The sequence below is a fragment of the Astyanax mexicanus genome, chromosome 6 (assembly GCF_023375975.1).
Source record: "Astyanax mexicanus isolate ESR-SI-001 chromosome 6, AstMex3_surface, whole genome shotgun sequence".
Taxonomy (NCBI): Eukaryota; Metazoa; Chordata; class Actinopteri; order Characiformes; family Acestrorhamphidae; genus Astyanax; species Astyanax mexicanus.
The window spans coordinates 13568192-13639144 of NC_064413.1; the positions used below are offsets into that span (position 1 = coordinate 13568192).

The 70953-nt window shown below is 47.8% G+C and overlaps 10 non-coding genes and 8 pseudogenes across 10 annotated transcripts; all 18 read right to left on the reverse strand.

Annotated features, from left to right (window-relative positions):
• Positions 1 to 1023: 1023 nt before the first annotated feature.
• Positions 1024 to 1140, reverse strand: LOC125802835 (U5 spliceosomal RNA). The gene has a single exon (XR_007439887.1). It is a non-coding gene; the product is annotated as a U5 spliceosomal RNA (small nuclear RNA).
• Positions 1141 to 1609: 469 nt separating this feature from the next.
• Positions 1610 to 1781, reverse strand: LOC125802645 (U2 spliceosomal RNA; annotated as a pseudogene).
• A 13637-nt stretch (positions 1782 to 15418) lies between these two features.
• LOC125802647 (U2 spliceosomal RNA) lies at positions 15419 to 15539 on the reverse strand (annotated as a pseudogene).
• A 312-nt stretch (positions 15540 to 15851) lies between these two features.
• LOC125802694 (U5 spliceosomal RNA) lies at positions 15852 to 15968 on the reverse strand. Its single transcript, XR_007439744.1, has one exon. It is a non-coding gene; the product is annotated as a U5 spliceosomal RNA (small nuclear RNA).
• A 533-nt stretch (positions 15969 to 16501) lies between these two features.
• LOC125802769 (U2 spliceosomal RNA) lies at positions 16502 to 16692 on the reverse strand. Its single transcript, XR_007439820.1, has one exon. It is a non-coding gene; the product is annotated as a U2 spliceosomal RNA (small nuclear RNA).
• Positions 16693 to 47758: 31066 nt separating this feature from the next.
• Positions 47759 to 47875, reverse strand: LOC125802695 (U5 spliceosomal RNA). Its single transcript, XR_007439745.1, has one exon. It is a non-coding gene; the product is annotated as a U5 spliceosomal RNA (small nuclear RNA).
• Positions 47876 to 48406: 531 nt separating this feature from the next.
• LOC125802584 (U2 spliceosomal RNA) lies at positions 48407 to 48581 on the reverse strand (annotated as a pseudogene).
• A 2538-nt stretch (positions 48582 to 51119) lies between these two features.
• On the reverse strand, positions 51120 to 51216 carry LOC125802653 (U2 spliceosomal RNA; annotated as a pseudogene).
• Positions 51217 to 51556: 340 nt separating this feature from the next.
• On the reverse strand, positions 51557 to 51673 carry LOC125802696 (U5 spliceosomal RNA). Its single transcript, XR_007439746.1, has one exon. It is a non-coding gene; the product is annotated as a U5 spliceosomal RNA (small nuclear RNA).
• Positions 51674 to 52208: 535 nt separating this feature from the next.
• LOC125802850 (U2 spliceosomal RNA) lies at positions 52209 to 52399 on the reverse strand. Its single transcript, XR_007439900.1, has one exon. It is a non-coding gene; the product is annotated as a U2 spliceosomal RNA (small nuclear RNA).
• Positions 52400 to 52710: 311 nt separating this feature from the next.
• On the reverse strand, positions 52711 to 52827 carry LOC125802698 (U5 spliceosomal RNA). The gene has a single exon (XR_007439748.1). It is a non-coding gene; the product is annotated as a U5 spliceosomal RNA (small nuclear RNA).
• Positions 52828 to 53361: 534 nt separating this feature from the next.
• Positions 53362 to 53547, reverse strand: LOC125802620 (U2 spliceosomal RNA). Its single transcript, XR_007439719.1, has one exon. It is a non-coding gene; the product is annotated as a U2 spliceosomal RNA (small nuclear RNA).
• Positions 53548 to 59449: 5902 nt separating this feature from the next.
• LOC125802661 (U2 spliceosomal RNA) lies at positions 59450 to 59572 on the reverse strand (annotated as a pseudogene).
• Positions 59573 to 59891: 319 nt separating this feature from the next.
• LOC125802699 (U5 spliceosomal RNA) lies at positions 59892 to 60008 on the reverse strand. The gene has a single exon (XR_007439749.1). It is a non-coding gene; the product is annotated as a U5 spliceosomal RNA (small nuclear RNA).
• Positions 60009 to 60531: 523 nt separating this feature from the next.
• LOC125802614 (U2 spliceosomal RNA) lies at positions 60532 to 60705 on the reverse strand (annotated as a pseudogene).
• A 5893-nt stretch (positions 60706 to 66598) lies between these two features.
• On the reverse strand, positions 66599 to 66721 carry LOC125802662 (U2 spliceosomal RNA; annotated as a pseudogene).
• Positions 66722 to 67032: 311 nt separating this feature from the next.
• On the reverse strand, positions 67033 to 67149 carry LOC125802700 (U5 spliceosomal RNA). Its single transcript, XR_007439750.1, has one exon. It is a non-coding gene; the product is annotated as a U5 spliceosomal RNA (small nuclear RNA).
• Positions 67150 to 67678: 529 nt separating this feature from the next.
• On the reverse strand, positions 67679 to 67858 carry LOC125802569 (U2 spliceosomal RNA; annotated as a pseudogene).
• Between the last annotated feature and the right edge of the window lie 3095 nt (positions 67859 to 70953).

Here is a 70953-nt window from a genome sequence, read left to right on the forward strand (position 1 = left end):
GGCGCCGCACCTCCTGAAGTACAGGGGCTGGCCAGGGAAGTGCAGGAACCCCCCGGTGCAGGCCGATCGCAAAGCTTCCAGGCGGGTGGAGCCGGGCCAAGGACATCCCAAAACATAGAATAAAATTCTACTGGGAGCCCATCTAAGCCCGGGACCTTACACCGGTTCATTTTGCCAAGTACATCGGTCAGTTCTGTCAGACTAAAGGGGGTCTCTAGGCTGTCCCGAGCCATGCTCGGAAGGCGTGTCTCTAGGTGCGACAAAAATTGCTCCCCGATTTTGTGATCCATGCTACATTTGTTAAAAAGTTTAGAGTAAAAACTATGTGCAACCTCGATCATCCGGGCCGGGTCCGAACAGGTCCTACCTTCCGAGTCTATTAGAGATGTAAAACATCTCTCATCTTAGGCCTGCCGAACCTTTTGAAAAAAGGAGGCAGAACATGTTTCGTTCTCCTCTGCCATCTGAACCCTGGCACTAAACAGGCTATCAGCCGCCGACCTTTCGTGCAGTACCCTGAGCCCGGCTCAAAGGGCCTGCACTTTATCTAGGTCCAGTGTCCCTCTGTTGTTAAAGGTAATATATTGTTCCTTCAATTGCTTCTCTAAATCCCTTACCCGCTTCAGCTTTGCGGCATCTGCAATAATGGTTTGTCCGAGCACTCTTTAATGTGCTCCCACTATGCAGCTGCAGAAGCAAAGTCACCCTTGCAGGCCGAGAAGCGATAACCCGAATATCGCCACCTGGTTGAGGGGCCATTCTTTTTACTATGTAGCTACTAAGCGGCGGAGCCAACAGATGTCCCACCCATTTAATGTCACCCTACTCTAGCCATTGTTCAAAGAGGTCTTTCATTTTACTCTTTTCTTTAACTGTTATTTCTTTCAAACTTTTTTCTTTTACTGTTTTCTTGTCACATCATTGCTTTCTACTCTTATTTATTTTTCTTTTTATTTCTGTTTTTTATTTTTTACTCATTGATTAATTAATTCATGCCCTCTCTGTTTTTGTACTAAAATGAGCAGCTTCGCTAAAAGCAAAGCTTTCAAAAAATAAGCAATACTCGTCAACATTCCCCTCCACGGAAATCTTTAGTAAAAGGGCGAAAGATTTATACGTGAATGAAGAGAAACCCGAGCTATACCCGTAACCCCAGGAAGGGACGAGGCAGCTGGAGGAAGGCAGGGAGCAAAGGAAGATTGAGAGGGAAGACAAACTCCAACTTTTTTTGTCTTTTCTTCCAGTTAAGACGCCCGAGTCCTGATGATGTCACACTTGGGCGGGACATTCGTCCTTGCCTAAAGAGCAGAAAGGGACACAAAAGAACACAAAGAGACTAGCCAAACAACATATCCAATAAAAAAAAAAGATCAAACGGAGGGAAAACGGAACACAACGGAAAAGACCCTCCCCTGCCACAAAGCACAGAATTAAATAAATAAATAAACAGAACATGAAAACAGCAAAAAACCTGCATTGGTTCACTTCAAAGCACAAGCAGAGGAAAAACAAGACAGATCACAGGAACTGACCCTCCCCCCAGCAATTGAAGCCCTCTTGAGTACTTAACCAACGACCTCTCGTTTCTTCTTTCTTTGCACCGCTGTAAGGAAGGTGCACCACTCCTGCAGGTACTGCAATACCAGGTCGATGCGTGGAGCAGAAGGAGCAAGCTCCTGTTCTGGCTCCCTGTTCTAAAAATCCATTTAATATGTAGCCCTCATATAGAGGGCGTATCAGATATTAAACTGATTTATCTTTTTATATGGGTCAGAAATTTTTACCAAAATAATATATATTCGCGGTTACTCATTTTCATCATTCCCACTAAAATAAATTAAAACATGAATTTATTAACTAAAACGAACGAACAAACTAACAAAACAACCAAAAACAAACAAGCTAACAAAAATAAAAAGAGAAAATAATAATAATTCTAAAACTTAGCTTTTAAGTTTTTAAGGCTGCCCCCTGAAGAAGAGGTACCCCCTATTCCCATTGAGTGAAAAGTTTGCCGGCGGGTACCTCCAACTCCCATCTTCATTCTTCTTGAAGTTGACCATGTACTGGCGGCGCCCGTTCCTAACTCCTTGACCATACGCTCCCCAGGCTGGACTTCTCCGTACTGTTCGAGGAATTGGCGGACGGACCCAGCCGCCACGAATGGGTTGAAGACGTGGATGGTGACCATGGACCTGGCCCTGCTCCAGAACCCGCTCGAAGGTTGCTTCAGACGCCATGGTGACGTCAAAGAACCTCAGGGCGTTGTTAAGCTGGGCGCAGACGAGGTCTTCTGGCTTAAGCCCCAACGCCACAAAAAGGACCTCCCGGATAAAGGGCACCTGCTCCGTAAATAAGGAGTCTCCATCCGGGTCCCTCCACTGGAACCGGACAGTGTAGGGGACGACCATCCCACCACCACTAGGTCCCAGCAGAGGGAATGTCCCGGGCGCTGAGGCCGCCGCCGAGGCCCCGTCCTGCCCCGCAGAGCCCCGAGGTCCCGACTCCACGGCGCCGTCAGCGATGGAACTCCCTCGGGCAGGTCCCGAAGCTGGCCGGCCCATCGGCTGGTTCGTTCGCCGCAGAGGGTCGTCCAGCCGGGGATGAGGCACCGCCGCAGTCGTTGCAGCCGTCATCTTCGGCGGTGCCATCTTCTTCTTCGTCATCTGGGAGGGCTAGGAGCTAAGCTAAAAACTTTAAATAAATAAAAGAAAATAAAAAGGAACTCAAGGGATCCCCTGCAGCAGCGACGGACAAGCCACCTACTGCTGCACATATGTTCACCCTTGAACTCCTTCTAAAACTAAGCCCAAGCACAGCCGACGTCCTCTTCAGTCCACTACACAAAACTGATAAGAACAGATTTTTTCTTTTTAGCAACCAGCGCATTTATTTGCTTATTTCCGCAGGCCATACAAATCATTAAACATTTCCAACCCACCACCATACCCAGCCCCCAACATCCATATCCCCAAATCCCCAAGGAAACCCAACCCACCCCAAACCATAACCCACCCTATCCCCAACCTGCCCAAACAACCCACAACATTCTCCTCCACCCCCCACCCTGTCGGTGGACGGACGGAGCAGACGCAAACCCCAACCCTACCCCGGAGAGAGAGCTAGAGGACCTGATCATCCGCTGGGCCACCAGGGCCTCCCCATGACCGTCAGGCCAGCAAAGCCAGACCTCTCTCCCCTGCCCCCCACGCCCACCCTGATGATCCCTTCTCCGGGCTCGCGCCCCGCCTGAGAGACCGTGGCGTACCACGGGGTGCCTCGTGTCCGGCCGCGGCTCCACTACCCTGAGGCACTCGCAGCGCGTGCCCCAGAGCACGCACTTGGCCACAGAGACGGCCGTCCACAGAGGCCTGGCCTCTCTGCGGGGCACGGCGCTCAATCCAAGCCCGTAAAGGATAATTTCCCTGGGCGGGACGGACCCGGCACCGGTCGACCTCCACCATCCTGAGACCGCCGCCCAGAAGCGGACCGCGACAGGTCAAGACCACATGGCGTGGTCCAGTGTCTCTCCCCGCCGCAGCCCATCGGGCACGTGGGGGTGTGGCTAACGCCGTGCCTGTGCAGGCGCTCCCTGACCGCAAGGCGTAAGTTGGGCGCCCTCGGCGGGCGTACCATCGCGCCCTCCCCGGCTCCGTCCCGGTGCCGTCCTCCGTGCACCACGGGTGGTCCTTCACAAAGTCGGCCGCCCTGGCGTAATGCCAGGGTTGGTCGACGGACCACGGCGCCATCCCGTTCCAGGGGATCGCCCTTCTCAGGGCGAACCCCAGCCAGAACCTCGCGAACAGGGTGGCGGGGTGTCCTCCGTTGCCCTCGACCAGCCTCGCCAGGAAGACCACGAACAAAGTCGTGGCCTTCACCGGCGCGCAGAACACCCCTCTACCTCCCCTGGCGACCGGGAGGTACATGGTCGTCCTAGCGACCTGCTCGTACCTCCCACCCCACACAAAGGTGAAAACGCACCTTTCGACCCGTCTTCCCGTCACGAAAGGGATTGGGAAGACGTAGGCCAGGTGGTTCAGGCCAGCCAGCAAGTCCGAGTTCACCACCAAGACCCTGCCGGACAACGAGAGATCCCTCTAGCTCAAGTGTGCCACCCTGACCTGCAGCTTTGCTAAAGCCGCGTCCCAGTTCTTCTGGGCCAAGTCCTCCCTCCAGAAGGTGACCCCCAGTATCATGAGGCCACCCTCGCAGAGCGAGTACCTGCCGGGGACGTCGGCCCTCCCGGCCCATCCCCCGACATACAACACTGCTGATTTGGCCCTGTTGATGCGGGCTCCGGTCACAACCGAGAACTCCTCCAGAATCCGTCCTGTGACATCAAAGTCCCGATCCTTTCCCAGGAAGAGGGTGGCGTCGTCGGCGTAAATCGCCACCTTCGCGCTGAGACCCCTTCCTCCTGGGATGTGCAGGCCGCCGAAAGCAGGCTCTCGTCGCAGCCGCTCGACCAGCGTCTCGATGTACAGGACGTAGAGCAGGGGAGACAGCGGGCACCCCTGTCGTACCCCTCCCTTCTGCTCGACCTTGGCCGAGAAGTGGCCGTTTACCCCCACCTTGCTGGTGACTTCTGTATAAAGAAGTCGTACTAGGGCTAGGAAGCCCGGGCCCACGCCCATCTTCCGCAGAACTGCGAAGAGGAAGGCGTGGTTAACCCGGTCGAAGGCCTTCTCCTGGTCCAGACTCAGCACCGCCAGGGGCACCCGGCGCTGCTCCGCCCAGGCAATGGCATCTCGTATGAGAGCCAAGTTCATACTGCCTGTGCGCCCGGGCACCCCGCATGTTTGATTCGGACAGACCAGGGAAGCCATGACTCCCTTAAGGCGTCGGACCAGCACCTTGGCAAAGATCTTATAATCCACTGTCAGCAATGTTATCGGCCTCCAGTTTGCCAAGTCGGTCCTGTCTCCCTTCTTGTACAGAAGGGTGACATGCCCCTTCCGAACGGAGGGTGGGAAAAGTCCCAAACCTCCGGCCTCTGTGTACATGTCCAGCAGTTCCGGACCTATCAGGGGCCAAAAGCTCCTGTAAAACTCTACAGGCAGCCCGTCACCTCTGGGGGCCACGCCGCCTTTCATGGAGAGCATTGCGCTCTCCACCTCTGCGGGGGTGACGTTTCCCTCCAGGAGGGCCCTTTCCTCTTCCGACAGCCGTCCCTCCACGGCGTCCAGGAAGGCAAGAGCCACGGATCCCGGTACGTCCCGGGCCTGGAACATGTTGGCGAAATAAGCCGCGGCCGCCACCAACATTCCGTCGGTGTCCTCATGGAGCGTCCCGTCTTCTGACTTGGGCCCGGGATGTGAGCCCTAGCCTGCCTCTTCTTGACAGAGTCAAAGAAGAAGCGCGTAGGGCGCTCATCCTCCCTGATCTGTTGGTGCTGGGCCTGTCTGCAGTACCCGCGTGCCTGGGCCTCGTGGTAAAACCTCAAGGCCTCACTGGCTTCCCGGATCCGGACTTGATTACGGTCCCGCCAGGCGGCTCGCAGGTCGCACGACCACCTCCGGATCGCCCGCTCTCTCCTCCGAGCGGCCGCATTCGCCCACCACCGGCAGAGGGTGGTGATCTTTTCCTTCAGGTCTTCCCACCACTCCCCCGCCGTGGCATAGAGGACCTTCATCCTCTTCCATATGGGGTAGAGGGTCTGGAAAACGGCGCAAAAGGCCGGATCCCGTAGGAGGGCGACATTCATCCTCCATACCCCCTTCCCACGCCCCCCCCCTGCATGCGCAGGGCAACTCCCACGTAACAGTGGTCGGAGCCCCAGAACGGTCTGGACCAAAAAGCTACGATGTCAGCTCCGTTACGGACAAAGATGTAGTCCAGGCGGGAGGCGTCACCCCTGGAATTACACCAGGTGTGTCCTCCCCCTGGGGCTCGACGACCCTGTACGAATCGACCAGCCCGGCAGTCTGCACTATCCTAGCTAGTTCCAACCCCCCGGCCCCTGTGTCGAGGTCCACGTTAAAGTCCCCGCCTACGACGAGGACCCTGTTCGTGAACAGCAGGGGCTCCAGGTGGGTAAAGAACCCTCGCCGACCGGCCGGGCTGGCAGGAGCATACACTCCTATTGCCCTGAGGGCAATTCCCCTCCACTCCCCGTCGACGCAAATTATGCGTCCTGGGACTGGGGACTGAACGGTCTGGACCGAGAAGTCCCCGGAGCCAAATAAAACGCCCACTCCGTCCGCCACTCCTTCCCCCACCCCCCACACCGAGGGCCCCGCCCTCCACTGGGCTGAGAAATTGCATGCGTCCCGCTGCGAGGTCAAGTGGCACTCCTGCACAAACAAGACCTCGCATCTGGACGCTCGCAAGCTAGTAAAAACTGCCTCCCTCTTAACCCCGTCCCTCAGTCCCCGAACGTTCAGGGACCCCACAGTTAACCTACACATTTACATACCGCAAAAGCCCACCCCCAACAAACACAGTCCCACAAACCCCCCCTCCCGCAAAAGCCCACCCCAACAAACACAGTCCCACCAACCCCCCCTCCCGCAAAAGCCCACCCCCAACAAACAGTCCCACCAACCCCCCACCCGCACAAACTCAACAAAGTCCCACAAACCCCCCACACGCACAAACCCCCCACAACCCTACTCAGTCCCACAACCCGCCACCCACAAAAGTCCACCCACCCCAAAGAAGTCCCACAGTCCCCCACCCCTTCCCCAAAAACCCCTCCTCCCCTCCGAAACAAAGTCCCATTCCCTCAAAATACTCCCTATCCCTGCCCTATCCCCGAAAGGATACCGCATAAGGGCGGTCATTTATTTTTCCCTTTACCCTTCCCCCCCCAGACCTCGTCCGCCTGGTGGCCACCCTCTCCCACCCCTCCTGACCTGCGTCCTCTGGGTCTGACGATGAGGAGCCGTCCAGCAGAGGCGGGGACCAGTCTGTGCTGGGGTCCTGGGGTGCGTTGTCCGCACACTGGCCCGGCCCCGGCAAAAGCACTCTGGCTGGGTCGAGGAGGTCGAACTCCCGGGCCTCCTCAACCTTGGACCGTTTGGCTCGTTGGCCGTCCTCCTCAGCCTGAGGATCCCGTTCCCTGGCGGGAGCGGGGGCAGGGGGGTCTGGCGCTGGCTGGCCGTCGGGGACGGCGACGGTTGCCCACCCGGGCCGCACGATGGGTGCCCCGGGCTCCATCCCCTCCAACACCTCCGCCCAGTCCATGGGCGTCCAGGAGTCGGGCAGCGGTGGGGCCGGCCCGAGGCCCGTGGACTCGCCAGTGGGGCCCAGCAGGGTCTCTGCGACGACGTCTCCCGGCGTCGGTGGCACCTCCTGCTGCTGCTGTCCTGCCGGCAGGTCCTCCGGGACCGGTGCGGCCGTCGCTGATGGTGGGGGCGGAGGCGGTGGCGGAGGCGGCGGCCCGGCCTCTCCGTCGTCCACGACGGCGGCGGGCACCCTGGCGTCCCGTGGCCTGGCGTCCCCTCTCGGCGGTGCCTTGTCTGGTTCGGGCAGCCTGTACTCGTCCTGGAAGAGGCTGGCGTACGTACCTTGGCGGGAGGGACAGGAAAGGAAGAGGTGTCCGTGGCTTCCGCAAAGGCTGCAGGCCTTGGGGGCCCCGCACTCGGCCGCCCCGTGCTGATCGGATCCGCAGAAGCGACAGTGCTTCCCCGAGCACGCCTCTTTGCTGTGTCCGAGGGCGCCGCACCTCCTGCAGTACAGGGGCTGGCCGGGGTAGTGCAGGAACCCCCGGTGCGGGCCGATGGCAAAGCTCCCAGGCGGGTGGAGCAGACCCCCCGTGCCGGCAGGGTCCACCCGGAGCCGGACCAGGAACCTCCTCTTCCCGTTCCAGATGCCGAACCGCCCTCTTACCCTCTCTCCCGCCGAGACGGAGCTGCAGTACCGCCCCAAGAAGTCCCGGATGACGTTGTCCTCCATGTACGGATTGTACATGTGGACCGTCACCGGGACTTCATCCATAGCGAAGACGGGGACGGCCCGCAGCCCCCGCAACACCTCCTCCTGAGTACCTTTGCTGCACTTAGCAAAGAAAGCCGTGCAGTCGCTGTAGGACGCCAGGGTGACGTCCACGAAACCCGCCGCCACGAAGTCCTGCAGGCAGAAGATCCGTGAGGGACCGAGCCCTCCGAAGTCCCTCAGCACCCGCTGGACCACGTAGTCCCATCCAAATCTCGTCCTGTCCGCCTCCTCCGCTTCTGGTACTAGCTCCAGCCACACCGTGTGTTTTAGTCGCACCACTCGGGCCGACGATGACGCTCTCTCAGCCATACTCTTTCAGCAAGTGAGTTTGTTCTTAAAAGAACAGATATTTTTTTCTTTTTTTTTTGGGTCAGAAATCATTTCACCAGTATATTGTTCTACACTAGGTTACTTCTCTTTCATCATTCCCATAAAAATTAAAAACAAAATTTATTATCTAAAAAATAAACCCATAAAAAATAACTTATTTAGATTTTAAAATTCTAAATGAGATTAAACAATATTTTCTTCTCAAAAATCACTTCTCTATATCATGTGTAGGCTGTGCCTGGGCAAACGAACAAATCAAAAAAAAAAAAAAAAAAAAAAAGCAGTTAAAACCCCTCCTATATAAAAGGCAGATAAATTTAAAACCAAAAGTTATTCATTGAATCACGGGATGGAGTCGTGTCTTTCCAACAGCGGGAACTACAGCTCAAAGAGGCCCTTCCACCTCTCTTTCGCTGCGTGGTACCCCCACCGGATGACATCTAGCTCCATCCGAAAAAACAAATCAGCCCGGATCCTTCTATACATTCCCTCGGTTTCCAGGTTTGTCCCTCTGCGGATGAGGTCGGTGCGAGCGTTCAAAAGCTCTCGCTTGGTAATGCTCACCACCAACCACATCTGGGACAAGAAGGGAGACCTGGTATCCTGAGGCCACCCACGTATGACCTTTTCCCTGGTCAAAACAAACTGCGGGTCAAATGCCCTGCATAGGTCGGCTATCCAGGTCCAGATCACCTGCGCATACCCGCAGTCCCAAAACACGTGACCAAGAGTTTCCTCCTTGGCACATGTGGCTCTGGGGCAGCGCGGGTGTCTGGTGAGCCCGTGCCTATACAGAACATCCCTGACTGGCAACTTGCCATGAACACATTGCCAATTCAGGTCCTGCAGCCGGTTGTCTAACCCTTTAGGCTGTACTCTAGACCATGTGTCCCTCTCCAAACCCACCACAGTGCGAGTACCTCGGGCCTCCAGAACGGCTTTATACAAAGCCCGGTGCCTAACAAAGGTCTCGGGCTTCAACCCCGCCGGAAGCAACCTGTTCCATCTAACCAGGTGCTTATAGTGATCCGGTAGGGTCTCAGCCTTAGGGCAGGAGTTGGACCACGTACTCACTAGAGACCGCATTGGCCAGGACAGCCACAACCGCACAAAATATTGGTGGGGGTGTACTAGGGGAGCTGCCAGGCGTGCACAGAGCTGAGCAGAAAACAGGCAATCCAGCTTGAGAGGGAAATCAGGTACATCCCTCCCCCCCTTGTCCTTTCCCAGGTACATCACTTCCCTCTTAACATACTCATATCTACCTCCCCAGACGAGACTAAAAACGTCTTTGGTGAGCCCACGCCGCATGCAGCGGGGCATGGGGTAGACATGAGCCAAATACAGCAGTGAGGGAAGGACATCTACTTTTAATGCCAGTACCTTACCCAGAAAGGACAGGGACCTAGCTTTCCACAGCCCCATCTTGCGCCTGGCCAGAGCTAAACGCTCTTCCCAGTTGGCTCGAGCAGCCCCTTCTGCCATGAAGGAGACCCCCAAGATCTTTAAAGGACCATTGCTGAGGGCCAAACCCCCAACAATGTCCCTTCGATCCATCCAACTGCCAAAATACTTGACTACCGACTTGCCAAGGTTCAATGCCGCACCGGAAGCTCTACCGAACGCCTGCACCATGTCTAAGGCCAACCTGAGTGACCGATCCGAGCATACAAACAACGTAGTGTCGTCTGCATACTGGGCCAGTTTGACCACTTTTCCTCCGCCCCCCGGGAGGGGGAGACCATCTATCTCTGGGTGGGCTCTGATGGCTGCTGCAAGTGGCTCTATATAGGGCGCGTAGAGTAAAGGGGAAAGAGGACACCCCTGTCGCTCTCCACTCACTTGCGGTACTAAGTCGCTCAGGTGGCCGTTGATGGAAACACGGCTACCAACCTCAGCGTATAACGTAAAAAGCCATCTAAGGAACTTGGGCCCAAACCCTAGTGTCGTCAACACCCTCTTGAGGAAGCGGTGGTCCACTCGATCGAAGGCCTTTTCCTGATCTAAGCTCACCAGCGCCAGCGGGACATATCTGTCTCCGACCCAGGAGATGGCATCCCTGATTAGGTGGAGATTCCAGGTTGCCGATCTCCCTGGGACCCCACAGGTCTGGTCACTGTGGATCAGGCATGACATGGATTTCTTCAGGCGCTCTGTCAGGGCTTTGGCGAAGATCTTAAGATCAACGCACAGCATGGTCAGGGGTCTCCAATTAGCTAGATCTCTCGGATCTCCTTTCTTGTACAACAAGGAGAGAGCTCCTGACTGCATGCTCCCTGTGAGCCTGCCCTGTCGGTGCACATCCTCGGCTACCTCCACCATCACCGGGCCGAGGACATCCCAGAAGGTAGAATAAAATTCTACTGGGAGCCCATCTAAGCCCGGGACCTTACGCCGGTTCATTTTCCCAAGTACATCGGTCAGTTCCATCAAACTAAAGGGGGTCTCTAGGCTGTCTCGAGCCGTGCTCAGAAGGCGCGTCTCTAGGTGCGACAAAAATTGCTCCCCAATTTCATGATCCGTGTTACGTTTGTTAAAAAGCGTAGAATAAAAACCATATGCAACCTCCATCATCCGGGCCGGGTCCGAACAGGTCCTACCTTCCGAGTCTATAAGAGATGTAAAAATCTCTCCTCTCGGGCCTGCCGAACCCTTTGAAAAAGGAGGCAGAACATGTTTCGTTCTCCTCTGCCATCTGAACCCTGGCATTAAACAGGCTATCAGCCGCCGACCTTTCGTGCAGTACCCTGAGCCCAGCTCTGAGGGCCTGCACCTTATCTAGGTCCAGTGTCCCCCCGTTGTTAGAGTCTATATACTCTTGTTTCAATTGCTTCTCCAAATCTCTTACCCGCTTCAGCTTTTCAGCTTTGCGGCATCTGCAATAGTGGTTTGACAGAGCACGGATTCTCTCTTTAATGTGCTCCCACCATGCAGCCGGAGAAGCAAAGTCACCCTTGCAGTCTGCCCAGACTGCAAAGTGATCTCTTAAGAGAGTCTGATACTCTCTTTCCTCCAAGATCTCCACGTTCAGTTTCCAATACCCTCTGCCTATGGAGGGGGCATCAATGGAAACTGTGGCCTCTACCATCATATGGTCAGAGAACCACCATGGGGTCAAGGAGGCTTTTTTAACAACTATAGTGGGGGACACTAATATGTAATCTAGGCGGCTTTGTGCCCCTCAAGTGTTATGCCAGGTGTGGCCTGGATTTCCGGGGTTGCAAAATTTAAAACCGTCAGTAAGGCTGAAATCGCTGGACAGCTTCTGAAAGTGTTTCCGACTGACATCATCACCCCCCTCTAAATTTATATTAAAATCACCTGCCACAATTAAGTGCCTATTTGTTATACAAAAGGGGGCCAGAACTTCTAAAAGGTTAATACGGGACGAGGCATCTACTGGAGCGTAGATGCACAAAACTCGGATGTTTTGGCCTCTCCAAGTGGCGTCTAAGCCCAGTGCTCTGCCTTGATAGATGGTAAACGGGCTTACCTTCTCAAAGGTGCGGTCTCCCAACAGGATTCCCACACCCGAGAAATGGACGCCACCCACGCTCCAGTAGGCCATACCTCTTTTCCATTGGTGTGAGAAAAGTGCCTCGTCCCTCTGGTCCCGCAGGTGAACCTCTTGCAAACAGCAAATGGTCGGGGAGATAGATGCCAGATCCTGGAACACCGCTGCCCTCTTAACCGCGTTTCAAAGCCCTCTGACGTTGATGGTTAAAATAATAAAATCTGCCATAACAGAAAAAAGGGGGTTAAAACCAAACTAAAAAAACAATTAAAACTCTACTAAAACAGGGGAGCCCCTCTCTGAACCTCTCCTCTCATTCGTGGGGAGAGGAGCCACCCCCTCCAAATATGCTGACTCGTTGGGGGGGGCCTCCCTGCCCCCATACTCCTGCGGTGGTGGTGGGGTGTCCTCGGACCCAGATGGTTCTGGCGGGGTATCCTCGGACACCGGCAGTCTGGCTTCTTCTGGTTTGGGGGCCAGGGGTGAACAAGGGGGAGGGGCTCCCACGGGCGCCGCCACAGGGGGGCCCGCCTTCTTCCTCTTCTTGAATTTCTCCTCTCGCTCCCGAGGCCTCTTCCCAGAGGGGATGGAGGGGGGTGCCTGCCTGTTGGGCCGAGGGGTCGAGCTCAGGGTAGGGCGCCTGGCTATAACAGGAGAGGAGGTGGCTACTGCCTCTCCTGGTGAACCGGGCTCTTCTCCATTCCTGGCAGCCGCCTCCCTTCTTCTGCCCGCCCCTGCCCCAGCCAGCACCGTGGCATAAGATGGCGCCCGGCTAGGACAGGAGTGGGCTAAATGTCCCTCCCCGCCACAGCTCCTGCAGCGGCGGGGGTTCTGGCAATTCTTCGCCAGGTGCCCTTTCCCCAAGCAGTTCTTGCACTCTATATCTTTACACCCCTCGGCCTGGTGTCCATACTTAAGGCACCCCCAACAGAAGGCAGGCTGTCCCCTAAAGAAGAGGTACCCCTTGCTGCCTTCCAATATAAAATTAGCCGGGGGGTACCTCAGACTTCCACCTTCTTCTTTAAATTTTACCATAAATTGACGGCGCCCGTTCCAAATTCCCAGCTCATCCCGGACCATTCTCTCCCCCGGCTGGACCTCTCCGAACTGTACCAAAAAGCGGCGGACAGACTCGGCCGATACAAAGGGATTAAAAACATGTACCGTGACCATCCGCCGGTTCGTCTCCCACATGGAGGCCATAGTATATTGCCTCCCCAGCGGATGGTCACCCAGGACCCGCCCAAGCCCCAGGACCCGCCCATAGGTCGCCTCAGACGCCAATGTGACATCAAAGAACCTCAGGGCGTTGTTACGCTGGGTGCAGACGAGATCCTCCGGCTTTAGCCTCAGCGCAATAAAAAGGACCTCCCGGATGAACGGAACCCGCTCGGTAAAGAGGGTCCCGTCATCCGGGTCCCTCCACTGGAACCGTATGGTGTGGGGCACACCTCCGCCTACCCCAACCCCGGGCTCCAATGGAGGGGATATCCCAACCGCTGGAGCTGCCGTCGGAGGCCCGTCCTGCCCCGCAGAACCCCGAGGTCCCGAGTCCATGGCGTCTTCCGCTCCCCCAGGCAGGTCCCAATGCAGGCAGGTCCGTGGGCCGGTCCGTCCGCTCGCCAGGTTGTCCAGCCGGGCTGCTCTATCGTCGTTGTCCGGGTGGGCTGGTGAACTATACTAAAGAATTTAAAACAAATAAATAAAAGTAAAAAGGAGTTCAAGGGATCCCCTTGCGGTAGCAGCGGTCAAGCCACCAGCTACTGCACATATGTTCACCCCTGAACTCCTCTAAAAACTATGCCCAAGCACAGCCGTCGTCCTCTTCGAATCCACGTGAAACTGATAAGAACAGATTTTTTTTTTTTTTTTTTTTTTTTGCTAAAAACACTTAAAACATAAATTTATTAACTAAAACAAACAAATAAACTAACAAAACAACAAAACAAACAAACTAACAAAAAATAAGAAATATAAAATAAAATAAAAAAAATTCTAAAACTTAGCTTTAAGAACCGCTTCTCGTGGCTGTGCCTGGGCCCATCTATAAAAGCAGATAAAAAGTTAAAATTGTTAAAAAGGACATGAGAGGCCCCTCTTATTGCCCCTCACTCCTCTCCAGAGGACTCCTCCCCCTCCGAACTTGACGTGTATTCCTCCTGGATTCGGAGGGGTGGTGGTGAGCTGTCCGAAATCCACATCACGGAGTCCTCTGGATCAGGGGACCGTGGTGTTCCCAGAGGGGCCTCCATGGGCGCCGCCGTAGGGGGGGTGCCCGCCTTCCGTACCTTCCTGTCTGTTGGCTCGTCTTTTATTTGGTCCTGCTCCCTTGCTCTCTTTGTTGCCGCTGATGTCGTCTTCGAGGGAGCAGGACCGGGGGGTGCCTCCTTTCTAGGCCGAGGGGGCGAGCCCGGGGCCGAGCACCTGGCCTCAGCCGGGGTGGAGAATCTAGGGGCCTGGATCTTGTAGATCTTCACGGCCCCCGCAGATGGATCTTCCCTCACCTCCGGCTGGTTCTTCTTCCCTCCCGCCCTCGCCAGGGCCGCGGCATAGGACTGCACCTGGACGGGGCAGGAGTGGATCAAGTGTCCCTCCCCGCCGCAGCCTCTGCAGCGGCGGGGGTTGTTGCAATCCTTAGCCAGGTGCCCGTGCCCCAGGCAATTCCGGCATTCGACGTCCTTGCACCCCTCGACCTGATGTCCGTACTTCTGGCACCCCCTACAGAAGGCGGGCTGCCCCCTGAAGAAGAGGTACCCCCTATTCCCGCCCAGCGAAAAATTAGCAGGGGGGTACCTCCAGCTTCCATCGCTGTTCTTTTTAAAATTCATGATGTACTGGCGGCGCCCGTTCCAAACTCCCAGCTCATCCCGGACCATGCGCTCCCCGGGCTGGACCTCTCCAAAGTCTTCCAAGAATTGACGGACGGACCCAGCTGCCACAAATGGATTGAAAATGTGGATGGTGACCATCCGCCGGCCAACGTGCCACATGGACTCCATGGAAAAGTTCTTCCCCAGCGGATGGCCACCCAGGACCTGGCCCTGCTCCAGAACCCGCTCGAAGGTTGCTTCAGACGCCATGGTAACGTCGAAAAACCCCAGGGCATTATTGCGCTGGGCGCAGATGAGGTCCTCCGGTTTTAGCCCCAGTGCCGCAAACAGGACCTCCCGGATGAAAGGCACCCTCCCGGTGAAGAGAGCGCCCTCACCCGGGTCCCTCCACTGGAACCGGACGGTGTGGGGCACCCCCATGCCCCCACCACCACCGGATCCCAGCAGAGGGGATATCCCAGGCGCTGAGGCCGCCGCCGTCGGAGCCCCATCCTGCCCCGCAGAGCCCCGAGGTCCCGACTCCATGGCGCCGTCAGCGATGGAATTCCCTCCGGCTAGTCCCGAAGCCGGCCGGTCCATCAGCTGGTCCGTCCGTCGCCGAGGGTCGTCCAGCCGGGGAAGAGTCGTCCCCGCCGCCGTTGTTGCCGTCGTCGTTGTCGTCTTCGGCGGAGACTTCCTCTTGCTTTTCGTCATCCGGGAGGGCTGAGAGCTAATCTAAAAAACGGTAAAATAAATAAAATAAAATAAAAAGAAGCCCGAGGAAGACCCTTGCGGCAGTGGTGGACAAGCCACCAACTAGCTGCACATATAGTCTCCCCCGAACTCCTTCTAAAACTAAGCCCAAGCACAGCCGACGTCCTCTTCAGATAAAAAACTGATAAGAACAGATACTACACTTGATCTTAGCCAAAAGGCCGAGAAGCGATAACCCGAATATCTCCACCTGGTTGCGGGGCCCTTCTTTTTACTATGTAGCTACTAAGCGGCGAAGCCAACAGATGTCCCACCCATTTAACGTCACCCTACTCTAGCCATTGTTCAAAGAGGTCTGTCTTTTACCATTATTCCTTACAAACTTTTTTTTTTTTTTTACTGTTTTCTTTTGTCATCATTCCTTCCTAGTCTATTTTTTTTTATTATTATTATTTATTGATTCGTTCATGTTTTCATTCTCTCTCTCTCTCTCTCTCTCTCTCTCTCTGTCTTTTTTTTTTTTTTTTTTTGGTACTGAGATGAGCAGCTTCGCTAAAAGCAAAGCTTTCAAAAAATAAGCAATACTCGTCAACGTTCCCCTCCACGGAAATCTTTAGTAAAAGGCGAAAGATTTATACGTGAATGAAGAGAAACCCGAGCTATACCCGTAACCCACCAAACCCCTCCGAGGTCCAGAAAGGGCCGAGGCAGCTGGAGGAAGGCAGGGAGCAAGGGCAGATTGAGAGGGAAGACAACCTTCAACTTTTTTGTCTTCTCCTCCAGTTAAAACGCACGAGTCCTGATGACGTCACACCTGAGCGGGACGGTCGTCCTTGCCTAAAGAGCAGAAGGGGACACAAAAGAACACAAAGAGACAAGCCAAACAACATATCGAGTTAAAAAAAAAAAAAAAAAAAGTTAAAAAAAAAAAAAAAAAAAAAAAAAAAGAACAAAAACGGAGGGAAAACGGAAAACGCGCGAAAAAGACCCTCCCCTGCCAGCGAGTACAGAATTAAATAAATAAATAAACAAACAGAAGAAGAAAACAACACAAGCATGCATGGGTTCACTTCAAAACACAAGCAGAAAAAAAACAAGACAGATCACAGGAACTGACCATCCCCCGATCAATTCCAGCCCTCTTGAGCACTTAGCCAACGACCCAGTCGTTTCTTCTTTCTTTGCACCGCTGTAAGGAAGGTGCACCGCTCCTGGAGGTACTGCAATACCAGGTCGATGCGTGGAGCAGAAGGAGCAAGCTCCTGTTCTGGCTCCCTGTTCTAAAAATCCATTTAATATGTAGCCCTCATATAGAGGGCGTATCAGATATTAAACTGATAAGAACAGATACTACACTTGATCTTAGCCAAAAGGCCGAGAAGCGATAACCCGAATATCGCCACCTGGTTGCGGGGCCCTTCTTTTTACTATGTAGCTACTAAGCGGCGAAACCAACAGATGTCCCACCCATTTAACGTCACCCTACTCTAGCCATTGTTCAAAGAGGTCTGTCTTTTACTATTATTCCTTACAAACTTTTTTTTTTTTTTTTTTTACTGTTTTCTTTTGTCATCATTCCTTCCTAGTCTATTTTTAGGGGTTCGAGCACGTAGTGCTAGAAACCCTATTGTAATTGTTCTGATTATTAGGGGTTCGAGCACGTAGTGCTAGAAACCCTATTGTAATTGTTCTGATTATTAGGGGTTCGAGCACGTAGTGCTAGAAACCCTATTGTAATTGTTCTGATTATTATTAGGGGTTCGAGCACGTAGTGCTAGAAACCCTATTGTAATTGTTCTGATTATTATTATTAGGGGTTCGAGCACGTAGTGCTAGAAACCCTATTGTAATTGTTCTGATTATTATTATTATTATTATTATTATTATTATTATTATTAGGGGTTCGAGCACGTAGTGCTAGAAACCCTATTGTAATTGTTCTGATTATTATTATTAGGGGTTCGAGCACGTAGTGCTAGAAGCCCTATTGTAATTGTTCTGATTATTATTATTATTCTTATTCTTTTTCTGCCATAGAAGTGATTGGGCAGAAGAAACCGTAAGGTCTACAGAGCTGAGACTTGGTCATATGGTAGTACTTCTCACCGCTACTCAGATTCAAAAGATGAGCCCGAACGGCCTCAAGGGGGCGCTATGGCGAAGCAAAACGCGTTTTGCCTCGTTACTCCCTTGCCCTGATAGCTAGACGAAAAATTCTTTCGTTTTATGATTCCTTGGTTTATGGCAAATCAAAAAGGTCAATAGAACCACTAAGCTCCGCCCACTTAGATTTTTTGCTATTTAGCATAATATGCAAAACCTACTTTTGAGAACTTGTTCTAGGGGCATTGACCCATCCTATCATATTTGGTGTCAAACAACTTAGCAGAGTCCCAACCTCAATAATTATCAAAAAAATCTTGAAATTTGAGAACAATATGGCCGCCATATTTAAATTACTCTTACCGTGGCACACCCAAATTAACTCTAACAGCTGTAACTTTTGAATGCTTAAACCGACACTAATGCCACTTTAGACCTTTGATCCTTACTTTATTCTGAGGTAGCCTGTCAATCGGTGTAGACATACACCCCCAGGGGGCGGAGCCAAAGCTAAAAATCTGTTTCTCAGGAACCGTACAAGCTATGAAGCTCTCCTTTGACATGTATCATCTATGGCCTATGTCCTAATGTTTTACAGAAGGAAAATTTGATATGCAAGTTTTTGCAATCGTTATTAGCCAATCAGATTCCAGCAAGCTTTTGACAGGCTAAACAATGACCAATCAGGACGATACTTATACCCTACATGTATCTCAGGGCCTTCTATCATCCATTAAAATATGGCGTTGATTGGCCTCAAGGGGGCGCTATAGCAGAAAATCAGTTATATCTAAAGGTACAAGTGGCCTAGGCTTGTTATTCTTCATGAGTTGTATACTTTGCTGTAGCCTTTACAACTTTGTAATTACATATGTTTACCAAAAATGCAAAGATTTTCATCAGTGGCCAAAAGAGTAAAAATTGCTCTTTTCGAACTTGTCTTTAAGTCCTTAATCAATCAAAACAAATTTGGTCTTGATGCAATCTTGAGACCCTGTAGGTAAATAATTATCAAAAAAATCTTGACATTTTAACTATTTGAGGCCCATAAACCTTGATCAAACATGTACGTGAAAGCCTTTTCAGAGTTATTTGGCCAAAACTCTGTCAAAGTTTAAAACATGCCAAAACTGTTGAAGCTACTAATTAACAATGACATTTGAAGTACATGTGCCAAGTATGAGCCAAATAAGTCTTCAGTAGGCTCTACAGTGAAAAAATAACTATTTTCAATTTATTCTATTTATCGCTATTTTCCAACCTAAATGGACAGAAGACAGGAACCTTTCACCCTATCAACACATAAATTTATACACATATATAGACTGATAATCTGATCTTGATTGCAAATTTTCAGCCAAATCGGACATGTTTTGCCTCTACAACGGCTGGAAAACTACAGCGATTTTGTAGGCCTCAAGCCTGTATTATCGCTTTTTTCAAATCTAAATGGACAGAAGTCAGGAACCTTTGACCCTATTGACACAGAAATTGACATACATATATAGACTGATATTGTGATCTTGATTGCAAATTTTGAGCCAAATCAGATATTTTTTGCCTCTAATATGGCCAAAGAGCAACAGCCAATTTGTAGGCCATAAGCCTGTATTATCACTTTTTTCAAACCTAAATGGTCAGAAGTCAGGAACCTCTGACCCTATCAACACACACATTTACATACATGTATATACAGACCACGTGATCATGAGTACCAATTTGGAGCCCAATCGGACTTTTCTTCTCTTTTTAATAAATAGAAACACACTGATAGGGAATGTTCTGTCTTTCTGATAGAGTAATAGATTTCCAGCAGGTTATATGTGGTCTCTTGCTGCGCTCTGGTGGTCATTTGGTGAAACAGCTACAGGTGAATTATTCTAAATTAAAGCTCTGCTGAACTTATTCAATCTTGCTTGTCTTGCTTAATTGAACATATTCATCCTTCTTGTTCATGCTGGTCAGCCGCCTGGGTCATTCTTGTTTATGCTCCTCCCACTTAATTTTTTTTTAAATTTGCATAATATGCAAAACCTACTTTTGAGATCTTGTCCTTGGATCCTTGACCAATCATGACATGTTTGGTGTCAAACAGTTCAGCAGAGTTTACTCCTCAATAATTATTAAAAAAATCTTTACATTTATAAACAATATGGCCGCCATATGCAAATGAGTTCTACCATGGTGCAGTAAAATGTCTTTAACACTTATAACTTTTGAATGCTTAACCTGACACTAATACCACTTCAGTCCTTTGATCATTACATGATTCTCAGATACCCTGTCAGTTTAAGTAGACATACACCCCCCCAGGGGGCGGAGCCAATGCTCGATAGCTGTTTCTCTAGACACTTTTGTGGTCACTTTTAGCCAATCACATTCCAGCAAGCTTTTAACAGGCGGAATGTTAATCAGGTCAAAACTTATATACTATATATGGGTTATTTATATGCCCTTTTTATGCCTTGTGTTTTTTCAATTTAAGAACTGAATTTGTTTCACCAAATGCCCACTAGAGTGCAGTAAGACACCACATAAAATCTGATGAACACTACAGCTCAATTTATCAATGCTTTTCAACTAGTTTACTCACACCACTCATCTAGCATTGCCTTTATGGTCTTTATGGTCACGCTGGTCACCCAGCTTGGTTATGCTGGCCATCCAGCTTGGTCAAGCTGGCCATTCACATTGGTCATTATGGTCCTGCTGGTCATTCAGCTTTGTCCTCATAGTAATGGTGGTCTTCCAGCTTGGTCATACTGGCCAACCACCTTTGCCATGCTGGTCATCCAGTTTGGTCATTATGGTCTTCCAGCTTGGTCAATATGGTCAACAAGTTTGTCATCCAGATTAGTCATGCTGGTAATCTAGCTTGGTCTGCACGGTCATGCTGGTCATCCTCATCCAATTTGGCGATGCCGGTCAACCGGCAACATGTTTTAAGCCTAACTGGCCTCCAGGGGTCTCTTTGCCTGTAACGCTCGAACCCCGTAAATCGCCGCTTGCGGCTATATTTATTATTATTCTTATTCTTTTTCTGCCATAGAAGTGATTGGGCAGAAGAAACCGTAAGGCCTACAGGGCTGAGACTTGGTCATATGGTAGTACTTCTCACCGCTACTCAGATTCAAAACATGAGCCCGATCGGCCTCAAGGGGGCGCTATGGCGAAGGTCAACGCGTTTGGCCTCGTAACTCCTATGCCCTGGTAGCTAGAGCAAAAATTCTTGCATTATATGATTCCTTGGTTAATGGCAAATCAAAAAGGTCAATAGAACCACTAAGCTCCGCCCACTTAGATTTTTTGCTATTTAGCATAATATGCAAAACCTACTTTTGAGAACTTGTCCTAGGGTCATTGACCAATCCTGTCATATTTGGTGTCAAACAACTCAGCAGAGACCCAACCTCAATAATTATCGAAAAAATTGTGAAATTTGTAAACAATATGGCCGCCATATGCAAATTAATCTTACCGTGGCACACCCAAATTTACTCTAACAGCTGTAACTTTTGAATGCTTAAACCTACACTAATGCCACTTTACAACTTTGATGCCAACATGATTCTGAGGTACCCCGTCAATCTGTGTAGACATACGCCTCCAGGGGGCGGAGCCAAAGCTAAAAATCTGTTTCTCAGGAACCGTACAAGCTATGAAGCTCTCCTTTGACATGTATCATGTATGGCCTATGTCCTAATGTTTAACAGAAGGAAAATTTGATATGCAAATTTTTGCGATCGTTATTAGCCAATCAGATTCCAGCAAGCTTTTGACATGCTAAACAATGACCAATCAGGACGATACTTATACCCTACATGTATCTCAGGGCCTTCTATCATCCATTAAAATATGGCGTTGATTGGCCTCAAGGGGGCGCTATAGCAGAAAATCAGTTATATCTAAAGGTACCAGTGGCCTAGGCTTGTTAGTCTTTTTTAATTGTATACTTTGCTGTATCCTTTACAACTTTGTAATTACACGTGTTTACCAAAAATGCAAAGATTTTCATCAGTGGCCAAAAGAGTAAAAATTGCTCTTTTCGAACTTGTCTTTAAGTCCTCAATCAATCAAAACAAATTTGGTCTTGATGCAGTCTTGAGACCCTGTAGGTAAATAATTATCAAAAAAATCTTGACATTTTAACTATTTGAGGCCCATAAACCTTGATCAAACATGTACGTGAAAGCCTTTTCAGAGTTATTTGGCCAAAACTCTGTCAAAGTTTAAAACATGCCAAAACTGTTGAAGCTACTAATTAACAATGACATTTGAAGTACATGTGCCAAGTATGAGCCAAATAAGTCTTCAGTAGGCTCTACAGTGAAAAAATAACTATTTTCAATTTATTCTATTTATCGCTATTTTCCAACCTAAATGGACAGAAGACAGGAACCTTTCACCCTATCAACAGATAAATTTATACACATATATAGACTGATAATCTGAGCTTGATTGCAAATTTTCAGCCAAATCGGACATGTTTTGCCTCTACAACGGCTGGAAAACTACAGCGATTTTGTAGGCCTCAAGCCTGTATTATCGCTTTTTTCAAATCTAAATGGACAGAAGTCAGGAACCTTTGACCCTATTGACACAGAAATTGACATACATATATAGACTGATATTGTGATCCTGACTGCAAATTTTGAGCCAAATCAGATATTTTTTGCCTCTAATATGGCCAAAGAGCAACAGCCATTTTGTAGGCCATAAGCCTGTATTATCACTTTTTTCAAACCTAAATGGTCAGAAGTCAGGAACCTTTGACCCTATCAACACACAAATTTACATACATGTATATACAGACCACTTGATCATGAGTACCAATTTGGAGCCCAATCGGACTTTTCTTCTCTTTTTAATAAATAGAAACACACTGATAGGGAATGTTCTGTCTTTCTGATAGAGTGATAGATTTCCAGCAGGTTATATGTGGTCTCTTGCTGCGCTCTGGTGGTCATTTGGTGAAACAGCTACAGGTGAATTATTCTAAATTAAAGCTCTGCTGAACTTATTCAATCTTGCTTGTCTTGCTTAATTGAACATATTTATCCTTCTTGTTCATGCTGGTCAGCCGCCAGGGTCATTCTTGTTTATGCTCCACCCACTTCATTTTTTTTTAAATTTGCATAATATGCAAAACCTACTTTTGAGATCTTGTCCTTGGATCCTTGACCAATCATGACATGTTTGGTGTCAAACAGTTCAGCAGAGCTTACTCCTCAATAATTATTAAAAAAAGCTTTACATTTATAAACAATATGGCCGCCATATGCAAATGAGTTCTACCATGGTGCAGTAAAATGTCTTTAACACTTATAACTTTTGAATGCTTAACCTGACACTAATACCACTTCAGTCCTTTGATCATTACATGATTCTCAGATACCCTGTCAGTTTAAGTAGACATACACCCCCCCCAGGGGGCAGGGCCAATGCTCGATAGCTGTTTCTCTAGAACCATACAAGCTATCAAGGTCATCCTAGCCAATTATCATCTATGGCCCATGCACTAATGGTACACCAAATGAAAATTTGATATGGACACTTTTGTGGTCACTATTAGCCAATCACATTCCAGCAAGCTTTTAACAGGCGGAATGTTAATCAGGTCAAAACTTATATACTATATACGGGTTATTTATATGCCCTTTTTATGCCTTGTGTTTTTTCAATTTAAGAACTGAATTTGTTTCACCAAATGCCCAGTAGAGTGCAGTAAGACACCACATAAAACCTGATGAACACTACAGCTCAATTTATCAATGCGATGCTTTTCAACTAGTTTACTCACACCACTCATCTAGCATTGCCATTATGGTCTTTATGGTCACGCTGGTCACCCAGCTTGGTCATGCTGGCCATTCACATTGGTCATTATGGTCCTGCTGGTCATTCAGCTTTGTCCTCATAGTAATGGTGGTCTTCCAGCTTGGTCATACTGGCCAACCACCTTTGCCATGCTGGTCATCCAGTTTGGTGATGCCGGTCAACCAGCAACATGTTTTAAGCCTAACTGGCCTCCAGGGGCGTCTTTGCCTGTAACGCTCGTTAGGGGTTCGAGCACGTAGTGCTAGAAACCCTATTGTAATTGTTCTGATTATTATTCTTATTCTTTTTCTGCCATAGAAGTGATTGGGCAGAAGAAACCGTAAGGCCTACAGGGCTGAGACTTGGTCATATGGTAGTACTTCTCACCGCTACTCAGATTCAAAAGATGAGCCCGATCGGCCTCAAGGGGGCGCTATGGCGAAGGTCAACGCGTTTGGCCTCGTAACTCCTACGCCCTGATAGCTAGAGCAAAAATTCTTGCATTATATGATTCCTTGGTTAATGGCAAATCAAAAAGGTCAATAGAACCACTAAGCTCCGCCCACTTAGATTTTTTGCTATTTAGCATAATATGCAAAACCTACTTTTGAGAACTTGTCCTAGGGTCATTGACCAATCCTGTCATATTTGGTGTCAAACAACTCAGCAGAGTCCCAACCTCAATAATTATCGAAAAAATTGTGAAATTTGTAAACAATATGGCCGCCATATACAAATTAATCTTACCGTGGCACACCCAAATTTACTCTAACAGCTGTAACTTTTGAATGCTTAAACCTACACTAATGCCACTTTACAACTTTGATGCCAACATGATTCTGAGGTAGCCCGTTAATCTGTGTAGACATACGCCCCCAGGGGGCGGAGCCAAAGCTAAAAATCTGTTTCTCAGGAACCGTACAAGCTATGAAGCTCTCCTTTGGCATGTATCATCTATGGCCTATGTCCTAATGTTTTACAGAAGGAAAATTTGATATGCAAATTTTTGCGATCGTTATTAGCCAATCAGATTCCAGCAAGCTTTTGACAGGCTAAACAATGACCAATCAGGACGATACTTATACCCTACATGTATCTCAGGGCCTTCTATCATCCATTAAAATATGGCGTTGATGGGCCTCAAGGGGGCGCTATAGCAGAAAATCAGTTATATCTAAAGGTACAAGTGGCCTAGGCTTGTTATTCTTTTTTAGTTTTATACTTTGCTGTAGCCTTTACAACTTTGTAATAACATGTATTTACCAAAAATGCAAAGATTTTCATCAGTGGCCAAAAGAGTAAAAATTGCTCTTTTCGAACTTGTCTTTAAGTCCTTAATCAATCAAAACAAATTTGGTCTTGATGCAATCCTGAGACCCTGTAGGTAAATAATTATCAAAAAAATCTTGACATTTTAACTATTTGAGGCCCATAAACCTTGATCAAACATGTACATGAAAGCCTTTTCAGAGTTATTTGGCCAAAACTCTGTCAAAGTTTAAATCATGCCAAAACTGTTGAAGCTACTAATTAAGAATGACATTGGAAGCACATGTGCCAAGTATGAGCCAAATAAGTCTTCAGTAGGCTCTACAGTGAAAAAATAACTATTTTCAATTTATTCTATTTATCGCTATTTTCCAACCTAAATGGACAGAAGACAGGAACCTTTCACCCTATCAACACACAAATTTATACACATATATAGACTGATAATCCGATCTTGATTGCAAATTTTCAGCCAAATCGGACATGTTTTGCCTCTACAACGGCTGGAAAACTACAGCGATTTTGTAGGCCTCAAGCCTGTATTATCGCTTTTTTCAAATCTAAATGGACAGAAGTCAGGAACCTTTAACCCTATCGACACAGAAATTGACATACATATATAGACTGATGTTGTGATCTTGATTGCAAATTTTGAGCCAAATCAGATATTTTTTGCCTCTAATATGGCCAAAGAGCATCAGCCATTTTGTAGGCCATAAGCCTGTATTATCACTTTTTTCAAACCTAAATGGTCAGAAGTCAGGAACCTTTGACCCTATCAACACACAAATTTACATACATGTATATACAGACCACTTGATCATGAGTACCAATTTGGAGCCCAATCGGACTTTTCTTCTCTTTTTAATAAATAGAAACACACTGATAGGGAATGTTCTGACTTGCTTATAGAGTGATAGATTTCCAGCAGGTTATATGTGGTCTCTTGCTGCGCTCTGGTGGTCATTTGGTGAAACAGCTACAGGTGAATTATTCTAAATTAAAGCTCTGCTGAACTTAATTAATCTTGCTTGTCTTGCTTAATTGAACATCGTTATCCTTCTTGGTCATGCTGCTCAGCCACCTGGGTCATTCTTGTTTATGCTCCACCCACTTAATTTTTTTTTAAATTAGCATAATATGCAAAACCTACTTTTGACATCTTTCCCTTGCCTCCTTGACCAATCATGACATGTTTGGTGTCAAACAATTTAGCAGAGCTTGCTCCTCAATAATTATTTAATAAATCTTTACATTTGTAAACAATATGGCCGCCATATGCAAATTAGTTCTACCACAGTGCAGTAAAATGTCTTTAACACTTATAACTTTTGAATGCTTAACCTGACACTAATACCACTTCAGTCCTTTGATCATTACATGATTCTCAGATAACCTGTCAGTTTAAGTAGACATACACCCCCAGGGGGCGGGGCCAATGCTCGATAGCTGTTTCTCTAGAACCATACAAGCTATCAAGGTCATCCTAGCCAATTATCATCTATGGCCCATGCACTAATGGTACACCAAATGAAAATTTGATATGGACACTTTTGTAGTCACTATTAGCCAATCACATTCCAGCAAGCTTTTAACAGGCTGAATGTTAATCAGGTCAAAACTTATGTACTATTATTGATATTATTGGTTATTAATATGTGCCCTTGTCATGCCTCACTGCTAGGCTCTCCGAATGCCCACTAGAGTGCAGCAAGAGACCCCATAAAACCTGCTGAACACTACAGCTCAATTTATCAATGCATTTCAACTAGTTTTCTCACACCACTCATCTAGCATTGTCATTATGGTCTTTATGGTCACGCTGGTCACCTAGCTTGGTTATGCTGCCCATCCAGCTAGGTCATTCTGGTCATTCACATTGGTCATTATGGTCCTGCTGGTCATTCAGCTTTGTCATCATAGCAATGCTGGTCATCCAGCTTGGTCATACTGGCCAAACACCTTTGCCATGCTGGTCATCCAGTTTGGTGATGCCAGTCAACCAGCAACATGTTTTAAGCCTAACTGGCCTCCAGGGGCCTCTTTGTCTGTAACGCTCGAACCCCGTAAATCGCCGCTTGCGGCTATATTTATTATTATTATAGTTCTTATTCTTTTTCTGCCATAGAAGTGATTGGGCAGAAGAAACCGTAAGGCCTACAGGGCTGAGACTTGGTCATATGGTAGTACTTCTCACCGCTACTCAGATTCAAAAGATGAGCCCGATCGGCCTCAAGGGGGCGCTATGGCGAAGGTCAACGCGTTTGGCCTCGTAACTCCTACACCCTGATAGCTAGAGCAAAAATTCTTGCATTATATGATTCCTTGGTTAATGGCAAATCAAAAAGGTCAATAGAACCACTAAGCTCCGCCCACTTAGATTTTTTGCTATTTAGCATAATATGCAAAACCTACTTTTGAGAACTTGTCCTAGGGTCATTGACCAATCCTGTCATATTTGGTGTCAAACAACTCAGCAGAGTCCCAACCTCAATAATTATCGAAAAAATTGAGAATTTTTTAAACAATATGGCCGCCATATGCAAATTAATCTTACCGTGGCACACGCAAATTTACTCTAACAGCTGTAACTTTTCAATGCTTAAACCTACACTAATGCCACTTTACAACTTTGATGCCAACATGATTCTGAGGTAGCCAGTCAATCTGTGTAGACATACGCCCCCAGGGGGCGGAGCCAAAGCTAAAAATCTGTTTCTCAGGAACCGTACAAGCTATGAAGCTCTCCTTTGGCATGTATCATCTATGGCCTATGTCCTAATGTTTTACAGAAGGAAAATTTGATATGCAAATTTTTGCGATCGTTATTAGCCAATCAGTTTCCAGCAAGCTTTTGACAGGCTAAACAATGACCAATCAGGACGATACTTATACCCTACATGTATCTCAGGGCCTTCTATCATCCATTAAAATATGGCGTTGATTGGCCTCAAGGGGGCGCTATAGCAGAGAATCAGTTATATCTAAAGGTACAAGTGGCCTAAGCTTGTTATTCTTTTTTAGTTGTATACATTGCTGTAGCCTTTACAACTTTGTAATTACATATGTTTACCAAAAATGCAAAGATTTTCATCAGTGGCCAAAAGAGTAAAAATTGCTCTTTTCGAACTTGTCTTTAAGTCCTTAATCAATCAAAACAAATTTGGTCTTGATGCAATCTTGAGACCCTGTAGGTAAATAATTATCAAAAAAATCTTGACATTTTAACTATTTGAGGCCCATAAACCTTGATCAAACATGTACGTGAAAGCCTTTTCAGAGTTATTTGGCCAAAACTCTGTCAAAGTTTAAAACATGCCAAAACTGTTGAAGCTACTAATTAACAATGACATTTGAAGTACATGTGCCAAGTATGAGCCAAATAAGTCTTCAGTAGGCTCTACAGTGAAAAAATAACTATTTTCAATTTATTCTATTTATCGCTATTTTCCAACCTAAATGGACAGAAGACAGGAACCTTTCACCCTATCAACACACAAATTTATACACATATATAGACTGATAATCTGATCTTGATTGCAAATTTTCAGCCAAATCGGACATGTTTTGCCTCTACAACGGCTGGAAAACTACAGCGATTTTGTAGGCCTCAAGCCTGTATTATCGCTTTTTTCAAACCTAAATGGACAGAAGTCAGGAACCTTTGACCCTATTGACACAGAAATTGACATACATATATAGACTGATATTGTGATCCTGATTGCAAATTTTGAGCCAAATCAGATATTTTTTGCCTCTAATATGGCCAAAGAGCAACAGCCATTTTGTAGGCCATAAGCCTGTATTATCGCTTTTTTCAAGCCTAAATGGACAGAAGTCAGGAACCTTTGACCCTATCAACACACAAATTTACACACATATATATACAGACCACTTGATCATGAGAACCAATTTGGAGCCCAATCGGACTTTTCCTCTCTTTGTAATAAATAGAAACACACTGATAGGGAATGTTCTGTCTTACTTATAGAGTGATAGATTTCCAGCAGGTTATATGTGGTCTCTTGCTGCGCTCTGGTGGTCATTTGGTGAAACAGCTACAGGTGAATTATTCTAAATTAAAGCTCTGCTGAACTTATTTAATCTTGCTTGTCTTGCTAAATTGAACATATTTATCCTTCTTGGTCATGCTACTCAGCCACCTGGGTCATTCTTGTTTATGTTCCACCCACTTAATTTTTTTTTTATTTGCATAATATGCAAAACTTACTTTTGAGATCTTGTCCTTGGATCCTTGACCAATCCTGTCATATTTGGTGTCAAACAACTCAGCAGAGTCCCAACCTCAATAATTATCGAAAAAATTGAGAATTTTTTAAACAATATGGCCGCCATATGCAAATTAATCTTACCGTGGCACACGCAAATTTACTCTAACAGCTGTAACTTTTCAATGCTTAAACCTACACTAATGCCACTTTACAACTTTGATGCCAACATGATTCTGAGGTAGCCAGTCAATCTGTGTAGACATACGCCCCCAGGGGGCGGAGCCAAAGCTAAAAATCTGTTTCTCAGGAACCGTACAAGCTATGAAGCTCTCCTTTGGCATGTATCATCTATGGCCTATGTCCTAATGTTTTACAGAAGGAAAATTTGATATGCAAATTTTTGCGATCGTTATTAGCCAATCAGTTTCCAGCAAGCTTTTGACAGGCTAAACAATGACCAATCAGGACGATACTTATACCCTACATGTATCTCAGGGCCTTCTATCATCCATTAAAATATGGCGTTGATTGGCCTCAAGGGGGCGCTATAGCAGAGAATCAGTTATATCTAAAGGTACAAGTGGCCTAAGCTTGTTATTCTTTTTTAGTTGTATACATTGCTGTAGCCTTTACAACTTTGTAATTACATATGTTTACCAAAAATGCAAAGATTTTCATCAGTGGCCAAAAGAGTAAAAATTGCTCTTTTCGAACTTGTCTTTAAGTCCTTAATCAATCAAAACAAATTTGGTCTTGATGCAATCTTGAGACCCTGTAGGTAAATAATTATCAAAAAAATCTTGACATTTTAACTATTTGAGGCCCATAAACCTTGATCAAACATGTACGTGAAAGCCTTTTCAGAGTTATTTGGCCAAAACTCTGTCAAAGTTTAAAACATGCCAAAACTGTTGAAGCTACTAATTAACAATGACATTTGAAGTACATGTGCCAAGTATGAGCCAAATAAGTCTTCAGTAGGCTCTACAGTGAAAAAATAACTATTTTCAATTTATTCTATTTATCGCTATTTTCCAACCTAAATGGACAGAAGACAGGAACCTTTCACCCTATCAACACACAAATTTATACACATATATAGACTGATAATCTGATCTTGATTGCAAATTTTCAGCCAAATCGGACATGTTTTGCCTCTACAACGGCTGGAAAACTACAGCGATTTTGTAGGCCTCAAGCCTGTATTATCGCTTTTTTCAAACCTAAATGGACAGAAGTCAGGAACCTTTGACCCTATTGACACAGAAATTGACATACATATATAGACTGATATTGTGATCCTGATTGCAAATTTTGAGCCAAATCAGATATTTTTTGCCTCTAATATGGCCAAAGAGCAACAGCCATTTTGTAGGCCATAAGCCTGTATTATCGCTTTTTTCAAGCCTAAATGGACAGAAGTCAGGAACCTTTGACCCTATCAACACACAAATTTACACACATATATATACAGACCACTTGATCATGAGAACCAATTTGGAGCCCAATCGGACTTTTCCTCTCTTTGTAATAAATAGAAACACACTGATAGGGAATGTTCTGTCTTACTTATAGAGTGATAGATTTCCAGCAGGTTATATGTGGTCTCTTGCTGCGCTCTGGTGGTCATTTGGTGAAACAGCTACAGGTGAATTATTCTAAATTAAAGCTCTGCTGAACTTATTTAATCTTGCTTGTCTTGCTAAATTGAACATATTTATCCTTCTTGGTCATGCTACTCAGCCACCTGGGTCATTCTTGTTTATGTTCCACCCACTTAATTTTTTTTTTATTTGCATAATATGCAAAACTTACTTTTGAGATCTTGTCCTTGGATCCTTGACCAATCATGACATGTTTGGTGTCAAACAGTTCAGCAGAGCTTACTCCTCAATAATTATAAAAAAAATCTTTACATTTATAAACAATATGGCCGCCATATGCAAATGAGTTCTACCATGGTGCAGTAAAATGTCTTTAACACTTATAACTTTTGAATGCTTAACCTGACACTAATACCACTTCAGTCCTTTGATCATTACATGATTCTCAGATACCCTGTCAGTATAAGTAGACATACACCCCCCCAGGGGGCGGGGCCAATGCTCGATAGCTGTTTCTCTAGAACCATACAAGCTATCAAGGTCATCCTAGCCAATTATCATCTATGGCCCATGCACTAATGGTACACCAAATGAAAATTTGATATGGACACTTTTGTGGTCACTATTAGCCAATCACATTCCAGCAAGCTTTTAACAGGCGGAATGTTAATCAGGTCAAAACTTATATACTATATACGGGTTATTTATATGCCCTTTTTATGCCTTGTGTTTTTTCAATTTAAGAACTGAATTTGTTTCACCAAATGCGCACTAGAGTGCAGTAAGACACCACATAAAACCTGATGAACACTACAGCTCAATTTATCAATGCTTTTCAACTAGTTTACTCACACCACTCATCTAGCATTGCCATTATGGTCTTTATGGTCACGCTGGTCACCCAGCTTGGTTATGCTGGCCATCCAGCTTGGTCATGCTGGCCATTCACATTGGTCATTATGGTCCTGCTGGTCATTCAGCTTTGTCCTCATAGTAATGGTGGTCTTCCAGCTTGGTCATACTGGCCAACCACCTTTGCCATGCTCGTCATCCAGTTTGGTCATTATGGTCTTCCAGCTTGGTCAATATGGTCAACAAGTTTGTCATCCAGATTAGTCATGCTGGTAATCTAGCTTGGTCTTCACGGTCATGCTGGTCATCCTCATCCAGTTTGGCGATGCCGGTCAACCGGCAACATGTTTTAAGCCTAACTGGCCTCCAGGGGTCTCTTTGCCTGTAACGCTCGAACCCCGTAAATCGCCGCTTGCGGCTATATTTATTAGGGGTTCGAGCACGTAGTGCTAGAAACCCTATTGTAATTGTTCTGATTATTATTATTATTATAGTTCTTATTCTTTTTCTGCCATAGAAGTGATTGGGCAGAAGAAACCGTAAGGCCTACAGGGCTGAGACTTGGTCATATGGTAGTACTTCTCACCGCTACTCAGATTCAAAAGATGAGCCCGATCGGCCTCAAGGGGGCGCTATGGCAAAGGTCAACGCGTTTGGCCTCGTAACTCCTACGCCCTGATAGCTAGAGCAAAAATTCTTGCATTATATGATTCCTTGGTTAATGGCAAATCAAAAAGGTCTATAGAACCACTAAGCTCCGCCCACTTAGATTTTTTGCTATTTAGCATAATATGCAACACCTACTTTTGAGAACTTGTCCTAGGGTCATTGACCAATCCTGTCATATTTGGTGTCAAACAACTCAGCAGAGTCCCAACCTCAATAATTATTGAAAAAATTGAGAAATTTTTAAACAATATGGCCGCCATATGCAAATTAATCTTACCGTGGCACACCCAAATTTACTCTAACAGCTGTAACTTTTGAATGCTTAAACCTACACTAATGCCACTTTACAACTTTGATGCCAACATGATTCTGAGGTAGCCCGTCAATCTGTGTAGACATACGCCCCCAGGGGGCGGAGCCAAAGCTAAAAATCTGTTTCTCAGGAACCGTACAAGCTATGAAGCTCTCCTTTGGCCTGTATCATCTATGGCCTATGTCCTAATGTTTTACAGAAGGAAAATTTGATATGCAAATTTTTGCAATCGTTATTAGCCAATCAGATTCCAGCAAGCTTTTGACAGGCTAAACAATGACCAATCAGGACGATACTTATACCCTACATGTATCTCAGGGCCTTCTATCAACCATTAAAATATGGCATTGATTGGCCTCAAGGGGGCGCTATAGCAGAAAATCAGTTATATCTAAAGGTACAAGTGGCCTAGGCTTGTTATTCTTTTTTAGTTGTATACTTTGCTGTAGCCTTTACAACTTTGTAATTACATATGTTTACCAAAAATGCAAAGATTTTCATCAATGGCCAAAAGCGTAAAAATGGCTCTTTTCGAACTTGTCTTTAAGTCTTCAATCAATAAAAACAAATTTGGTCTTGATGCAATCCTGAGACCCTGTAGGTAAATAATTATCAAAAAAATCTTGACAATTTAACTATTTGAGGCCCATAAACCTTGATCAAACATGTACGTGAAAGCCTTTTCAGAGTTATTTGGCCAAAACTCTGTCAAAGTTTTAAACATGCCAAAACTGTTGAAGCTACTAATTAACAATAACATTTGAAGCACCTGTGCCAAGTATGAGCCAAATAAGTCTTCAGTAGGCTCTACAGTGAAAATTTTACTATTTTCATTTTATTCTATTTATCGCTATTTTCCAACCTAAATGGACAGAAGACAGGAACCTTTCACCCTATCAACACACAAATTTATACACATATATAGACTGATATTGTGATCTTGATTGCACATTTTCAGCCAAATCGGACATGTTTTGCCTCTACAACGGCTGGAAAACTACAACGATTTTGTAGGCCTCAAGCCTGTATTATCGCTTTTTTCAAATCTAAATTTACAGAAGTCAGGAACCTTTGACCCTATTGACACAGAAATTGACATACATATATAGACTGATATTGTGATCTTGATTGCAAATTTTGAGCCAAATCAGATATTTTTTGCCTCTAATATGGCCAAACAGCAACAGCCATTTTGTAGGCCATAAGCCTGTATTATCACTTTTTTCAAACCTAAATGGTCAGAAGTCAGGAACCTTTGACCCTATCAACACACAAATTTACATACATGTATATACAGACCATTTGATCATGATTGCAAATTTTGAGCCAAATCAGATATTTTTTGAGTACCAATTTGGAGCCCAATCGGACTTTTCTTCTCTTTTTAATAAATAGAAACACACTGATAGGGAATGTTCTGTCTTACTTATAGAGTGATAGATTTCCAGCAGGTTATATGCGGTCTCTTGCTGCGCTCTGGTGGTCATTTGGTGAAACAGCTACAGGTGAATTATTCTAAATTAAAGCTCTGCTGAACTTATTCAATCTTGCTTGTCTTGCTTAATTGAACATATTCATCCTTCTTGTTCATGATGGTCAGCCACCTGGGTCATTCTTGTTTATGCTCCACCCACTTAATTTTTTTTTTAATTTGCATAATATGCAAAACCTACTTTTGAGATCTTGTCCTTGGATCCTTGACCAATCATGACATGTTTGGTGTCAAACAGTTCAGCAGAGCTTACTCCTCAATAATTATTAAAAAAATCTTTACATTTATAAACAATATGGCCGCCATATGCAAATGAGTTCTACCATGGTGCAGTAAAATGTCTTTAGCACTTATAACTTTTGAATGCTTAACCTGACACTAATACCACTTCAGTCCTTTGATCATTACATGATTCTCAGATACCCTGTCAGTTTAAGTAGACATACACCCCCAGGGGGCGGGGCCAATGCTCGATAGCTGTTTCTCTAGAACCATACAAGCTATCAAGGTCATCCTAGCCAATTATCATCTATGGCCCATGCACTAATGGTACACCAAATGAAAATTTGATATGGACACTTTTGTGGTCACTATTAGCCAATCACATTCCAGCAAGCTTTTAACAGGCGGAATGTTAATCAGTTCAAAACTTATATACTATATACGGGTTATTTATATGCCCTTTTTATGCCTTGTGTTTTTTCAATTTAAGAACTGAATTTGTTTCACCAAATGCCCACTAGAGTGCAGTAAGACACCACATAAAACCTGATCAACATTACAGCTCAATTTATCAATGCTTTTCAACTAGTTTACTCACACCACTCATCTAGCATTGCCATTATGGTCTTTATGGTCACGCTGGTCACCCAGCTTGGTTATGCTTGGTCATGCTGGCCATTCACATTGGTCATTATGGTCCTGCTGGTCATTCAGCTTTGTCCTCATAGTAATGGTGGTCTTCCAGCTTGGTCATACTGGCCAACCACCTTTGCCATGCTGGTCATCCAGTTTGGTCATTATGGTCTTCCAGCTTGGTCAATATGGTCAACAAGTTTGTCATCCAGATTAGTCATGCTGGTAATCTAGCTTGGTCTTCACGGTCATGCTTGTCATCCTCATCCAGTTTGGCGATGCCGGTCAACCGGCAACATGTTTTAAGCCTAACTGGCCTCCAGGGGTCTCTTTGCCTGTAACGCTCGAACCCCGTAAATCGCCGCTTGCGGCTATATTTAGGGGTTCGAGCACGTAGTGCTAGAAACCCTATTGTAATTGTTCTGATTATTATTATTATTAGGGGTTCGAGCACGTAGTGCTAGAAACCCTATTGTAATTGTTCTGATTATTATTATTAGGGGTTCGAGCACGTAGTGCTAGAAACCCTATTGTAATTGTTCTGATTATTATTATTATTATTATTATTATTATTATTATAGTTCTTATTCTTTTTCTGCCATAGAAGTGATTGGGCAGAAGAAACCGTAAGGCCTACAGGGCTGAGACTTGGTCATATGGTAGTACTTCTCACCGCTACTCAGATTCAAAAGATGAGCCCGATCGGCCTCAAGGGGGCGCTATGGCGAAGGTCAACGCGTTTGGCCTCGTAACTCCTACGCCCTGATAGCTAGAGCAAAAATTCTTGCATTATATGATTCCTTGGTTAATGGCAAATCAAAAAGGTCAATAGAACCACTAAGCTCCGCCCACTTAGATTTTTTGCTATTTAGCATAAAATGCAAAACCTACTTTTGCGAACTAGTCTGTGGATTTTTGACCAATCCTGACAAGTTTGGTGTCAAACAACTCAGCAGAGTCCCACCCTCAATAATTATCGAAAAAATCTTGAAATTTGTAAACAATATGGCCGCCATATGCAAATTAATCTTACCGTGGCACACCAAAATTCACTCTAACAGCTGTAACTTTTGAATGCTTAAACTGACACTAATGCCGCTTTAGACCTTTGGTACTAACATGATTCTGAGGTAGCCTGTCAATCTGTGTAGACGTACGCCCCCAGGGGGCGGAGCCAAAGCTAAAAATCTGTTTCTCAGGAACCGTACAAGCTATCAAGCTCTCGTTTGGCATGTATCCTCTGTGGCCTATGTCCTAATGGTCTACTGAAGGATATTTTGATGTGTCAATTTTTGTGGTCGCTATTAGCCAATCAGATTACAGCAAGCTTTTGACAGACTAAACAATCACCAATCAGGACGATACTTATATTGTACATGTATATGAGGGCCTTCTATCATCCATTAAAATATGGCGTTGATTGGCCTCTAGGGGGCGCTATAGCAGAAAATCAGTTATATCTAAAGGTACAAGTGGCCTAGGCTTGTTATTCTTTTTGAGTTTTATGCTTTGCTGTAACCTTTACAACTTTGTAATTACATGTCTTTACCAAAAATGTATTGTTTTGCATCAGTGGCCAGTAGAGTAAAAATTGCACTTTTCGAACTAGTCCCTGGATATTCAACCAATTAAATCAACTTTGGTCTTTTCACAATCTTGAGACCATGTAGGTAAATAATTATCAAAAAAATGTTGGAATTTTAACTTTTTATGGCCCCAACACCTTGATCAAACATGTACGTGAAAGCCTTTTCAGAGTTATTTGGCCAAAACTCTGTAAATGTTTGCGGTATGTCAAAAATATTACAGACACTCATTAATAATGACATTTGAAGCACATTTGCCAAGTATGAGCCAAATACGTCTTCAGTAGGCTCTACAGTGAAAAAAAAACTATTTTCAATTTATTCTATTTATCGCTATTTTCCAACCTAAATGGACAGACGACAGGAACCTTTCACCCTATCAACACACAAATTTATACACATATATACACTGATAATCTGATCTTGATTGCAAATTTCCAGCCAAATCGGACATGTTTTTCCTCTACAACGGCTGGAAAACTACAGCGATTTTGTAGGCCTCAAGCCTGTATTATCGCTTTTTTCAAATCTAAATGGACAGAAGTCAGGAACCTTTGACCCTATTGACACAGAAATTGACATACATATATAGACTGATATTGTGATCTTGATTGCACATTTTGAGCCAAATCAGATATTTTTTGCCTCTAATATGGCCAAAGAGCAACAGCCATTTTGTAGGCCATAAGCCTGTATTATCACTTTTTTCAAACCTAAATGGTCAGAAGTCAGGAACCTTTGACCCTATCAACACACAAATTTACATACATGTATATACAGACCACTTGATCATGAGTACCAATTTGGAGCCCAATAGGACTTTTCTTCTCTTTTTAATAAATAGAAACACACTGATAGGGAATGTTCTGTCTTTCTGATAGAGTGATAGATTTCCAGCAGGTTATATGTGGTCTCTTGCTGCGCTCTGGTGGTCATTTGGTGAAACAGCTACAGGTGAATTATTCTAAATTAAAGCTCTGCTGAACTTATTCAATCTTGATTGTCTTGCTTAATTGAACATCTTTATCCTTCTTGGTCATGCTGCTCAGCCGCCTGGGTCATTCTTGTTTATGCTCCACACACTTAATTTTTTTTTAAATTTGCATAATATGCAAAACCTACTTTTGAGATCTTGTCCTTCGATCCTTGACCAATCATGACATGTTTGGTGTCAAACAGTTCAGCAGAGCTTACTCCTCAATAATTATTAAAAAAAATCTTTACATTTATAAACAATATGGCCGCCATATGCAAATGAGATCTACCATGGTGCAGTAAAATGTCTTTAACACTTATAACTTTTGAATGCTTAACCTGACACTAATACCACTTCAGTCCTTTGATCATTACATGATTCTCAGATACCCTGTCAGTTTAAGTAGACATACGCCCCCAGGGGGCGGGGCCAATGCTCGATAGCTGTTTCTCTAGAACCATACAAGCTATCAAGGTCGTCCTTGCCAATTATCATCTATGGCCCATGCACTAATGGTACACCAAATGAAAATTTGATATGGACACTTTTGTGGTCACTATTAGCCAATCACATTCCAGCAAGCTTTTGACAGGCTGAATGTCAATCAGGTCAAAACTTATGTACTATTATTGATATTATTGGTTATTAATATGTGCCCTTGTCATGCCTCACTGCTAGGCTCTCCGAATGCCCACTAGAGTGCAGTAAGACACCACATAAAACCTGATGAACACTACAGCTCAATTTATCAATGCATTTCAACTAGTTTACTCACACCACTCATCTAGCATTGTCATTATGGTCTTTATGGTCACGCTGGTCACCTAGCTTGGTTATGCTGCCCATCCAGCTAAGTCATTCTGGTCATTCACATTGGTCATGATGGTCCTGCTGGTCATTCAGCTTTGTCATCATAGCAATGCTGGTCATCCAGCTTGGCTATACTGGCCAAACACCTTTGCCATGCTGGTCATCCAGTTTGGTGATGCCAGTCAACCAGCAACATGTTTTAAGCCTAACTGGCCTCCAGGGGCCTCTTTGTCTGTAACGCTCGAACCCCGTAAATCGCCGCTTGCGGCTATATTTATTATTATTATTATAGTTCTTATTCTTTTTCTGCCATAGAAGTGATTGGGCAGAAGAAACCGTAAGGCCTACAGGGCTGAGACTTGGTCATATGGTAGTACTTCTCACCGCTACTCAGATTCAAAAGATGAGCCCGATCGGCCTCAAGGGGGCGCTATGGCGAAGGTCAACGCATTTGGCCCCGTAACTCCTACGCCCTGATAGCTAGAGCAAAAATTCTTGCATTATATGATTCCTTGGTTAATGGCAAATCAAAAAGGTCAATAGAACCACTAAGCTCCGCCCACTTATATTTTTTGCTATTTAGCATAATATGCAAAACCTACTTTTGAGAACTTGTCCTAGGGTCATTGACCAATCCTGTCATATTTGGTGTCAAACAACTCAGCAGAGTCTCAACCTCAATAATTATCGAAAAAATTGTGAAATTTGTAAACAATATGGCCGCCATATGCAAATTAATCTTACCGTGGCACACCCAAATTTACTCTAACAGCTGTAACTTTTGAATGCTTAAACCTACACTAATGCCACTTTACAACTTTGATGCCAACATTATTCTGAGGTAGCCCGTCAATCTGTGTAGACATACGCCCCCAGGGGGCGGAGCCAAAGCTAAAAATCTGTTTCTCAGGAACCGTACAAGCTATGAAGCTCTCCTTTGACATATATCATCTATGGCCTATGTCCTAATGTTTTACTGAAGGAAAATTTGATATGCAAATTTTTGCGATCGTTATTAGCCAATCAGATTCCAGCAAGCTTTTGACATGCTAAACAATGACCAATCAGGACGATACTTATACCCTACGTGAACCTCAGGGCCTTCTATCATCCATTAAAATACGGCGTTGATTGGCCTCAAGGGGGCGCTATAGCAGAAAATCAGTTATATCTAAAGGTACAAGTGGCCTAGGCTTGTTATTCTTTTTTAGTTGTATACTTTGCTGTAGCCTTTACAACTTTCTAATTACATATGTTTACCAAAAATGCAAAGATTTTCATCAGTGGCCAAAAGAGTAAAAATTGCTCTTTTCGAACTTGTCTTTAAGTCCTTAATCAATCAAAACAAATTTGGTCTTGATGCAATCTTGAGACCCTGTAGGTAAATAATTATCAAAAAAATCTTGACATTTTAACTATTTGAGGCCCATAAACCTTGATCAAACATGTACGTGAAAGCCTTTTCAGAGTTATTTGGCCAAAACTCTGTCAAAGTTTAAAACATGCCAAAACTGTTGAAGCTACTAATTAACAATGACATTTGAAGCACATTTGCCAAGTATGAGCCAAATAAGTCTTCAGTAGGCTCTACAGTGAAAAAATAACTATTTTCAATTTATTCTATTTATCGCTATTTTCCAACCTAAATGGACAGAAGACAGGAACCTTTCACCCTATCAACACACAAATTTATACACATATATAGACTGATAATCTGATCTTGATTGCAAATTTTCAGCCAAATCGGACATGTTTTGCCTCTACAACGGCTGGAAAACTACAGCGATTTTGTAGGCCTCAAGCCTGTATTATCGCTTTTTTCAAACCTAAATGGACATAAGTCAGGAACCTTTGACCCTATCGACACAGAAATTGACATACATATATAGACTGATATTGTGATCTTGATTGCAAATTTTGAGCCAAAACAGATATTTTTTGCCTCTAATATGGCCAAAGAGCAACAGCCATTTTGTAGGCCATAAGCCTGTATTATCGCTTTTTTCAAACCTAAATGGACAGAAGTCAGGAACCTTTGACCCTATCAACACACAAATTTACACACATATATATGCAGACCACTTAATCATGAGTACCAATTTGGAGCCCAATCGGACTTTTCTTCTCTTTTTAATAAATAGAAACACACTGATAGGGAATGTTCTGTCTTACTTATAGAGTGATAGATTTCCAGCAGGTTATATGTGGTCTCTTGCTGCGCTCTGGTGGTCATTTGGTGAAACAGCTACATTTGAATTATTCTAAATTAAAGCTCTGCTGAACTTATTTAATCATTTTTGTCTTGCTTAATTGAACATATTTATCCTTCTTGGTCATGCTAGTCAGCCACCTGGGTCATTCTTATTTATGCTCCACCCACTTAATTTTTTTTTAATTTGCATAATATGCAAAACCTACTTTTGAGATCTTGTCTTTGCCTCCTTGACCAATCATGACATGTTTGGTGTCAAACAGTTCAGCAGAGCTTACTCCTCAATAATTATAAAAAAAAAATCTTTACATTTATAAACAATATGGCCGCCATATGCAAATTAGTTTTACCATGGTGCAGTAAAATGTCTTTAACACTTATAACTTTTGAATGCTTAACCTGACACTAATACCACTTCAGACCTTTGATCATTACATGATTCTCAGATACCCTGTGAGTTTAAGTAGACATACACCCCCCCAGGGGGCGGGGCCAATGCTCGATAGCTGTTTCTCTACAACCATACAAGCTATCAAGGTCATCCTTGCCAATTATCATCTATGGCCCATGCACTAATGGTACACCAAATGAAAATTTGATATGGACACTTTTGTGGTCACTATTAGCCAAACACATTCCAGGAAGCTTTTGACAGGCTGAATGTCAATCAGGTCAAAACTTATGTACTATTATTGATATTATTGGTTATTAATATGTGCCCTTGTCATGCCTCACTGCTAGGCTCTCCGAATGCCCACTAGAGTGCAGCAAGAGACCACATAAAACCTGCTGAAGACTACAGCTCAATTTATCAATGCATTTCAACTAGTTTACTCACACCACTCATCTAGCATTGTCATTATGGTCTTCATGGTCACGCTGGTCACCTAGCTTGGTTATGCTGCCCATCCAGCTAGGTCATTCTGGTCATTCACATTGGTCATTATGGTCCTGCTGGTCATTCAGCTTTGTCATCATAGCAATGCTGGTCATCCAGCTTGGTCATACTGGCCAAACACCTTTGCCATGCTGGTCATCCAGTTTGGTGATGCCAGTCAACCAGCAACATGTTTTAAGCCTAACTGGCCTCCAGGGGCCTCTTTGTCTGTAACGCTCGAACCCCGTAAATCGCCGCTTGCGGCTATATTTATTATTATTATTCTTATTCTTTTTCTGCCATAGAAGTGATTGGGCAGAAGAAACCGTAAGGCCTACAGGGCTGAGACTTGGTCATATGGTAGTACTTCTCACCGCTACTCAGATTCAAAAGATGAGCCCGATCGGCCTCAAGGGGGCGCTATGGCGAAGGTCAACGCGTTTGGCCTCGTAACTCCTACGCCCTGATAGCTAGATCAAAAATTCTTGCATTATATGATTCCTTGGTTAATGGCAAATCAAAAAGGTCAATAGAACCACTAAGCTCCGCCCACTTAGATTTTTTGCTATTTAGCATAATATGCAAAACCTACTTTTGAGAACTTGTCCTAGGGTCATTGACCAATCCTGTCATATTTGGTGTCAAACAACTCAGCAGAGTCCCAACCTCAATAATTATCAAAAAAATTGTGAAATTTGTAAACAATATGGCCGCCATATGCAAATTAATCTTACCGTGGCACACCCAAATTTACTCTAACAGCTGTAACTTTTGAATGCTTAAACCTACACTAATGCCACTTTAGACCTTTGATGCCAACATGATTCTGAGGTAGCCGGTCAATCTGTGTAGACATACGCCTCCAGGGGGCGGAGCCAAAGCTAAAAATCTGTTTCTCAGGAACCGTACAAGCTATGAAGCTCTCCTTTGGCATGTATCATCTATGGCCTATGTCCTAATGTTTTACAGAAGGAAAATTTGATATGCAAATTTTTGCGATCGTTATTAGCCAATAAGTTTCCAGCAAGCTTTTGACATGCTAAACAATGACCAATCAGGACGATACTTATAACCTACATGTATCTCAGGGCCTTCTATCATCCATTAAAATATGGCGTTGATTGGCCTCAAGGGGGCGCTATAGCAGAAAATCAGTTATATCTAAAGGTACAAGTGGCCTAGGCTTGTTATTCTTTTTTAGTTGTATACTTTGCTGTAGCCTTTACAACTTTGTAATTACATGTATTTACCAAAAATGCAAAGATTTTCATCAGTGGCCAAAAGAGTAAAAATGGCTCTTTTCGAACTTGTCTTTAAGTCCTTAATCAATCAAAACAAATTTGGTCTTTATGCAATCTTGAGACCCTGTAGGTAAATAATTATCAAAAAAATCTTGACAATTTAACTACTTGAGGCCCATAAACCTTGATCAAACATGTACGTGAAAGCCTTTTCAGAGTTATTTGGCCAAAACTCTGTCAAAGTTTAAAACATTCCAAAACTGTTGAAGCTACTAATTAACAATGACATTTGAAGTACATGTGCCAAGTATGAGCCAAATAAGTCTTCAGTAGGCTCTACGGTGAAAAAATAACTATTTTCAATTTATTCTATTTATCGCTATTTTCCAACCTAAATGGACAGAAGACAGGAACCTTTCACCCTATCAACACACAAATTTATACACATATATAGACTGATAATTTGATCTTGATTGCAAATTTTCAGCCAAATCGGACATGTTTTGCCTCTACAACGGCTGGAAAACTACAGCGATTTTGTAGGCCTCAAGCCTGTATTATCGCTTTTTTCAAATCTAAATGGACAGAAGTCAGGAACCTTAGACCCTATTGACACAGAAATTGACATACATGTATAGACTGATATTGTGATCCTGATTGCAAATTTTGAGCCAAATCTGATATTTTTTGCCTCTAATATGGCCAAAGAGCAACAGCCATTTTGTAGGCCATAAGCCTGTATTATCACTTTTTTCAAACCTAAATGGTCAGAAGTCAGGAACCTTTGACCCTATCGACACACAAATTTACATACATGTATATACAGACCACTTGATCATGAGTACCAATTTGGAGCCCAATCGGACTTTTCTTCTCTTTTTAATAAATAGAAACACACTGATAGGGAATGTTCTGTCTTTCTGTTAGAGTGATAGATTTCCAGCAGGTTATATGTGGTCTCTTGCTGCGCTCTGGTGGTCATTTGGTGAAACAGCTACAGGTGAATTATTCTAAATTAAAGCTCTGCTGAACTTATTCAATCTTGCTTGTCTTTCTTAATTGAACATCTCTATCCTTCTTGTTCATGATGTTCAGCCGCCTGGGTCATTCTTGTTTATGCTCCACCCACTTCATTTTTTTTTAAATTTGCATAATATGCAAAACCTACTTTTGAGATCTTGTCCTTGGATCCTTGACCAATCATGACATGTTTGGTGTCAAACAGTTCAGCAGAGCTTACTCCTCAATAATTATTAAAAAAATCTTTACATTTATAAACAATATGGCCGCCATAAGCAAATGAGTTCTACCATGGTGCAGTAAAATGTCTGTAACACTTATAACTTTTGAATGCTTAACCTGACACTAATACCACTTCAGTCCTTTGATCATTACATGATTCTTAGATACCCTGTCAGTTTAAGTAGACATACACCCCTACGGGGCGGGGCCAATGCTCGATAGCTGTTTCTCTAGAACCATACAAGCTATCAAGGTCATCCTAGCCAATTATCATCTATGGCCCATGCACTAATGGTACACCAAATGAAAATTTGATATGGACACTTTTGTGGTCACTATTATCCAATCACATTCCAGCAAGCTTTTAACAGGCGGAATGTTAATCAGGTCAAAACTTATATACTATATACGGGTTATTTATATGCCCTTTTTATGCCTTGTGTTTTTTCAATTTAAGAACTGAATTTGTTTCACCAAATGCCCACTAGAGTGCAGTAAGACACCACATAAAACCTGATGAACACTACAGCTCAATTTATCAATGCTTTTCAACTAGTTTACTCACACCACTCATCTAGCATTGCCATTATGGTCTTTATGGTCACGCTGGTCACCCAGCTTGGTTATGCTGGCCATCCAGCTTGGTCATGCTGGCCATTCACATTGGTCATTATGGTCCTGCTGGTCATTCAGCTTTGTCCTCATAGTAATGGTGGTCTTCCAGCTTGGTCATACTGGCCAACCACCTTTGCCATGCTGGTCATCCAGTTTGGTCATTATGGTCTTCCAGCTTGGTCAATATGGTCAACAAGTTTGTCATCCAGATTAGTCATGCTGGTAATCTAGCTTGGTCTTCACGGTCATGCTGGTCATCCTCATCCAGTTTGGCGATGCCGGTCAACCGGCAACATGTTTTAAGCCTAACTGGCCTCCAGGGGTCTCTTTGCCTGTAACGCTCGAACCCCGTAAATCGCCGCTTGCGGCTATATTTATTATTATAGTTCTTATTCTTTTTCTGCCATAGAAGTGATTGGGCAGAAGAAACCGTAAGGCCTACAGGGCTGAGACTTGGTCATATGGTAGTACTTCTCACCGCTACTCAGATTCAAAAGATGAGCCCGATCGGCCTCAAGGGGGCGCTATGACGAAGGTCAACGCGTTTGGCCTCGTAACTCCTACGCCCTGATAGCTAGAGCAAAAATTCTTGCATTATATGATTCCTTGGTTAATGGCAAATCAAAAAGGTCAATAGAACCACTAAGCTCCGCCCACTTAGATTTTTTGCTATTTAGCATAATATGCAAAACCTACTTTTGAGAACTTGTCCTAAACTCATTGACCAATCCTGACATGTTTGGTGTCAAACAACTCAGCAGAGTCCCAACCTCAATAATTATTAAAGAAATCTTGAAATTTGCAAAAAATATGGCCGCCATATGCAAATTAATCTTACCGTGGCACACCCAAATTTACTTTAACAGCTGTAACTTTTGAATGCTTAAACCGACACTAATGCCACTTTAGACCTACGATGCCAACATGATTCTGAGGTAGCCCGTCAATCTGTGTAGACATACGCCCCCAGGGGGCGGAGCCAAAGCTAAAAATCTGTTTCTCAGGAACCGTACAAGCTATGAAGCTCTCCTTTGGCAAGTATCATCTATGGCCTATGTCCTAATGTTTTACAGAAGGAAAATTTGATATGCAAATTTTTGCGATCGTTATTAGCCAATCAGATTCCAGCAAGCTTTTGACAGGCTAAACAATGACCAATCAGGACAATACTTATACCCTACATGTATCTCAGGGCCTTCTATCATCCATTAAAATATGGCGTTGATTGGCCTCAAGGGGGCGCTTTAGCAGAAAATCAGTTATATCTAAAGGTACAAGTGGCCTAGGCTTGTTATTCTTTTTTATTTTTATACTTTGCTGTAGCCTTTACAACTTTGTAATTACATGTGTTTACCAAAAATGCAAAGATTTTCATCAGTTGGCAAAAGAGTAAAAATTGCTCTTTTCGAACTTGTCTTTAAGTCCTTAATCAATCAAAACAAATTTGATCTTGATGCAATCTTGAGACCCTGTAGGTAAATAATTATCAAAAAAATCTTGACATTTTAACTATTTGAGGCCCATAAACCTTGATCAAACATGTACGTGAAAGCCTTTTCAGAGTTATTTGGCCAAAACTCTGTCAAAGTTTAAAACATGCCAAAACTGTTGAAGCTACTAATTAACAATGACATTTGAAGTACATGTGCCAAGTATGAGCCAAATAAGTCTTCAGTAGGCTCTACAGTGAAAAAATAAATATTTTCAATTTATTCTATTTATCGCTATTTTCCAACCTAAATGGACAGAAGACAGGAACCTTTCACCCTATCAACACACAAATTTATACACATATATAGACTGATAATCTGATCTTGATTGCAAATTTTCAGCCAAATCGGACATGTTTTGCCTCTACAACGGCTGGAAAACTACAGCGATTTTGTAGGCCTCAAGCCTGTATTATCGCTTTTTTCAAATCTAAATGGACAGAAGTCAGGAACCTTTGACCCTATTGACACAGAAATTGACATACATATATAGACTGATATTGTGATCTTGATTGCAAATTTTGAGCCAAATCAGATATTTTTTGCCTCTAATATGGCCAAAGAGCAACAGCCATTTTGTAGGCCATAAGCCTGTATTATCACTTTTTTCAAACCTAAATGGTCAGAAGTCAGGAACCTTTGACCCTATCAACACACAAATTTACATACATGTATATACAGACCACTTGATCATGAATACCAATTTGGAGCCCAATCGGACTTTTCTTCTCTTTTTAATAAATAGAAACACACTGATAGGGAATGTTTTGTCTTTCTGATAGAGTGATAGATTTCCAGCAGGTTATATGTGGTCTCTTGCTGCGCTCTGGTGGTCATTTGGTGAAACAGCTACAGGTGAATTATTCTAAATTAAAGCTCTGCTGAACTTATTCAATCTTGCTTGTCTTGCTTAATTGAACATATTTATCCTTCTTCTTCATGCTGGTCAGCCGCCTGGGTCATTCTTGTTTATGCTCCACCCCCTTATTTTTTTTTTTTAAATTTGCATAATATGCAAAACCTACTTTTGAGATCTTGTCCTTGGATCCTTGACCAATCATGACATGTTTGGTATCAAACAGTTCAGCAGAGCTTACTCCTCAATGATTATTAAAAAAATCTTTACATTTATAAACAATATGGCCGCCATATGCAAATGAGTTCTACCATGGTGCAGTGAAATGTCTTTAACACTTATAACTTTTGAATGCTTAACCTGACACTAATACCACTTCAGTCCTTTGATCATTACATGATTCTCAGATACCCTGTCAGTTTAAGTAGACATACACCCCCAGGGGGCGAGGCCAATGCTCGATAGCTGTTTCTCTAGAACCATACAAGCTATCAAGGTCATCCTAGCCAATTATCATCTTTGGCACTAATGCACTAATGGTACACAAAATGAAAATTTGATATGGACACTTTTGTGGTCACTATTAGCCAATCACATTCCAGCAAGCTTTTAACAGGCGGAATGTTAATCAGGTCAAAACTTATATACTATATACGGGTTATTTATTTGCCCTTTTTATGCCTTGTGTTTTTTCAATTTAAGAACTGAATTTGTTTCACCAAATGCGCACTAGAGTGCAGTAAGACACCACATAAAACCTGATGAACACTACAGCTCAATTTATCAATGCTTTTCAACTAGTTTACTCACACCACTCATCTAGCATTGCCATTATGGTCTTTATGGTCACGCTGGTCACCCAGCTTGGTTATGCTGGCCATCCAGCTTGGTCATGCTGGCCATTCACATTGGTCATTATGGTTCTGCTGGTCATTCAGCTTTGTCCTCATAGTAATGGTGGTCTTCCAGCTTGGTCATACTGGCCAACCACCTTTGCCATGCTGGTCATCCAGTTTGGTCATTATGGTCTTCCAGCTTGGTCAATATGGTCAACAAGTTTGTCATCCAGATTAGTCATGCTGGTAATCTAGCTTGGTCTTCACGGTCATGCTGGTCATCCTCATCCAGTTTGGCGATGCCGGTCAACCGGCAACATGTTTTAAGCCTAACTGGCCTCCAGGGGTCTCTTTGCCTGTAACGCTCGAACCCCGTAAATCGCCGCTTGCGGCTATATTTTTTTATTATTATTATTTATTGATTCGTTCATGTTTTCATTCTCTCTCTCTCTCTCTCTCTCTCTGTCTTTTTTTTTTTTTTTTTTTTTTTGGTACTGAGATGAGCAGCTTCGCTAAAAGCAAAGCTTTCAAAAAATAAGCAATACTCGTCAACGTTCCCCTCCACGGAAATCTTTAGTAAAAGGCGAAAGATTTATACGTGAATGAAGAGAAACCCGAGCTATACCCGTAACCCACCAAACCCCTCCGAGGTCCAGAAAGGGCCGAGGCAGCTGGAGGAAGGCAGGGAGCAAGGGCAGATTGAGAGGGAAGACAACCTTCAACTTTTTTGTCTTCTCCTCCAGTTAAAACGCACGAGTCCTGATGACGTCACACCTGAGCGGGACGGTCGTCCTTGCCTAAAGAGCAGAAGGGGACACAAAAGAACACAAAGAGACAAGCCAAACAACATATCGAGTTAAAAAAAAAAAAAAAAAAAGTTAAAAAAAAAAAAAAAAAAAAAAAAAGAACAAAAACGGAGGGAAAACGGAAAACGCGCGAAAAAGACCCTCCCCTGCCAGCGAGTACAGAATTAAATAAATAAATAAACAAACAGAAGAAGAAAACAACACAAGCATGCATGGGTTCACTTCAAAACACAAGCAGAAAAAAAACAAGACAGATCACAGGAACTGACCATCCCCCGATCAATTCCAGCCCTCTTGAGCACTTAGCCAACGACCCAGTCGTTTCTTCTTTCTTTGCACCGCTGTAAGGAAGGTGCACCGCTCCTGGAGGTACTGCAATACCAGGTCGATGCGTGGAGCAGAAGGAGCAAGCTCCTGTTCTGGCTCCCTGTTCTAAAAATCCATTTAATATGTAGCCCTCATATAGAGGGCGTATCAGATATTAAACTGATAAGAACAGATTTTTTTCTTTCGAAAAGTTTTTATTGTCACCATACATTTTTTCTTTAAAAGCCAAGTAAAAACATTTTTGCATAAAAGCCAAGTACACAACATTTACATATATTTTAAAACAAATCATCAGTCAAAACAAATATTCATTTCATTCCATTTAAAATACGTTTTCATTACGTTTTAAAACCATAGTTTCCCCTCCCCATGTCTTTATTAAATTCCATAAATCCCATTGTTGAAAAAAATAAAAAAATAAAAAAAGGTACAATAAGATAAAAAACACCCTCACAAAACTGACTGTTTTTTTTTTGTTTTGTTTTGTTTTGTTTTGTTGTTTTACATTGTTGTTATTTTCTTTGTTTGTGTGTGTGTGCGTGTTTTGGGAACGGGAGTCCAGTGCAAGTCCATGTTTTAAAAGTTCGTGAAAACCAGTTTAAAAGGAATCGCAATAGTCCATAAAATCGGTTAAAATTGTTCTTTGTGCAAAACCGGGGTGAGCCCATAACAAGCAGGCTCCACTCCGCTCCTCAGAAGAGACGCCTCTGTCGTTTTTGGGCTCAGCGGAGAACCTCCCCTGTGCCCGCTGCTCCTTTTACTGTGTCCGTGTTAACGGGGTGCATCTACGGGAGCCAGGCGCCGTGGTGGTCTGGACCCCCCTGCGTGAGACCCCGGCCCCCTCCTCCGAATGTCGCCGTGCGGTGTCCCCTGCAGCGAAGATGTTACCAGCGCCGACAGTGCGTGCAGGGGCACCGTCACGCGCTTCCCCACCAGCAGGTTGCGGGAGGTCCAAATGGCGGCCTTCACGTGATTCAGGGTGGACCAGAGCGCTGCAAAGTCGGCTGCTGGTATCTTGTCGAGGCCCTGGCCCACCCCGTTTACCGCTAGCCGGTAAAACGTGGGCTGGACCTCCCCTGCTGGCAGGCACGGGCATTGCAGGGGGCCGGTTAAGGCCCACAGGTCCCTCGCCACGCTGCACTCCCAGAGCACATGCCGCACGGTCTCGGGCTCGCCACACCCTGGCCGCGGGCAGATGGGGTTCCTCGCCATGCCCCGGGAGTGCATCACGGCCCTGACCGGGAGGATCTCATGGGCAGCCATCCACGACAGGTCCTTATGCTTGTTCTGAAGAGCGGGGTGGGCGGCGTTCCTCCAAACTTGTTTGGCCTCACCGAGTGTGAGGCCGGGAACTGGGCTCACCTCCTCCCGGTCCTGCACAAGAGAAACAAGAGACTTGGCATTAGTTAAAATGGTGACATCCTCTTTGTCTAAAAAAAACTTGTTTAAAAACTTTCTAATAAAATCATATTCAAAGGGTAGGGTAAAAGAGACTGGGGTCGTAAGATCAGGTTTTAAAATCTTTAGACTTTGCAAGTACGACCCCATCCAGAACCTCGCCATCACCGCCGTCTTGTTCTGTCTGGAGGGGTCTGTCGCATACTTCACGTGCAAAGCAGCGAACTTGCTTCCTAAAAACAGGTGGGGGTCTGGGAGCCCCTTCCCTCCATTCTCCTTTCTCTTTTTAACCTCCGTCCTCCTCAGTCGCTCCCACTTGGACCCCCACAGGAAGTAAAATATCGCCCGGTCTAGACTCAAAAGAAATCGTCTCGGGGGACTAAAAACAGAACACAATAATAAAAGCAAGGGTAAAATCACGGCTTTAATGATTAAAATCTTGCCCTCCATCGTCAACTGTCTTAGTCCCCAGAATCCCAATCTCTGCCTGACCCTAGCTAAAGCGTCAGTCCAGTTGCCCCGTCCACCACCCTCTTTGTCGAATTTAAGTCCTAAAATTTTTATATCATTTACTTTAAAATCAACGTCCAGGTTCAAGTCGATGTTCCCTCTAGGCCCAAAGAGCTGGGCCTCGGACTTGCTCCTATTGAGCTTAGCGCCCGAGGCCCTTCCAAACCAGTCAGTCACGTCCAATGCTCTTTGGACCGATAAAAAGTCAGAACATAAAAGCGTGACGTCGTCCATAAAAAGTGTGCAGGTCGCCGTCAGTCCACCTGGTAGGTCTAGTCCTTTGATCCATCTATCCTTTCTCAAGATCTGCGCCAGCGGCTCTATACATGCCACGTACAGAAGCGGAGATAACGAACACCCTTGGCGAACGCCAGAGCGTACACTGATCGCTTTTGTGAGATGCCCATTTACACGGATTTTGCTGCTGATATTTTTGTAAAGCAGCCCCACCCACTTAATGAACCTCCCTGGGAACCCCATTTTTTGCAGTACCTGAAACAGGTACTGGTGCGAGACCCGATCAAAAGCTTTCTCAAAATCTAAATTTAGAACTATCAGTCGAATGTTTCTGTCTCTCGCAAAACAGATGACGTCTCTAACCAACACTAGGCTGTCTGTGATCTTCCTTCCGGGCACGGCGCAGGCTTGATCCGGGTGGATCACGTCCTCTAAAACCAAAGACATACGTCTGGATAAAATCTTACTAAAAAGTTTACAATCAAAGTTTAAAAGGGTAATCGGTCGCCAGTTTCTTAAGTCGGTCTTGTCGCCCTTCTTATAAAGTAAGCTAACTATACCTGTTCTAAAACTGTCTGGAAGTCGGTCAAGGTTTTCAAATTCGTTAAAAACAGTCAAAACGTCAGATCTGTTCTGATAAGAACAGATACTACACTTGATCTTAGCCAAAAGGCCGAGAAGCGATAACCCGAATAACGCCACCTGGTTGCGGGGCCCTTCTTTTTACTATGTAGCTACTAAGCGGCGAAGCCAACAGATGTCCCACCCATTTAACGTCACCCTACTCTAGCCATTGTTCAAAGAGGTCTGTCTTTTACCATTATTCCTTACAAACTTTTTTTTTTTTTTTTTTTTACTGTTTTCTTTTGTCATCATTCCTTCCTAGTCTATTTTTTTTTTATTATTATTATTTATTTTTTTATTATTTATTATTAATATTATTATTGATTCGTTCATGTTTTCATTCTCTCTCTCTCTCTCTCTCTCTGTCTTTTTTTTTTTTTTTTTTTGGTACTGAGATGAGCAGCTTCGCTAAAAGCAAAGCTTTCAAAAAATAAGCAATACTCGTCAACGTTCCCCTCCACGGAAATCTTTAGTAAAAGGCGAAAGATTTATACGTGAATGAAGAGAAACCCGAGCTATACCCGTAACCCACCAAACCCCTCCGAGGTCCAGAAAGGGCCGAGGCAGCTGGAGGAAGGCAGGGAGCAAGGGCAGATTGAGAGGGAAGACAACCTTCAACTTTTTTGTCTTCTCCTCCAGTTAAAACGCACGAGTCCTGATGACGTCACACCTGAGCGGGACGGTCGTCCTTGCCTAAAGAGCAGAAGGGGACACAAAAGAACACAAAGAGACAAGCCAAACAACATATCGAGTTAAAAAAAAAAAAAAAAAAAGTTAAAAAAAAAAAAAAAAAAAAAAAAAAAAAGAACAAAAACGGAGGGAAAACGGAAAACGCGCGAAAAAGACCCTCCCCTGCCAGCGAGTACAGAATTAAATAAATAAATAAACAAACAGAAGAAGAAAACAACACAAGCATGCATGGGTTCACTTCAAAACACAAGCAGAAAAAAAACAAGACAGATCACAGGAACTGACCATCCCCCGATCAATTCCAGCCCTCTTGAGCACTTAGCCAACGACCCAGTCGTTTCTTCTTTCTTTGCACCGCTGTAAGGAAGGTGCACCGCTCCTGGAGGTACTGCAATACCAGGTCGATGCGTGGAGCAGAAGGAGCAAGCTCCTGTTCTGGCTCCCTGTTCTAAAAATCCATTTAATATGTAGCCCTCATATAGAGGGCGTATCAGATATTAAACTGATAAGAACAGATACTACACTTGATCTTAGCCAAAAGGCCGAGAAGCGATAACCCGAATATCGCCACCTGGTTGCGGGGCCCTTCTTTTTACTATGTAGCTACTAAGCGGCGAAGCCAACAGATGTCCCACCCATTTAACGTCACCCTACTCTAGCCATTGTTCAAAGAGGTCTGTCTTTTACTATTATTCCTTACAAACTTTTTTTTTTTTTTTTTTTTACTGTTTTCTTTTGTCATCATTCCTTCCTAGTCTATTTTTTTTTATTATTATTATTTATTGATTCGTTCATGTTTTCATTCTCTCTCTCTCTCTCTCTCTCTCTGTCTTTTTTTTTTTTTTTTTTTGGTACTGAGATGAGCAGCTTCGCTAAAAGCAAAGCTTTCAAAAAATAAGCAATACTCGTCAACGTTCCCCTCCACGGAAATCTTTAGTAAAAGGCGAAAGATTTATACGTGAATGAAGAGAAACCCGAGCTATACCCGTAACCCACCAAACCCCTCCGAGGTCCAGAAAGGGCCGAGGCAGCTGGAGGAAGGCAGGGAGCAAGGGCAGATTGAGAGGGAAGACAACCTTCAACTTTTTTGTCTTCTCCTCCAGTTAAAACGCACGAGTCCTGATGACGTCACACCTGAGCGGGACGGTCGTCCTTGCCTAAAGAGCAGAAGGGGACACAAAAGAACACAAAGAGACAAGCCAAACAACATATCGAGTTAAAAAAAAAAAAAAAAAAAGTTAAAAAAAAAAAAAAAAAAAAAAAAAAAAGAACAAAAACGGAGGGAAAACGGAAAACGCGCGAAAAAGACCCTCCCCTGCCAGCGAGTACAGAATTAAATAAATAAATAAACAAACAGAAGAAGAAAACAACACAAGCATGCATGGGTTCACTTCAAAACACAAGCAGAGAAAAAACAAGACAGATCACAGGAACTGACCATCCCCCGATCAATTCCAGCCCTCTTGAGCACTTAGCCAACGACCCAGTCGTTTCTTCTTTCTTTGCACCGCTGTAAGGAAGGTGCACCGCTCCTGGAGGTACTGCAATACCAGGTCGATGCGTGGAGCAGAAGGAGCAAGCTCCTGTTCTGGCTCCCTGTTCTAAAAATCCATTTAATATGTAGCCCACATATAGAGGGCGTATCAGATATTAAACTGATAAGAACAGATTTTTTTCTTTTTATCAGCCAGCGCGTTTATTTTTCATTTCCACAGGCTATACAACCATTTACACATTTGCAACCCACCACCAACACCCCAACATCCATCCACCCAAATCCCCAAAGAAAACCAACCCACCACAAACCACAACCCACCCTATCCCCAACCTGCCCAAACAGCCCATATTCAGTCTACCCCACCCCCCACCCTGTCAGCGGACGGACGGAGCGGACGTAGACCCCCACCCTCCCCAGGAGAGAGAGCGAGAGGACCTGCCCGCGGATGATCATCCGCGGGGCCACCAGGGCCTCCCCATCACCGTCGGGCCCGCGAAGCCGGACCTCTCTCCCCTGCCCCCCACGCCCACCCTGATGATTCCTTCTCCGGGCTCCCGCCCCGCCTGAGAGACCGTGGCGTACCTCGCCTTAAAGGCGAGGAAGAGGTGCCTCGTGTCCGGCCGCGGCTCCGCTACCCTGAGGCACTCGCAGCGCGTGCCCCAGAGCACGCACTTGGCCACGGAGACGGCCGTCCACAGAGGCCTGGCCTCTCTGCGGGGCACGGCGCTCAATCCATGCCCGTACAGAATCATTTCCCTGGTCGGGACGGACCCGGCACCGGTTGACCTCCACCATCCCGAGACCGCCGCCCAGAAGCGAACCGCGACGGGGCAAGACCACATGGCGTGGTCTACGGTCTCCTCCCCGCCGCAGCCCATCGGGCACGCGGGGGTGTGGCTGATCCCGTGCCTGTGCAGGCGCTCCCTGACCGCGAGGCGGTCGAGGGCGGCCAACCAGTGCAGGTCCTTGCTGGCCCCGTCCAACCAGCCGGGTTGTAGGGCCGCCCAACGTAAGTTGGGCGCCCTCGGCGGGCGTATCCTCGCGCCCTCCCCGGCTCCGTCCCGCCACCGCGCGTAAAGGCGCCGGTGGTCGAGCACGGCGCCGTCCTCCGTGCACCACGGGTGGTCCTTCACAAAGTCGGCCGCCCTGGCGTTCCAGGGGATCCAGGGGATTGCCCTTCTCAGGGCGAACCCCAGCCAGAACCTCGCGAACAGGGTGGCGGGGTGTCCTCCGTTGCCCTCGACCAGCCTCGCCAGGAAGGCCACGAACAAAGTCGCGGCCTTCACCGGCGCGCAGAACACCCCTCTACCTCCCCTGGCGACCGGGAGGTACATGGTCGTCCTAGCGACCTGCTCGTACCTCCCGCCCCACACAAAGGAGAAAACGCACCTTTCGACCCGTCTTCCCGTCACGAAAGGGATTGGGAAGACGTAGGCCAGGTGGTTCAGGCCAGCCAGCAAGTCCGAGTTCACCATCAAGACCCTGCCGGACAACGAGAGATCCCTCTCGCTCCAGCGCGCCGCCCTGACCTGCAGCTTTGCTAAAGCCGCGTCCCAGTTCTTCTGGGCCGAGTCCTCCCTCCAGAAGGTGACCCCCAGTATCTTGAGGCCACCCTCGCAGAGCGAGTACCCGCCGGGGACGTCGGCCCTCCCGGCCCATCCCCCGACATACAACACGGCCGATTTGGCCCTGTTGATGCGGGCTCCGGTCACAACCGAGAACTCCTCCAGAATCCGTCCTGTGACATCAAAGTCCCGGTCCTTTCCCAGGAAGAGGGTGGCGTCGTCGGCGTAAATCGCCACCTTCGCGCTGAGACCCCTTCCTCCTGGGATGTGCAGGCCGCCGAAAGCAGGCTCTCGTCGCAGCCGCTCGACCAGCGTCTCGATGTACAGGACGTAGAGCAGGGGAGACAGCGGGCACCCCTGTCGTACCCCTCCCTTCTGCTCGACCTCGGCCGAGAAGTGGCCGTTTACCCCCACCTTGCTGGTGACTTCTGTATAAAGAAGTCGCACTAGGGCTAGGAAGCCCGGGCCCACGCCCATCTTACGCAGAACTGCGAAGAGGAAGGCGTGGTTAACCCGGTCGAAGGCCTTCTCCTGGTCCAGACTCAGCACCGCCAGGGGCACCCGGCGCTGCTCCGCCCAGGCAATGGCGTCTCGTATGAGAGCCAAGTTCATACTGCCTGTGCGCCCGGGCACCCCGCAGGTTTGATCCGGACGGACCAGGGAAGCCATGACTCCCTTGAGGCGTCGGACCAGCACCTTGGCAAAGATCTTATAATCAACCGTCAGCAATGTTATAGGCCTCCAGTTTGCCAAGTCGGTCCTGTCTCCCTTCTTGTACAGAAGGGTGACGTGCCCCTTCCGAACGGAGGGTGGGAAAAGTCCCAAACCTCCGGCCTCTGCGTACATGTCCAGCAGTTCCGGACCTATCAGGGGCCAAAAGCTCCTGTAGAACTCTACAGGCAGCCCGTCACCTCCGGGGGCCACGCCGCCTTTCAGGGAGAGCATTGCGCTCTCCACCTCTGCGGGGGTGACGTTTCCCTCCAGGAGGGCCCTTTCCTCTTCCGACAGCCGTCCCTCCACGGCGTCCAGGAAGGCAAGAGCCCCGTCTCCCGGTACGTCCCGGGCCTGGAACATTCTGGCGAAATAAGCCGCGGCCGCCACCAACATTCCGTCGGTGTCCTCGTGGAGCGTCCCGTCTTCCGACTTGAGCCCCGGGATGTGCACCCTAGCCTGCCTCTTCCTGACAGAGTCAAAGAAGAAGCGCGTAGGGCGCTCATCCTCCCTGATCCGTTGGTGCCGAGCCTGTCTGCAGTACCCGCGTGCCTGGGCCTCGTGGTAAAACCTCAAGGCCTCACTGGCTTCCCGGATCCGGACTTGATTCCGGTCCCGCCAGGCGGCTCGCAGGTCGCACGACCACCTCCGGATCGCCCGCTCTCTCCTCCGAGCGGCCGCGTTCGCCCACCACCGGCAGAGGGTGGCGACCTTTTCCTTCAGGTCTTCCCACCACTCCCCCGCCGTGGCATAGAGGACCTTCATCCTCTTCCATGTGGGGTAGAGGGTCCGGAAAACGGCGCAAAAGGCCGGATCCCGTAGGAGGGCGACATTCATCCTCCATACCCCCTTCCCACGCCCCCCCCCCTGCATGCGCAGGGCAACTCCCACGTAACAGTGGTCGGAGCCCCAGAACGGTCTGGACCAACACGCTAAGATGTCAGCTCCGTTCCGGACAAAGATGTAGTCCAGGCGGGAGGCGTCACCCCTGGAATTACACCAGGTGTGTCCTCCCCCCTGGGGCTCAACGACCCTGTACGAATCGACCAGCCCGGCAGTCTGCACTATCCTTGCCAGTTCCAACCCCCCGGCCCCTGTGTCGAGGTCCACGTTAAAGTCCCCGCCTACGACGAGGACCTTGTTCGTGAACAACAGGGGCTCCAGTTGGGTAAAGAACCCTCGCCGACCGGCCGGGCTGGCAGGAGCATACACTCCTATTGCCCTGAGGGCAATCCCCCTCCACTCCCCGTCGACGCAAATGATGCGTCCTGGCACCGGGGACTGAACGGACAGGACCGAGAAGTCCCCGGAGCCAAACAAAATGCCCACTCCGTCCGCCACTCCTTCCCCCACCCCCCACACCGAGGGGCCCGCCTTCCACTGGGCCGAATATAAGCTTGCATCCCGCTGCGAGGTCAAGTGGCACTCCTGCACAAACAGGACCTCGCAGCGGAACGCTCGCAAGCTCCGGAAGACGGCCTCCCGCTTAACCCCGTCCCTGATGCCCCTGACGTTGAGGGACCCCACCGTCAGTCTACACATATCTAAAACGGTGGAGTCCCTCCCTCCCCCTCCCGCCGTACCCAGAAAACGGATCCCCACCCCCCAACCCCACCCAACCCCGCAAAAACCCACCCCAACCCAACAAAGTCCCACACACCCACAAAACCCCACAAAAACGCCCCATAAACCCCCAACCTACAACAAAACCACCCCAAACCAACACAGTCCGACAAAACCCCCCACCCGCAAAAGCCCACCCACAACAAACACAGTCCCACAAAATCCCCCCCTCCCGCAAAGGCCCACCCACAACGAACACAGTCCCACAAAATCCCCCCTCCCGCAAAAGCCCACCCACAACGAACACAGTCCCACAAAATCCCCACTCCCGCAAAGGCCCACCCACAACGAACACAGTCCCACAAAATCCCCCCTCCCGCAAAAGCCCACCCACAACGAACACAGTCCCACAAAATCCCCCCTCCCGCAAAGGCCCACCCACAACGAACACAGTCCCACAAAAACCCCCCTTCCGCAAAGGCCCACCCATAACGAACACAGTCCCACAAAATCCCCCCTCCCGCAAAGGCCCACCCACAACGAACATAGTCCCACCAACACCCCCGCCCGCATAAACCCCCCCAAAACCAACACAGTCCCCCAACCCATTACCCACAAAAGTTCCACCCGCCCCAAAGAAACCCCACAGTCCCACATCCACCCACAAACCCCGCCCTCCACGCCGAAAACAAAATCCCACTGTCCCCAATCACTCCCAACCCCTGCCCCATCCCCTAGGGGATAATGCGACTGGGCGGTCATTTGGTCTTCCCCTTCCCCTTACCCCCCCCAGACCTCGACCGCCTGGTAGATACCCTCTCCCACCCCTCCTCAGACCGTTGACCCACCTCCTCCTGGTCAGATGAAGAGGAGCAGTCCAGCAGGGGCGGGGACCAGTCCGTGCTGGGGTCCTGGGGAGCGTCGTCCGCCCGCTGGCCCGGCCCCGGCAAAAGCACACTGGCTGGGTCGAGGAGGTCGAATTCCCGGGCCTCCTCAACCTTGGACCTTTTGGCCTTCTGGCCATCCTCCTCAGGCTGAGGGTCCCGTTCCCTGGTGGGCGCGGGGACAGGGGGATCCGACGCTGGCAGGCTGTCGGGGACGGCGATTGCCGCCCACCCGGGCCGCACGATGGGTGTACCGGGCTCCATCCCCTCCAACACCTCCGCCCAGTCCATGGGCGTCCAGGAATCGGGCAGCGGTGGGGCCGGCCCGAGGCCCGTGGACTCGCCGGCGGGGCCCGGCAGAGTCTCGGCGACGGCATCCTCCGGAGTAGGTGGCACCTCCTGCTGCCACTGCTGTCCCGCCGGCAGGTCCTCCGGGACCGGCTCGGCTGGAACTTCCGCGGATGGTGGGGGAGGCGGTGGCTGCTGCGGCGGCGGCGTGGCGGGACGAGGTGGAGGGACCCCTCCGTGGTGGGCGGTGGAGGGCCCTGGATCTCCGTCGACCTCGACGGCGGGCTTGGACGGGCGTCCAGCAGGCACCCCGGCAGCCGGTGCAGCGATGGCCTCCTCAGACGGGGCACGGTCCCGGTTGACGGCCTGGAAATCGTCCGTGAAGAGGCTCGCATAGGTGCCGCGGCGGGAAGGGCAGGAACGGAAGAGGTGGCCCTCGCTCCCGCAGAGGCTGCAGGTCTTGGGGGCCCCGCACTCAGCCGTCCCGTGGTCCTCCGCTTGGCAGAACCTGCACCTCCGCCCCGTGCAGGCCTCCTTCGTGTGCCCCGGGCCGCCGCACCGGCGGCAGTAGAGGGGCTGCCCGGGGTAATGGAGGAACCCCCGGTGCGGGCCGATGGCGAAGCTCCCCGGGGGGTGGAGCAGTCCCCCGGGGACGGCCGGGTCCACCCGAAGCCGGACCAGGTACCTCCTCTTGCCGTTCCAGATCCCGAACCTGCCCTTCACCCTCTCCGCCGGCGACACCGAGGAGCAGTATCTCCCCAGGAAGGCCTGGACGATCCCATCCTCCACGTGCGGGTTGTAGATGTGGACCGTCACCGGGACCTCGTCCATCGCGAAGAGGGGGACGCAGCGGAGTCCCCGGAGCACCTCTTCCCCCATCCCTCTGCTGCACCGGGCGAACAGAGCAGTGCAGTCCGAATAGGCCGCCAGGGTGACGTCCATGAAACCCGCCGCCGCAAAGTCCTGGAGGCAGAAGATCTTGGACGGGCCCAGTCCCGCGAAGTCCCGAAGGATCCTCTGGACCACGAAGTCCCACCCGAACCTGGTCCTGTCCGCAGCATCCGCCTCAGGAAGCAGCTCCAGCCGAACCGTGTTTTTAAGTCGCACCACTCGGGCCGACGACGACGCTCTCTCTGCCATGCTCTTTTAGGCAAGCGTAGCCCGTTCTTAAAAGAACAGATACTACACTTGATCTTAGCCAAAAGGCCGAGAAGCGATAACCCGAATAACGCCACCTGGTTGCGGGGCCCTTCTTTTTACTATGTAGCTACTAAGCGGCGAAGCCAACAGATGTCCCACCCATTTAACGTCACCCTACTCTAGCCATTGTTCAAAGAGGTCTGTCTTTTACCATTATTCCTTACAAACTTTTTTTTTTTTTTACTGTTTTCTTTTGTCATCATTCCTTCCTAGTCTATTTTTTTTTATTATTATTATTTATTGATTCATTCATGTTTTCATTCTCTCTCTCTCTCTCTCTCTCTCTCTCTCTCTGTCTTTTTTTTTTTTTTTTTTTTTTTTTGGTACTGAGATGAGCAGCTTCGCTAAAAGCAAAGCTTTCAAAAAATAAGCAATACTCGTCAACGTTCCCCTCCACGGAAATCTTTAGTAAAAGGCGAAAGATTTATACGTGAATGAAGAGAAACCCGAGCTATACCCGTAACCCACCAAACCCCTCCGAGGTCCAGAAAGGGCCGAGGCAGCTGGAGGAAGGCAGGGAGCAAGGGCAGATTGAGAGGGAAGACAACCTTCAACTTTTTTGTCTTCTCCTCCAGTTAAAACGCACGAGTCCTGATGACGTCACACCTGAGCGGCACGGTCGTCCTTGCCTAAAGAGCAGAAGGGGACACAAAAGAACACAAAGAGACAAGCCAAACAACATATCGAGTTAAAAAAAAAAAAAGTAAAAAAAAAAAAAAAAAAAAAAAAGAACAAAAACGGAGGGAAAACGGAAAACGCGCGAAAAAGACCCTCCCCTGCCAGCAAGTACAGAATTAAATAAATAAATAAACAAACAGAAGAAGAAAACAACACAAGCATGCATGGGTTCACTTCAAAACACAAGCAGAAGAAAAACAAGACAGATCACAGGAACTGACCATCCCCCGATCAATTCCAGCCCTCTTGAGCACTTAGCCAACGACCCAGTCGTTTCTTCTTTCTTTGCACCGCTGTAAGGAAGGTGCACCGCTCCTGGAGGTACTGCAATACCAGGTCGATGCGTGGAGCAGAAGGAGCAAGCTCCTGTTCTGGCTCCCTGTTCTAAAAATCCATTTAATATGTAGCCCTCATATAGAGGGCGTATCAGATATTAAACTGATAAGAACAGATTTTTTCTTTTTATCAGCCAGCGCGTTTATTTTTCATTTCCACAGGCTATACAACCATTTACACATTTGCAACCCACCACCAACACCCCAACATCCATCCACCCAAATCCCCAAAGAAAACCAACCCACCACAAACCACAACCCACCCTATCCCCAACCTGCCCAAACAGCCCATATTCAGTCTACCCCACCCCCCACCCTGTCAGCGGACGGACGGAGCGGACGTAGACCCCCACCCTCCCCAGGAGAGAGAGCGAGAGGACCGGCCGGCTCTGGGGCACGCGCTGCGAGTGCCTCAGGGTAGCGGAGCCGCGGCCGGACACGAGGCACCTCTTCCTCGCCTTTAAGGCGAGGTACGCCACGGTCTCTCAGGCGGGGCGGGAGCCCGGAGAAGGAATCATCAGGGTGGGCGTGGGGGGCAGGGGAGAGAGGTCCGGCTTTGCGGGCCCGACGGTGATGGGGAGGCCCTGGTGGCCCCGCGGATGATCATCAACGAGGTGCCACAGAGGCCTGGCCTCTCTGCGGGGCACGGCGCTCAATCCATGCCCGTACAGAATCATTTCCCTGGTCGGGACGGACCCGGCACCGGTTGACCTCCACCATCCCGAGACCGCCGCCCAGAAGCGAACCGCGACGGGGCAAGACCACATGGCGTGGTCTACGGTCTCCTCCCCGCCGCAGCCCATCGGGCACGCGAGGGTGTGGCTGATCCCGTGCCTGTGCAGGCGCTCCCTGACCGCGAGGCGGTCGAGGGCGGCCAACCAGTGCAGGTCCTTGCTGGCCCCGTCCAACCAGCCGGGTTGTAGGGCCGCCCAACGTAAGTTGGGCGCCCTCGGCGGGCGTATCCTCGCGCCCTCCCCGGCTCCGTCCCGCCACCGCGCGTAAAGGCGCCGGTGGTCGAGCACGGCGCCGTCCTCCGTGCACCACGGGTGGTCCTTCACAAAGTCGGCCGCCCTGGCGTTCCAGGGGATCCAGGGGATTGCCCTTCTCAGGGCGAACCCCAGCCAGAACCTCGCGAACAGGGTGGCGGGGTGTCCTCCGTTGCCCTCGACCAGCCTCGCCAGGAAGGCCACGAACAAAGTCGCGGCCTTCACCGGCGCGCAGAACACCCCTCTACCTCCCCTGGCGACCGGGAGGTACATGGTCGTCCTAGCGACCTGCTCGTACCTCCCGCCCCACACAAAGGAGAAAACGCACCTTTCGACCCGTCTTCCCGTCACGAAAGGGATTGGGAAGACGTAGGCCAGGTGGTTCAGGCCAGCCAGCAAGTCCGAGTTCACCATCAAGACCCTGCCGGACAACGAGAGATCCCTCTCGCTCCAGCGCGCCGCCCTGACCTGCAGCTTTGCTAAAGCCGCGTCCCAGTTCTTCTGGGCCGAGTCCTCCCTCCAGAAGGTGACCCCCAGTATCTTGAGGCCACCCTCGCAGAGCGAGTACCCGCCGGGGACGTCGGCCCTCCCGGCCCATCCCCCGACATACAACACGGCCGATTTGGCCCTGTTGATGCGGGCTCCGGTCACAACCGAGAACTCCTCCAGAATCCGTCCTGTGACATCAAAGTCCCGGTCCTTTCCCAGGAAGAGGGTGGCGTCGTCGGCGTAAATCGCCACCTTCGCGCTGAGACCCCTTCCTCCTGGGATGTGCAGGCCGCCGAAAGCAGGCTCTCGTCGCAGCCGCTCGACCAGCGTCTCGATGTACAGGACGTAGAGCAGGGGAGACAGCGGGCACCCCTGTCGTACCCCTCCCTTCTGCTCGACCTCGGCCGAGAAGTGGCCGTTTACCCCCACCTTGCTGGTGACTTCTGTATAAAGAAGTCGCACTAGGGCTAGGAAGCCCGGGCCCACGCCCATCTTACGCAGAACTGCGAAGAGGAAGGCGTGGTTAACCCGGTCAAAGGCCTTCTCCTGGTCCAGACTCAGCACCGCCAGGGGCACCCGGCGCTGCTCCGCCCAGGCAATGGCATCTCGTATGAGAGCCAAGTTCATACTGCCTGTGCGCCCGGGCGCCCCGCAGGTTTGATCCGGACGGACCAGGGAAGCCATGACTCCCTTGAGGCGTCGGACCAGCACCTTGGCAAAGATCTTATAATCAACCGTCAGCAATGTTATAGGCCTCCAGTTTGCCAAGTCGGTCCTGTCTCCCTTCTTGTACAGAAGGGTGACATGCCCCTTCCGAACGGAGGGTGGGAAAAGTCCCAAACCTCCGGCCTCTGCGTACATGTCCAGCAGTTCCGGACCTATCAGGGGCCAAAAGCTCCTGTAGAACTCTACAGGCAGCCCGTCACCTCCGGGGGCCACGCCGCCTTTCAGGGAGAGCATTGCGCTCTCCACCTCTGCGGGGGTGACGTTTCCCTCCAGGAGGGCCCTTTCCTCTTCCGACAGCCGTCCCTCCACGGCGTCCAGGAAGGCAAGAGCCCCGTCTCCCGGTACGTCCCGGGCCTGGAACATTCTGGCGAAATAAGCCGCGGCCGCCACCAACATTCCGTCGGTGTCCTCGTGGAGCGTCCCGTCTTCCGACTTGAGCCCCGGGATGTGCACCCTAGCCTGCCTCTTCCTGACAGAGTCAAAGAAGAAGCGCGTAGGGCGCTCATCCTCCCTGATCCGTTGGTGCCGAGCCTGTCTGCAGTACCCGCGTGCCTGGGCCTCGTGGTAAAACCTCAAGGCCTCACTGGCTTCCCGGATCCGGACTTGATTCCGGTCCCGCCAGGCGGCTCGCAGGTCGCACGACCACCTCCGGATCGCCCGCTCTCTCCTCCGAGCGGCCGCGTTCGCCCACCACCGGCAGAGGGTGGCGACCTTTTCCTTCAGGTCTTCCCACCACTCCCCCGCCGTGGCATAGAGGACCTTCATCCTCTTCCATGTGGGGTAGAGGGTCCAGAAAACGGCGCAAAAGGCCGGATCCCGTAGGAGGGCGACATTCATCCTCCATACCCCCTTCCCACGCCCCCCCCCTGCATGCGCAGGGCAACTCCCACGTAACAGTGGTCGGAGCCCCAGAACGGTCTGGACCAACACGCTAAGATGTCAGCTCCGTTCCGGACAAAGATGTAGTCCAGGCGGGAGGCGTCACCCCTGGAATTACACCAGGTGTGTCCTCCCCCCTGGGGCTCGACGACCCTGTACGAATCGACCAGCCCGGCAGTCTGCACTATCCTTGCCAGTTCCAACCCCCCGGCCCCTGTGTCGAGGTCCACGTTAAAGTCCCCGCCTACGACGAGGACCTTGTTCGTGAACAACAGGGGCTCCAGTTGGGTAAAGAACCCTCGCCGACCGGCCGGGCTGGCAGGAGCATACACTCCTATTGCCCTGAGGGCAATCCCCCTCCACTCCCCGTCGACGCAAATGATGCGTCCTGGCACCGGGGACTGAACGGACAGGACCGAGAAGTCCCCGGAGCCAAACAAAATGCCCACTCCGTCCGCCACTCCTTCCCCCACCCCCCACACCGAGGGGCCCGCCTTCCACTGGGCCGAATATAAGCTTGCATCCCGCTGCGAGGTCAAGTGGCACTCCTGCACAAACAGGACCTCGCAGCGGAACGCTCGCAAGCTCCGGAAGACGGCCTCCCGCTTAACCCCATCCCTGATGCCCCTGACGTTGAGGGACCCCACCGTCAGTCTACACATATCTAAAACGGTGGAGTCCCTCCCTCCCCCCTCCCGCCGTACCCAGAAAACGGATCCCCACCCCCCCAACCCCACCCAACCCCGCAAAAACCCACCCCAACCCAACAAAGTCCCACACACCCACAAAACCCCACAAAAACGCCCCATAAACCCCCCACCCACAACAAAACCACCCCAAACCAACACAGTCCCACAAAACCCCCCACCCGCAAAAGCCCACCCACAACAAACACAGTCCCACAAAATCCCCCCTCCCGCAAAGGCCCACCCACAACGAACACAGTCCCAAAAAATCCCCCCTCCCGCAAAAGCCCACCCACAACGAACACAGTCCCACAAAATCCCCCCTCCCGCAAAGGCCCACCCACAACGAACACAGTCCCACAAAATCCCCCCTCCCGCAAAAGCCCACCCACAACGAACACAGTCCCACAAAATCCCCCCTCCCGCAAAGGCCCACCCACAACGAACACAGTCCCACAAAAACCCCCCTTCCGCAAAGGCCCACCCACAACGAACACAGTCCCACAAAATCCCCCCTCCCGCAAAGGCCCACCCACAACGAACATAGTCCCACCAACACCCCCGCCCGCATAAACCCCCCCAAAACCAACACAGTCCCCCAACCCATTACCCACAAAAGTTCCACCCGCCCCAAAGAAACCCCACAGTCCCACATCCACCCACAAACCCCGCCCTCCACGCCGAAAACAAAATCCCACTGTCCCCAATCACTCCCAACCCCTGCCCCATCCCCTAGGGGATAATGCGACTGGGCGGTCATTTGGTCTTCCCCTTCCCCTTACCCCCCCCAGACCTCGACCGCCTGGTAGATACCCTCTCCCACCCCTCCTCAGACCGTTGACCCACCTCCTCCTGGTCAGATGAAGAGGAGCAGTCCAGCAGGGGCGGGGACCAGTCCGTGCTGGGGTCCTGGGGAGCGTCGTCCGCCCGCTGGCCCGGCCCCGGCAAAAGCACACTGGCTGGGTCGAGGAGGTCGAATTCCCGGGCCTCCTCAACCTTGGACCTTTTGGCCTTCTGGCCATCCTCCTCAGGCTGAGGGTCCCGTTCCCTGGTGGGCGCGGGGACAGGGGGATCCGACGCTGGCAGGCTGTCGGGGACGGCGATTGCCGCCCACCCGGGCCGCACGATGGGTGTACCGGGCTCCATCCCCTCCAACACCTCCGCCCAGTCCATGGGCGTCCAGGAATCGGGCAGCGGTGGGGCCGGCCCGAGGCCCGTGGACTCGCCGGCGGGGCCCGGCAGAGTCTCGGCGACGGCATCCTCCGGAGTAGGTGGCACCTCCTGCTGCCACTGCTGTCCCGCCGGCAGGTCCTCCGGGACCGGCTCGGCTGGAACTTCCGCGGATGGTGGGGGAGGCGGTGGCTGCTGCGGCGGCGGCGTGGCGGGACGAGGTGGAGGGACCCCTCCGTGGTGGGCGGTGGAGGGCCCTGGATCTCCGTCGACCTCGACGGCGGGCTTGGACGGGCGTCCAGCAGGCACCCCGGCAGCCGGTGCAGCGATGGCCTCCTCAGACGGGGCACGGTCCCGGTTGACGGCCTGGAAATCGTCCGTGAAGAGGCTCGCATAGGTGCCGCGGCGGGAAGGGCAGGAACGGAAGAGGTGGCCCTCGCTCCCGCAGAGGCTGCAGGTCTTGGGGGCCCCGCACTCAGCCGTCCCGTGGTCCTCCGCTTGGCAGAACCTGCACCTCCGCCCCGTGCAGGCCTCCTTCGTGTGCCCCGGGCCGCCGCACCGGCGGCAGTAGAGGGGCTGCCCGGGGTAATGGAGGAACCCCCGGTGCGGGCCGATGGCGAAGCTCCCCGGGGGGTGGAGCAGTCCCCCGGGGACGACCGGGTCCACCCGAAGCCGGACCAGGTACCTCCTCTTGCCGTTCCAGATCCCGAACCTGCCCTTCACCCTCTCCGCCGGCGACACCGAGGAGCAGTATCTCCCCAGGAAGGCCTGGACGATCCCATCCTCCACGTGCGGGTTGTAGATGTGGACCGTCACCGGGACCTCGTCCATCGCGAAGAGGGGGACGCAGCGGAGTCCCCGGAGCACCTCTTCCCCCATCCCTCTGCTGCACCGGGCGAACAGAGCAGTGCAGTCCGAATAGGCCGCCAGGGTGACGTCCATGAAACCCGCCGCCGCAAAGTCCTGGAGGCAGAAGATCTTGGACGGGCCCAGTCCCGCGAAGTCCCGAAGGATCCTCTGGACCACGAAGTCCCACCCGAACCTGGTCCTGTCCGCAGCATCCGCCTCAGGAAGCAGCTCCAGCCGAACCGTGTTTTTAAGTCGCACCACTCGGGCCGACGACGACGCTCTCTCTGCCATGCTCTTTTAGGCAAGCGTAGCCCGTTCTTAAAAGAACAGATACTACACTTGATCTTAGCCAAAAGGCCGAGAAGCGATAACCCGAATAACGCCACCTGGTTGCGGGGCCCTTCTTTTTACTATGTAGCTACTAAGCGGCGAAGCCAACAGATGTCCCACCCATTTAACGTCACCCTACTCTAGCCATTGTTCAAAGAGGTCTGTCTTTTACCATTATTCCTTACAAACTTTTTTTTTTTTTTTTACTGTTTTCTTTTGTCATCATTCCTTCCTAGTCTATTTTTTTTATTATTATTATTTATTGATTCATTCATGTTTTCATTCTCTCTCTCTCTCTCTCTCTCTCTGTCTTTTTTTTTTTTTTTTTTTTTTTTGGTACTGAGATGAGCAGCTTCGCTAAAAGCAAAGCTTTCAAAAAATAAGCAATACTCGTCAACGTTCCCCTCCACGGAAATCTTTAGTAAAAGGCGAAAGATTTATACGTGAATGAAGAGAAACCCGAGCTATACCCGTAACCCACCAAACCCCTCCGAGGTCCAGAAAGGGCCGAGGCAGCTGGAGGAAGGCAGGGAGCAAGGGCAGATTGAGAGGGAAGACAACCTTCAACTTTTTTGTCTTCTCCTCCAGTTAAAACGCACGAGTCCTGATGACGTCACACCTGAGCGGCACGGTCGTCCTTGCCTAAAGAGCAGAAGGGGACACAAAAGAACACAAAGAGACAAGCCAAACAACATATCGAGTTAAAAAAAAAAAAAAGTTAAAAAAAAAAATAAAAAAAAAAAAAAAAGAACAAAAACGGAGGGAAAACGGAAAATGCGCGAAAAAGACCCTCCCCTGCCAGCAAGTACAGAATTAAATAAATAAATAAACAAACAGAAGAAGAAAACAACACAAGCATGCATGGGTTCACTTCAAAACACAAGCAGAAGAAAAACAAGACAGATCACAGGAACTGACCATCCCCCGATCAATTCCAGCCCTCTTGAGCACTTAGCCAACGACCCAGTCGTTTCTTCTTTCTTTGCACCGCTGTAAGGAAGGTGCACCGCTCCTGGAGGTACTGCAATACCAGGTCGATGCGTGGAGCAGAAGGAGCAAGCTCCTGTTCTGGCTCCCTGTTCTAAAAATCCATTTAATATGTAGCCCTCATATAGAGGGCGTATCAGATATTAAACTGATAAGAACAGATTTTTTTTTTTTTTCGAAAAAAGTTTTATTGTCACCTTTACATTTTTTTAAAAACCAAGTGAACATTTTTACAATTTACATACATTTAAAACAATACATTCATGAAATTAAAACAAGCCTTTTTTTCATTTCCTTTTTTTAAAAATCCTTTTCACATAGTTCATTAAAACCACATTTTCCCCTCCCCATGTATTTTTTATTAAACTCCATTAAAATTCATAATAAAACAAAACAAATGAAATCGAGTAAAATAAAATACATGATAAAACATCTCTTCTCACAACACTGACAACTTTTTTTTGTGTGTGTTTTTGACATTGTCCTTTTTTTTTTGCGTGTGTGTGTGTGTGTGTACGTGTTTTGGGAATAAAAGGGTCCATGTCCGTGTGGTTAAAAGGTTCATGCTGAAAAGGTATAAAAGGAATTGTAATAGTCCGTAAAAACGAGTAAAATTGTCCTTTGTGCAGAACCGGGGTGAGCCCCTATCAAGCAGGCACCACCCCGCTCCTCAGAAGAACGCCGCTGTCGTTTCTGGGCTCAGAGGAGATCCCCCCCTGTGCCCGCTGCTCCTTTTACTGTGTCCGTATTACCGGGGTGCATCTACGGGAGCCAGGAGCCGTGGTGGTCTGGACCCCCCTGCGTGAGACCCCGGCCCCCTCCTCCGAATGTCGCCGTGCGGTGTCCCCTGCAGCGAAGATGTAACCAGCGCCGACAGTGCGTGCAGGGGCACCGTCACGCGCTTCCCCACCAGCAGGTTGCGGGAGGTCCAAATGGCGGCCTTGACGTGGTTCAGGGTGGACCAGAGCGCTGCAAAGTCGGCTGCTGGTATCTTGTCGAGGCCCTGGCCCACCCCGTTTACCGCTACCCGGTAAACCGTCGGCAGGACCTCCCCTGCTGGCAGGCACGGGCATTGCAGGGGGCCGGTTAAGGCCCACAGGTCCCTCGCCACGCTGCACTCCCAGAGCACGTGCCGCACGGTCTCGGGCTCGCCACACCCGGGCCGCGGGCAGATGGGGTTCGTTGCCATGCCCCGGGAATGCATCACGGCCCTGACCGGGAGGATCTCATGGGCAGCCATCCACGACAGGTCCTTATGCTTGTTCTGAAGAGCGGGGTGGGCGGCGTTCCTCCAAACTTGTCTGGCCTCACCGAGTGTGAGGCCGGGAACTGGGCTCACCTCCTCCCGGTCCTGCACAAGAGAGACAAGACACTTGGCATTAGTTAAAACAGTGACATCTTCTTTTTCTAAAACATACTTGTTTAAAAACTTCCTGATAAAATCATATTCTTTTGGTAGATTAAAAGACACAGGTGTTCTAAGATCTGGGCTTAAAATCTTGAGGCGTTGCAAGTACGACCCCATCCAGAACCTCGCCATCACTGCTGTCTTGTTTTGTCTGGAGGGGTCTGTCGCATACTTTACATGCAAAGCAGCGAACTTGCTCCCTAAAAACAGGTGGGGGTCTGGGAGTCCCTTCCCTCCGTTTTCCGGTCTTTTCTTCACCTCGGCCCTCCTCAGTCTCTCCCACTTGGACCCCCACAGAAAATAAAAGATCGCCCGGTCCAGACCTAAAAGAAATTGTCTTGGGGGACTAAAAACAGAACACAATAGTAACAGCAAGGGTAAAATCACAGCTTTAATAATTAAAATCTTGCCCTCTATTGTCAACTGTCTTAGTCCCCAAAATCCCAAATGCTGTCTAACTCTACCTAAAGCGTCAGTCCAGTTGCCCCGTCCACCACCCTCTTTGTCGAATTTGAGTCCTAAAATTTTAATATCAGTTACTTTAAAAACAACGTCCAGGTCAGTTGGTATGTTCCCTCTAGGCCCAAAGAGCTGGGCCTCGGACTTGCTCCTATTGAGCTTAGCGCCCGAGGCCCTTCCAAACCAGTCAGTCACGTCCAATGCTCTTTGGACCGATAAAAAGTCAGAACATAAAAGCGTGACGTCGTCCATAAAAAGTGTGCAGGTCGCCGTCAGTCCACCTGGCAAGTCTAGTCCTTTGATCCATTTATCCTTTCTCAAGATCTGCGCCAACGGCTCTATACATGCCACGTACAGAAGCGGAGATAACGAACACCCTTGGCGGACGCCAGAGCGTACACTGATCGCTTTTGTGAGATGCCCGTTTACACGAATTTTGCTGCTGATGTCTTTATAAAGCAGCTCCACCCACTTAATAAACCTCCCTGGGAACCCCATTTTTTGCAGTACCTGGAACAGGTACTGGTGCGAGACCCGATCAAAGGCTTTCTCAAAATCTAAATTTAGAACTATCAGTCGGATGTTTCTGTCTCTCGCAAAACAGATGGCGTCTCTAACCAACACTAGGCTGTCTGTGATCTTCCTTCCGGGCACGGCGCAGGCTTGATCCGGGTGGATCACGTCCTCTAAAACCAAAGACATACGTCTGGATAAAATCTTACTAAAAAGTTTACAATCACAGTTTAAAAGGGTTATCGGTCGCCAGTTTCTTAAGTCGGTCTTGTCGCCCTTCTTATAAAGTAAACTAACTATACCTACTCTAAAACTGTCTGGAAGTCGGTCGAAGTTCTCAAATTCTTTAAAAACCGTCAAGATGTCAGTTGATAAAAAGTCCCAAAAGGTCAAATAAAATTCCACGGGGAGTCCATCCTCTCCCGGGCACTTACCTTTTTTAAAACCTTTAAGACATTTAAAAGCTTCTTCACCTGTAAAAACTTTTGTTAAAACATCCTGACCGCTTATGTTTTTATCTAAAAAACTTAAAACTTCGTTCATTGTTTTGGGTTGTACACTTTTTTCTCTAAATAGTTCTTCATAAAATTCTTCTGTTGCCTTTAAAATCCCTCCCGTTGTTTTTTCCTCCCTCCCATCTTTTGTTATATTTACAATCCCTCCCCCCCTTGATAAAATCTTCTTAAAAAAATACCTTGTGCACTTCTCCCCTTCTTCCACTTCCTGCTCCCGACTTCTTAAAATAGTTGCTTTACTTTTAATTTCATTTAAAACCGACATTTCCCTTTTCACCTCTGTAACTTCCTCACTAAAATCTATGCCATTTGATAAAAGGTTAAAATACCGTTGTAGTCTCTTTTGCAGCCCCAACATGCGCCGTCTGTCTTTGTTTTTCCTCTCTTTT